The sequence below is a fragment of the Cupressus sempervirens genome, chromosome 9 (assembly GCF_028749045.1).
Source record: "Cupressus sempervirens isolate cs-2001-9-10 chromosome 9, ASM2874904v1, whole genome shotgun sequence".
NCBI lineage: Eukaryota > Viridiplantae > Streptophyta > Pinopsida > Cupressales > Cupressaceae > Cupressus > Cupressus sempervirens.
The window spans coordinates 257,353,386-257,425,474 of record NC_143126.1 but is presented as its reverse complement, the minus strand read 5'-3'; the positions used below and the strand labels follow the sequence as shown (position 1 = coordinate 257,425,474).

Here is a 72,089-nt window from a genome sequence, read left to right as displayed (position 1 = left end):
CCAATGAAGATTTTAAATAATCTAAAACATTTTGTTAAGAGTAAGATACTTATATACAAGTATTTTCAGACCATTTCTATAGAAATTGGTCTAACTACAGATGACATTTTTACAAATTGGAAGCAGATAATGCTTAATTTTTGGGGGAACATCTATCATTCTTGTGGGTGACTTGGCATAATTATTACATGTTATAGACAAAACAATATATGAATTACACTCAAATGCCAAATTCTTATGGGACCATTTTGTTAAGAAGGTGAAATTTGACTTTTTTCAAATATTACAACACATGCATAATGTAGAACCAATAGAGCCATATTGCAAACCACTAATAGGTTAGACACAAAAAATCACTATTTCTTGAAGGAAAAAATAAATTTAATTAATTAATGCCCTATAAGCTACAAACGATTTAACAAAGGTCCACAAACAAAAAATGTTGCAACTTCTAAGTTTTCTTGTTGCACTTTGTATTAAAGTAGAAAACACACAACAATTGAAACATTGATACTGATGTTGACCACATATCATTATAAATTCTATTGTGTAAAGGAAAAAGAACAATGATAAGGATTGATTACCTTCATATCCCTAGGGAACCATAGGCCTATACCACTATCCATAGGATGAGAAATCACTATACATAAATCATAAGGGTTGATGTTTGGATTAACTTTTACAACCATGTCAAGAGTTAAAAAAATGAACAAGCCTCCTATACAACCGCTATTCTCCCTTGATTGATATTCGTGAATGAAAAAAAATCCATACACAATTATCATGAAAATGGAAGAGTCTCGGCTCTAGCAACTCTCAATTTAGTGAGGACAAGTTTGCATTGCCCTTTTGCTCTTCATACTACATTTTTTCCCATTTACATATGAATAATCATACACTCCTTATACAAGATTACTAACTTCATCTTTCAACTTGTAGGGACTAAATGAAAGACTCAAAATGAGGTCAAAAGTCAAAAGTAGAGTCTCGAGATTTTAGAAATGAGGTAAGACCCAAACAATGCTTAAGTATTGGGACAAAAGGGGCCTAATATTTTTTATGTCTCATAGATTTTTTCATCACTTGTTCTATAAAGAAAGTCGTAAAGCTATAACTTGACAATGCATTTCTCATCTCTTGCTTAATTGGGCTCTTAAAAGTTGCCTAAAGTTTAAAGGCAAAAGAATGTCTTTTTTTAATCTTTTTCTCGTTATGTGTACAAAATTTACAATGTTCTCTCCTTTTTCATATATGTTTAACAAAATTGAAAAAATATTTGGAATCTCAAAATCTTTAATATATGGTAGATTTATTAAATATCTACATTGTATAAGATTTGTTTTACTATGTTTCAAAGAGTTTGTACGCGTGAAGGTTCAAATCATACACTTTAATAAAATTCCATTATATGGGAATTGCATTAAATGGTTTCAAAAATGTTATAAAAAAATACTTTAAATGACCAATTATTACAAAAGGCTCAAAAATCTTAGCACATATAATAACATACATTAATGTGTAATTACTTACATTATAGCGGAACATGGGATGCATCTTGCATTTTCTTATGTAGAGACCCAACTTCATCTGTCTCCACTACACAACAGTCAACCATCACATTCAAAACCCATTAACCATGTGCATCTAGCTTGCAAGGGCTTGGAAGGACTTTTCATGGTGAAGAGCCTCTCTGTCATCCATAGATGAATTAAGTCTACCATCTATTAAGTCTGTCATCCATAACTGGAAGACTCTAAAAATGCACTTTCTAACTCTAGTATGACTGCCAAAGAAACTATAATCATTTTGGGCCCATTACAAAGCCAGCCACCATTGTTGGGGACCAACCTTTCTAGCCATGGTAGTTGGAAAAATCCACACACATCTCATCAAAAGGGATTTCCCTGCACCACCCCATGTCACGGATGACCAACATATTGTATTTTCCATCCTCTAGTAATAGTCTTTGGAACTTACTGACCTCTACATTTGGACAAAATTCTAGTAATAGTATTTGTGCACAAATGTTCAACTAAAAGTGTACAAATTGGTCAATTAGCAATTAAAAAGTTAAAAAATGATGATTCCTTAAATACTCTTTTAAAATTAGTAATTAGGGATCAAGCTTATATAGAGCATGCGAGAATTACTCATGCTCTTCCCCAAAACTAATTGCTAGACTTTGACATTAATATCGTTGGTATTTTAGTTGGTAAATAGATAATAATAAAAGTGCTTTATAGCAAAACATACAAATAAAAGTGGATTATTTAGGATGTCACGTTTCAATTATAATTAAATATTATACTATATTTTTAATTTTAATGTTAAAATGTATATTTTCTATTTTTTTCTCATTTGTTAAACTTAGTTTGTTCATTTTTTCTTTCTAATGCATTAATATGTGTCAAACTTAACTATCAAGTGAAGAAAGTAAAGTGCTAGTTTTTTTAGTTTTTTTTATATTGTTCTCTACGGTAGTTATTTATGTTATGAAGTATATAGGAATATTTTTAATATTAAAGATAGTTTATGAAATACATCATGAAAGCCAAATTTATATCCATCCATAGTATTGCCAAAAAAACTAAACTATGAGAAGTTCCATCAGAGTTTAATTAGCTATAGTAAAATTATACATGTATTATACCACATTAAAAAATAATAATTAATAGTCCTAAGCCTACTAAGATTAAAACAGAGCCCTCGGCATCAATAATCCCAAGACCCTATGATGTTATTAATTCCTTCAACTTGATCTATTTCATATGTACCCAAGGGCGGTTCAATATCTGAAGCAACTTGTCTTTCTTAATTAGGACCATCTTTTTGTTTAGGTACTCTATTTTTGCACCTATAGATCAACTTTAGTAATGTGTCTATCCTTCAACACCTATTCCAAGGCTTGGAGTTCATCTTTATCTAACGTATCTTTATATGCACTAAATAAATGGGTAGAAATAACATCATATTTGTAGAGGAGCATAACACCAATCGAATACTAATAGAATTATTACAATTTGACTTGCTATGGAAAATATCTCCTACTTATCAATTAAAGAGATTTTAAGGGCTTTCTAATCAATGGTTGATAAGGTGCAATACTTGGAGAAGATTTTGCAAATGGTGTTCCAAGCATAGTCAATTTATCTATGGAGGAAAATAAATAGTTAAGTACACTCAAGCGAGAGTAGAATTGGGATGGTTGATCTTCTAGGAAGTCCCAATGATTATATTAAATGTTTAACAGAAAACATATGTGGCCAACCTTCTTATCTCCACTTGTACCTTTTGTCATTATCAGCATACCCCTTTCTCCTTCGAGTGCAAGTGCTAGTATTATTTTTCTTGTGTGGTTACTCTCTCTCTCTCTCTCTCTCTCTCTCTCTCTCTCTCTCTCTCTCTCTCTCTCACACACACACACACACACACACACATAGATATATATATATATATATATATATATATATATATATATATATATATATATATATATATATATATATATATATATATATATATATATATATATATATATATATGTCTTCTTTATCATCTCTTATATTTTCATTTTTCTAACCCTTTTTCATTAGTTTTTGGTTTTTCTTTAGTTAATTTTTCGAGCGTTTGGTATAGAGTGGACATTTTGTCTTTATTTTTTCTTGTAGTTGCATTTCTTGGTATCTTCAATTATTTATCTTCTCTTTCTTCTTGGTTTTTTTTTTTGTTTTCTACTTCTTTCTTTTCAACTCCGTTTAGCATGTTTCTCTTTCTCATTTGGCTTTTTTATTTCCCTTTAGAGAGGCTAGAATGCACATATTTATTTCTTTTCATATTACTGGCTCTCTCATCCTAATTATGGATCATAGATTGTGATCTGAAACATTGATGATAAGAAAACATACACAATCGAATCCAAAAATTATTTGGTGCATTGAAATGGATTATGGAAATCTGATGATGTTAAGCAATTGATATATTTGTGCAAACATACCTGCCCACCAATGGACTTCAAAGGGTTTTGTTTGAGTTGTCAATTATCCACCATAGACCATCTAATAAGGCATCGTTATTATGAAAATAAGATGCGATAAAGGTATGGAAATGACATTAGTGGGCATGAGTCTTCCAATACGAGTTATCCAACCAAAGTGGTTCGGAGAAGTAACCACAAATATTAGAGTACATACATATCTTAGAATAGAAGAAGTCACTCTTTCCATGCCAAGCCCTCATGAAATTGACCCATCAAATGTAATCCATTATTTTGATCATGTAAAGGATTGGGATGAGGAAAATGGTGTAGATTGTGAAGATGAAAACTAAGAAATTTATTGCATGCCATGCACCCAAGAGGATGAAAAACAATTTTCAACATCAATGAGCCAATTCTTGAAACTTCTAGTATGGTAGGTGACTCTTTCATCATAGGGAGATCAAACAAAAGTGCTTTGTCTAAGTAGGAAGTCTCAAATATTAACATCTGATGAGTACATGTAATTTCTCAATGTCCAAGAGAATGAAAGGAAGAGGAATGAAGACTTGCAAAAGGTAAGAACCAACAAATGATGGAGAGGAGGACATAACATGAAACAAACCAAATATAGAAGGAAATAATATAGGAAAAAAATCTAGAAAAAAAATAACAAGATGAGGAAAAGAAGGAAAAGAAGAGAGGAGAGGTTAAAGAGACAAGAGGAGGAAAAGGCTAAACAAGAACACAAGACAAGTACAAAGAATGAAAAAAATGTAGGTAAAGCTAAACACAAGAACATAACAAAGGAAATAAGAAACCCATCGTAGATGACATGATGATCATATACTCTCCAGTATATGTAGAATTCAATGTTTTTCCAATTTAGACTTCTAGATACATTTAATTTAGTTTATATGCAAAGAAAGCATTTCTTGGTCATGTACCAAGTTTCCTAGAAGCCCTTCCCACCAAAAAAATTGCAATTACAAGTGTGATGAGTTTTGTTTCCCGTAGACATGTGACACACATTTATTTTGAAACTAGTATGATAAATTGAATAAGAGTGGCAAATTTTTTGTTTTGATCAATGTAGAAGATTTTTTTTTTCCATATGCCTTGCAAGGAAGATTAAAAATGATGGGGTGATACAACTTGACTAACTATATAGACGCAGTTAGATTGAAGATATAACTTTGATATGATTATAAAATGTGTTAATGTGATTGATTTATATTTTAGAGCTCCCATTCACCAGGGGAATGCAAGTTTCATGTCATTTTATATAATTATAAAATGTTAGGTTGTTTTTGTTGTTTTTGTTGTTGTTGTTTTTGGAATCTAATTTGTAGTCGTTGTTTATCCTTGTCTATATACATTATTTTCTATTGTTTTCATTTATGTTGTTATCTATTGTGTATCATTTGTATTTGTTATTGATATTTATTATTTTCATGCATATGTTTTTGTATTTTTAATTGTTATCTATCTATTATTATTTTCTTCATTGCAATCCTAAACAAATTCAATACAACGTGCATTTGATTAAAGGAAAAACTTTAGTGCAAAATTGATTCATCACTGCATTCTTAAACCAATAGAATACTAAGTGTATTTAAATCTTATACATACATACATACATAAATTTTAAATCTCAACAAAATAAAAAATTAATTAAAATGAAACAAAATTATTTTCAAATGCAATCATAAGCCAATAATGAATTGTAGTCCAGATATATATATATATATATCATGCATATCAAACAAATCAATAAAATAAATTGAAATGAAAACTATTTTTTGAAGTGCACTTCTAAACCAATTCAATATATCATTCAAACTAGTAAAGTTTAAACCAATAGAAGTGCATTACAATGCTAAACTTAAATACATATAGATATGTATACATGTATAGACATATATACATATATATTAATAGATATACATACACACATCTCTCTCTCTCTCTCTCTCTCTCTCTCTCTCTCTCTCTCTCTCTCTCTCTCTCTCACACACACACACACACACACACACACACACACACATCTCAAAAAAGTAATAAAAGAACTAAAATAAAACATCATGCAATTCAATAAAGTAATAAATAAACTCAATGATCTTTTCTTCTAGTGTGCTCCTAAACTAATTGAATACATCATGTAATTTAGTAAAGTAACCAAAAAAACTAAAGTTAAATTCAAAAAAATTAGGAGTATCTACTATGTCATTCCCAAAGTAAATCCATAAAGATTTTACTTGTCTTATAATGTTATTGTTGTCTACCCTTTTCAAATAGGTCCCTAGAAGCTTGCAAAAATGTGTGATGGATAAATATAATTAACATATCTAAATATTAAAAATTCAATTGCATTAAATTAATCATTAGAAAAATGTTAATTGGTAGATAACTAGATTTCCCAATAAAAATTGGTGTGTTGACAAACACAATTACATTGATGTGTCAAATATCTAGGTATAATTAGCTCACTTCTCATTCATCTCCCATGCTCACAAAAAAATTGTAACATTGAGGGTGGTAATGTTCTCATATTAAATCATCCTTATAATATTGCATGTACAAATTTAAAACATATTTTACATAGACATGAACTTGTAGTGTGTGTGTGTGTGTGTGTGGATATATATACATACACACACAAAGATAAATAACATGATTATGCATACATATATTTATATTCTCAATGTGATGAAAAATGTTTATTTATGTTAGTACTATGACTTAAGTGTGCACCTTGAAAGCTTGACATGAATTATAAAATGAAGGTGACACAGATGCAATTGATATATGGTTTTGATTAAGTAAAAATAGGTTTTGAAAGGACCTGAAACCTTGTACATCAAATCTAAAGACATGACAATATAAGGCCCAAGTACAATAGTGTGAGTCACCAAACAAAGAAAGGGAAAAACCAACAAATTCCCACCACAGCGGACATCAATCCTCAATAAAGGAGCTTAAGATTTAAATTTATATTTAGATCTTCCCTTGTAGGACCGCAGGTTCATATCTAGAGGAGGGATGGAGTACTTAGATTTCTTTCATTTTACCACTGTCCATCCATCCTCTACCTTAGCCACATCATTCTACCAATCCCCAGAAGAAATGAAGGAATCCACATGGTTGACCGGAGAAGAAGTATCATCCACCAAAACGCTCTCCCTAGGAGAGGCCAATTTGGGCGAACCCAAATCCAAAACATTATGTATTGTAGGTTCAGAGACAACAACAGGTCTAGAGACAACAGACTGAAAAGGGTCACCATTCAGGACAATAGGACCAACAGTCTGGGAAGCAAGAGCCTCCACCAAAATAGGTTGATCCAAAACATCAGGAGTAGTATCCCCTAAACCATCAAAAGCAAGAGACCCCTCAGCAGCTTGCTCCTAAACAGAAGAAGATTCAGTAACAAAGTAATGTTTATCAGAAACACTCACCCACCAGGAAGATGTTCACTTTGATCTTGCCTTGTCAAAAGAACATTGAGTCACCACATGGCCAAACATGTGACATTTCTTGCATCGGAAGGAAAGACCTTCATAATCCAGAATCTAAGTCTAGATACCCCACAGAGAACCTAGGCAAATCTTCTCAAGTAGACCCTTAGAAACATCCATCTCAACTAGGATGTGAGCAAACGTTGAATGAAGAACATCAGAGGTCGCCATATCCATAATTTGAAAATCCCCAAGAGCCTCCCCAATAGATTTCAAAATAGAATCCAACCAAAGATGCATGGGAAGATTTAGAAGCCTAACCCAAATAGGGATCTTATTGAAAGATTCAGTAAGTGGGTCAAAATCCTTATGCCAAGGTTTGGCCATCAGGGGGAAATGTTCCTGTTGGTGTTTGAAAATGTTACCTGTTTCCAATTGACCTGATGAGAATAAGACATATCTAGGGGCAGCTAACTCCCATTTTCAACATGCCCATTCAGATACCAGGCCAACTATAAGGCATGACCCTTCTTCTTCTTCAGGCTCTGCAAAACCTAGGCGGGTGAACCTCTTTAGATCTGAGTATGTGACCAGTGCAATAACCATATTCAGGATCTATAAAAGCAGATGAAACCCCTAATTCTTCTATGCTTAACCAGGAGATCACAAGCATGAAATAGCTAAGGACATGACTCATAAAACTGGAAAGCTAAGTGCGGGTTATACTTTGAATACCTTTCAACATAAAAATGAAAATGATTTAATAGATTGATGACAGCAAGACCCAGGTATGAGCAACAAAATGTTATGATCCTATCTATGATTAGTGCCTTATCTATTGGGCAATTAAATGAATTATAACCATACATCTCCTGGAAATCTCAGACATATCTCTACATCAAGATCCCTGATCTATCCTTCACTTTGTGAACTGACATCTGCATCAAAGTGAATCTCATACTCAAAATATCCCATCATGAAATCAGTAAACCCTGTGATAAACACCAAGCGGTTATATGGCCCTTGGTTCCATAAGAAAGGTATTTCAATCACATACATCAATAAATGAGATGCAACCTAATCTATGGTCTTTAATCATAAACTAGAAAAGATTACAGATCCACAAACAGGAGACAAGATTCAGACTGAATTTGAAACCATTGCCGCTCTTTATTTGCTTTCCTTGAAATCAAATACATGAAAGATGTACAGAATACTTCATAAATACCTAACAGACATGAACTATTTGCATAAAACTCAAAATGTTGTTCAATACAAGAAGAAATGTTGAAGAATGGTTTCTCAATGCCAAAAACTGGAACCCCCACAATGACAAAAAGAAAGAAAGATATAGAAGAGAAAGAATTCTCGGATCTGTTCTGAAGACAAGTGTCCACTTGAAATTCAATCATGTGCAACTGAGTAACCTCTTTCTTCTTTCATCCCATTTGATCTTTTGTTTCATTATTACATTGTAACTGATTTGCAAAATATCCCTGACTGAATGATGAAATCCCTTATTTGCTCTAAATATCTGATTTGCATCAAAATGCTGATAAAACTTCATCTAACTGACTCAGAAATGCCCCCAATTGAATTCTCCTTGTCTTTTATGCATATTCAAGCTATTAACTTGCCAAAAATCAAAACTGAACTTCCTGGTCTGAAAATGGTTGCAATTTAGGTACCTGATAGAAAACCTCGTGTAGCTCAAACTGACTGATACCTGTGTAAAAATTGACTCTAGAATTGAAAATTTCATCTTCTCCCAATTCTGACGATATATAACATCGCCTACTTTGCATCTCAAAAACCCACTGAAAGTCGTTTTGAAAACGACTCCTCTGCTAGAAACTCATGCCTGTATATTTGATTTTTTAAATTTCAAAAATTTAAAATATCTAATGTTTGAACATTAGAATGGACCCCTTTTACAATAATTTCTGAACGTGCATATTTTATAAAAATAATAATAAAATATTATTATTTTTTATTCTTTAATTTCTATTGCCTTTGAATCTGAGGTCAACCTTCAGTTGACCAACTGCCACATGGTGTCTTCTCGTTAACTCGCTATGTTAATTGTCGTGCATCTTCTACTTGGCAAGTAAGCGAGGACCGCTGGATGTGCCACGTGTCGCAATTCCCTTTCATCTGGGACATCTCATCGTTCACCGAATTTCTGAAATTTTCTGGCGACTCGCTAAGTCGCTAGCCGAAATTTCTCAGATTTTATGGCTAGCGACATAGCGACTAGATGGAATTTTTTCTTTTCCGACGCCTATCCCTTACTGACGTCATCCATTTGATATGCATTTTTTGTTAAAAATTACTTCTTGCTTCCAACCGGGTCGGGTCCTACAATCAATGGTTCACTTTCCAAAAGCCTTCAGTCTTGCCGACATGAATCTTATTGCATGCAAAAGTATTTAAAGATCAAAATTCTCATCCATACTACAAATGTGGGATACTGAAATTTGTGAAAACTCTGCTCCCTTCGTGAGTTGATGCTCTACCCTCTATCTTCGCAGGCTATGTGGGATTTTTCTTAAACCTCCTGCGGCCTTTCCTTACTGGCCAGCAGCCATGCTTGCAGTGGTTTCTTTGTGATACGTGGATTCAATCTGTAACGTTTTTGCTCTCTTCTAGCGTTGACTGCTCATTTGGCGTGATCTGTCTTTGTTATGCATAGACTTCTTTAAAATCTGCAGCTTATGTCTTGTTGTGTCTTCAGCAGTGCGTGGGCTGCGGGTTACTTAGTTCTTGCAGGCGTGGACTTCCTTCATTTGCATGGCAGCGCTGACCATTCTTTTCAAGGCATGGCTTCTTTTCAGTATATTCCTCCCTGCTCACGCTGTGAGCCTTTCTCCATTAGATGATTCCCTTTGATCACATGGGAATCATTTGGATGTGCTGCGACTTCTTTGATGGTGTCTTCCCATCTTGTTGCGAGTTTATTCTTTCCTTGGCATGCTCTGCTACTCAACGTAGATGCATAGGCAACTTTGGCAACGAAGTGTAACGTCTCTAGCTTGAAAAATGTGGGCAGTTTTCCTTTTGAAATCTTGTCTCCTCTATTTTCCTTGTCGCCTCCCAAACAGGAGCGGTCTTTCTATGTGCTCATACTACCTTTTAAATGCCCTGTCCTTCATATTGCGTGAGTTTTGGTTTTTGTTTCCCACTTATGCGTGAGAGGCTCACCTTTTTAGATGGCATGAATTTTATTGTGGTAATTGGCATTGCAGCTGGTTTTAAGTGTGGATTGTGTGGGCTTTATAAGCCGCCTTCTTCTTCTTCAAGGTTGGAGCACCTTCCTCTATGCATGGAGAATGCACTACAGTCAACATCTTCAAAGAATAAGTTGCTTGACAAGGCACCATAGGAATACACTATTACTATCTTGGGCCATATCAAAGGCTGGTTAGAAACTGGTGATATCCAATTCGTCATATGTGAATTATCATTATAATAGGTATTCAACCTTTCTCCAACCAAACCAATGTGATTTGTACATAACTCTTGTGACAAGTCACGAGTGCCATCTTTAAAACCTTTGGATTGCTACATTGCTTATTCCTGCGCTCTTTTCTACCCAATGTGCTTCCAAATTCAACAATCCAACCATCATACTCAAGATAGCTATATTATTCTCCCAAGGCTTAGGGAAAACAGGATCTTAACATAGAAGCCTGGAACTGTTCTATGGTCAATTTGCATCACTTTTTTTTTTTGACTTATAAGATATCCTTTATTTCACCTCTAAAAACTTGTCAATTTGACAGAATTAGTCGAACCCCAAAGTGGATCCGGCTAAAAAAAAATTTGTTTTTGAACAACTGAAATCTCATATTGATCCACTAACCATCTGATACTAACAGGAATCAAATTCAACTACTGATTAATCAATTCTATAGCTCATTTTACATAATTTTCCAACTATGATTTTCTGCTAATAGGGCCTGTCAATTGGCTTTAAAAATTGATCCAAACACCTGATCGGGCTCTAAAAACTGGCAAACTGACTCTTTGTTTTGCATACTTTCACCCTATCAGATCTCGTCTCATGACGAATTCCAGGTCAAAATATATTGACCGTCAAAGTTGCCTTCTCAGATTTACTTGCAAGAAAACACGTCAGACAACAACAAACAGGGTTTGGATTTGGCTTGGAAAACTGGGCAAATGAGCACATGGGGAAATGAAAACTGGGGCATTAAAACTCTGTCATGAGGTGAGTATGACTATGCAATTTTGGCTCATGACGAATAACTGGGCGCAAATGGCGGACGTTCAAAGTAGGCTACCTGGATTTGCACAACAAAGGACACCAGTAAAATATCATTTTTTGTGAATGGAATGACCCTGGTAAAGTGTGAAGACGGATTCATCAAGTTCTAAAAACTGGCACAATTGTAGTATTTTCAGTGGACAATATAGGGGAACAAACTGTTCGATCTTGTCCATCATGGATCAATAGTTATAACATCCCGAACAGGGGTACCAAACAATCTGCATTTGCTGACACCAGTAAAAAGATAGAAATCATGTTCGGAATCGCGTTTGAAAACTGATCAAACGGATTTGTCAAAACTTGAAAATTGAAACATAACAAGTATCTGACATCTAAAATGCAACGCAATAGGAATTTCAAGATTTTGGTCAACTGGTCAAAAGATATAACATGTCAAACAGGGCCTCCCAGAAATATGCGTAAAGTGCAAAGGCATGAAAACAGTAACTAACCAACTTCGAGGGGTTCAAAACCTAATCGAATGAACTCGAAACGACTCAAAATCTGAAACATAGATTCTTGGATATGGATATTAAGTATTCTCAAAGTGGCGAGTTATGACACAATTCTGGGCAAAAGATATTCGAGTTCAAACACAGCCTCCTATCGTTGTTTGACAGTTAGATGAAAATGCAGATTTGACAACTTCTCAAAACAAGACTTCAGCAAACGACTCAAAATGACGATTGAACTTCATAAAACACTTAGACGCACTGAACGGAAGGTGCTAGAAGCATTGAACACCTTTTGGGACTCAGACTAACAGCCGGGTACATAGGCATCAAAAAGCGTTTATAGGGCTCAAATACTTCAAAAGTGCTCAAAATTTGGACTACAATTTTGAGCGCCAACAGTTCCTCCCAATAGAAGTTGTAATCACACAAGATAGTCCTCCTATCTTCAGCATTTTCAAACTTGACAATAGAAAAGCCCTTAGCAATAGGGTAAATCTGAATATCTGCAAATAAAATCTACTCCAAAACGTGGTTATAAAATATATAAGGCTATAGTTTATGTATTTAGAACCCAAGAATAAATAAAGTTGAAACAATAAATTTATTTTCTTCAATAGATTGAAATTAGTATATTCCTATGTGTTTTATACACTAACAATAAATAAATAATTACAATTGGGGAATATATAATTAAGAAAATAATGTCTATGTATGTGAGTATAACTAGCTTATATATACCTATATATATTGCACTAAGAGCAGTCCTTCTCAAGGCATATATTTTCATGAAATCTTAAGGTTATTTTTATTCTCAATTAGGATCGATGAAAATAGGCACCTTGAGAAGGATTACTTTCGGTGTATTATACATAGGTATATATAAGCTAGTAGTAGTTGTGGTGCAACAGAAAAATACTTTATTATTCTTCTATTTTGTTAAGCTTAGTATCAAATTATTATTTTAATTTTAATTTATAGTTCTATATTTTTGTTAAGCTTAGTATCAAATTATTCTTTTACTTTTTACTTTTAATTATACATGTGTTTTATTTGTGTAACATGAAGACGTGATTAATTTTGTTCAATTTTGTATAATATTAGGAATTAGTTTAATTTCAAATTTTCTAATCTTTATTTTATTTTTTGTATTTTATTTAGTTAAATACATGGCGTAATTTTAAGAGTTATTATTATTTTAAGGTTATAGTAAGGAATACTGTTAGGTTTAGGAATAGGGTTATGGATTAGGTTGCACTTAGACTTAGCATTATAATTATGGTTAGGGTTACAATTGTACTTAGGTTTAGGAATTGGTCTACGGTTAGGGTTACGATTAGAGTTAGGCATATAATAAGGTAATTATAAAGATGATAGTTAGGCTTATACTTAGGGCTAGAAGTAGGGTTACAATTAGACTTAGCATTAGGAATATGTTTGGGGCTAGGCTTAGGATTACAATAAGGATTGGTGTTCAACTTATGATTAGGGTTATGGATATGGTTACAGTTAGGGTTAGGGTTTGGATTACAAGTACAATTATACTTAGAGTAATGCTTTTGTTTAGAGTTACAACAAATAGAGTTATGATTAGTGTTTTGGTTAGAGTCAAAGCTATGATAAGGTAAGTGTTAGGCTTATGATTAGCTTGGGAATTATGATTAGGGAAAAGGTTACATTTAGCAATAGTTAAACTTATGAGTAGAAGTGGGGCTAGGGTTAGACTTAGGATAAGTGAAGGGTTAGGAATAGGATTAAGGTTAGGACTGGGATTATTCATTGAGTTAGGGTTAGATCTAGAGTTAGGTTTAGGGGCACGCTTACAATAAGGTAGGTGTTAGGATTATAATTATGGTTATGGTTAGGAATAGAGTTAGGGTTAGGGTTTTGGATTAGACTTATTGTTATAGTTAAGCATGTTATAAGAGTTAGGCATAGGCTCATGATTATGGGTAAGGTTAGGGTCAGGACTAGGACTATGATTTAGAGTTAGACTTAAGGTTACGAACATTCTTACAATTAGGGATAGGGTTAGGTTTAGAGTTACAAGTAGGTTTGCAATTAGGTTTAGAGTTACAATATGGTTAGGGTTAGGTTTGGAGTTAGAGTAAGTGGAAAAGTTATAATAAGAAAGGGGTAAGGATTATAATTAGGGTTAGGTTAAGGATTAGATTAGGGTTAGGGTTAGAAATAGAGCTAATATTAGGTGTGCTATAAGTGTTATATAAAGGCTTATGATTGTGATATAAGTAGGTTACTAATACAACACTGCAAGAAATATATTTTTTATTCTTTATTTTTGAAAATAAATGATGTAAGGGTTACTCTAATGCTAATGATTGGGTTGGGTTACATTTGTAGTTAGTATTAAGATAATAGGTGGATTGGTGTTAATTTTAATTAGTATTAATATAATGGTTAGGTTAGAATTAGAGTTCCTTCTACTATCATAGTTAAGTTTGGTCATATTGTTTAGATTTAGGTTATTGTTAGGGTTAGAGTTCCTATTATGATTAAGGTTAGTGCTATTATTATAGTTAAGGTTAGTTTTAGTGGATCTATTAGGTTATATTTAACAAATTTGTCAAGGTTATTGCTCCTATTATGATTAAATTTAGTGATATTTTTATAGTTTATGTAGAAGTCAATGAAAGATCAACCCCACATCCCAAGAATCACCTGCACGCAAACACCTATCACAAAAAGAGAGAAGCAAAAGCTTGGGAGGCTAGAATTTCCATATCCGTAGATAAGACATTTTGATGAGAAAAAAGAGAGATTGCTATAATCAAAAGTGAATGAATTATTATAAAGAGATCAATCAAAACCCTAAAAGGTAAAACCTAGGTTGCATTATAATAATTAATAAAAGAATTAATTATTATATGCCCAAAGTTTAGCTGAAGTTAACTAGAGATAACAAGTGACTTAATAATTAAATCAATCAAATTTAATTAATAAGAAAATACTTTATTACTCTAACACCACCCTCCCCCCTTTAGAAACTACTGCTAAAAGTAAATGAAGGTCCTGACAACAAGGCCTGATGAGGTACCCAAGCACAACCAAATCTTTGAAAAGAGGAGAAATAGAGAAACCACTTGGGAAAAACCATGCTCCAAAAAGAGATGGAAATTATGGTAAAAAGAACTAGTGAAGGACTGAAGAAGCCCCCAAACTAGGGAATGTCCCAAAAGATAGGAACAAAAGATGATCATGAAGAACACCACTGAAGCATGAAGCTGTAAACATTGTCAAACTGTTGATCTGAAGAACCTCCACTATATAGAACATGACAAGGTAGAGAAGAATAAGTCTAAAGAGTTGATCAATTGAAGATGGAAGGTATCTTGATGGCCTCCGAAAATAGGAATGAAAGAATGTCTATATGGTAAATGATCCATCTCATTGAAATGCATAGATATCCAACCACTTCAATCACCTGGTACATAGGATCAAATATTGAACACATAGCTCACTCCATCAAACCAAGAAAGTAATAAAACTAAAATAACCGCCCTATAATGTTGAGAGGTAAGACATGAACAGTAAAACTGAATGCAATTTCTCATGTAGAAAGAAGAACCAAGAACATCAATAGTGCAAAAGAAGTACAAACACCTATAATGGCACATGTCATCGACACATCATGAGGCTAATGTCATGGAAGGAACACTCACTTGAAAAAGGAAGATGGAAAATATGGCCAACATGAAAACCCCCAAGGAACTTTATAATGTAGTGCGAGTACAACAAAATACAGAGATGTGTGAGATCTCGAAATGCAATAGAGTGGCACTTTATCTTAGTGTGTTTACAAAAATACTATAAAAGGACGTCAACAAATATCAAAAGAGACATAAGGTTGGTACAAGAGATAGTGCAACCCATGCAAAATCATTTGAAGCAACAAAATCAATTCCTAGACTTGAAACAACCAAGATATCCACTAGATTGCAAAAAAGAAAAAACTAAATAGAATGTGCCTAGAGTAGAATTTGGAAAAACAACCAGCATCACCAGAAAGAGTACAGAAAGACCTTTCCAATGATATAAAGAATTCTAAAATTGAAAATTAAAATCCCAAGATATGTCTCCTGGAGTGTAAAATAGAACCCCTCACTTTGAGAACAAAAAATGTCATCAGAAAAGTACCAAAACTAAAAAATACCTTTACCACTTTGACACGCTCGGAACCAATTTTCCAGTGATATCTTGTTTACAAAGAATGGAGTCTATATGCCTGAGATACGAGCAAAAATGTGAAGGTAGGTCCAACAAAGTCAGAATGACAACCAGAGGTGAAACACCTCAGTTTTCGTGCCAACATGTCTTGGTTTATGTGCCAAAATTTCTTGATTCTTATGCCAACATGCATTGGTTTCTATGCCAAAGTGCCTCGGTATATGTGCCAAATTGCCTCAGTATCTATATTGAAGTGCATCAATATTTGTTCAAATGTACCTTGATTTCTATGCCGTGCATAGATTGTCTCAATTTTTGTGCCAAAAATATTGATTTCTATGCAAAAAGAACCTCAATTTTTGTGCCCAAAAATCTTGAATTTTCATACAAGAAAACCTCGATTTATGTGCCAAAATAGATAGATCATTGCCTCGAGAAACATGCCAAATTCAGGAGCAATTTTTTTGCCTTAGATCCAACTATGTCCAAATTGGACATGCCTTATATGAGAATAGGGGTTTTTGGGTGCTACGAGCTCAATAGTGAGGTCCATTTTTTCTCAAAGTGCACTGAAAATCAGTGACCCTCCAAATCTATTACAAAAAAACCTCTAAAAAATGAAACCCTTTGAAAGAAAAAATACAAATATGAAAGCAAAGTCAAATCATAAATAGATTGCCAATAGTGGCATGTTGTGATGGTTAAGTTGTTGTGTTGTTATCCTTGCCATCAAGGTTCGAATCTAATGGGGATGAGGTCCCCTGTTTGTGGCCTCACTGGTTCATAGCCCCAGGTCAAAGCGTTTACGTAAAAAAAATCATAAATAGAACAGAGGCATGAAGATATGGAGCTCTGAAACCATGTAGAAGTTTATGAAAGATCAACCTCACGGCTCCCAAGAATCACTTGCATGCAAACAATTGTCACAGAAAGAGAGAAGCAAAAGCTATGGAGGTTGAAATTCTCACATCCATAGATGAGACATTCTTGATGAGAAAAAAGAGAGATTGCTATAATTAAAAGTGAATGAATTATTACAAAGAGATCAATCCTTATAAAAGAGATCAAAACTCTAAAAAGTAAAACCTAGGTTGCATGATAATAATTAATAAAAGAATTAATTATTATATGCCCAAAGTTTATCTTAACTAAACTAGAGATTATAAGTGACTTAATAATTAAATCAATATGATTTAATTAATAAGAAAATATTGTATTACTCTGACAGTTAAAGTTATTGCTAATGTAATGGTTAGGTTATATGTTGTAATCAAGGTTACTACTAATGATATTATTAAGGATTTTTTTGTTATATTTTATATTTTTGTTAGGTTTTGTGTTACTATTACAGTTAAGTTTATTGATATTTTTAAGGTTAACACTAGTACATTTGGGGTCATTTTCGATAACAAGCCAATTTAGCTTGTCAAATTCTTTTTTTTATAAATATGATCCCAATAATGTCGAAATTTCAACGATAGTTAAGTTTATCGTCAAAATTTTGATGTTGTCGGGGATATAAACAAAAAAAAAAGTGAAACTTCATTTATTCATGTGGAAAAGTGTGGGTGAGAGGCTTCAGAGGCGTGACGAAGATCTTTTTAGCATCATTTAAGGTAAGAGTTCATGGACTAACTTTCATTCTCGTCCTCTTCTGTTTGGAACTTGCTTTCAAGGTAAGGGTTCATGAATTAACTTTCATTCTCGCCCTCTTTTGTTTTGAACTTGCTTTCAAGGTAAGGCTTCATGGATTAACTTTCATTTCTGCCAAATACATTACCATAATCATTGTTTTGGCACTTGCTTTCAATCTGATAGGAGGAAATGGCAATTACCTGGCTAAAAATGGCACAGTGGCAAGTTCCTCTATTATGTTGTCTTTTTTACAACAATTGCACCAATTTGCATTGCAAACATTAGGCCCCTCCGATTTTGACCCAAAGCCCTATGTAGATTTGCCTCTCTGCTATACTTTGTCCGTCCCTACACAAGCTTTCTTAGCCTTGCCTCAACCCATACCGAAAAAAACCCTCTCTAATTTTCTCAGTAGGTATTTTGGACATGCAGGAGATGATGTGGGTGTTCATTCTCCACCAGATTTTGTCACTAAGCCAGAAGATTTTTAATGGGTGTTAAAAACCTTTGGAATATACTAAGTAGGAAAGTTAATAAAAGTGTGGGCAAAGAGCTTGAGGTCCATACCCTCTCTTTTTTTATCGGAAGCTTTCATTATCCTTGGCTCAAGCTTTAAAGAATTTTATTACTAGGACAGTTACTGGATAATAAGGCATTTCTGAGATTTCTATGCTTCTATCTTCTATAATGTATAAGAGTTAATATTATATCCATAAATTGATAATCATTCATAACCACAATTTTTTCAAAATAGTTGCTTGACAACCCCTGTGATTCACTATTTTCTTTCATTAAGTTAGTTGGTAGACTGTCACACCCATGAATATCTTTTATGTAGTAACTTGATAAAATTGCACACCCTCAAAGAATCAACAAGTCGATTAATCCTGACTTTCACAACTAACTATTAAGTTGATAAACACTTTCAACTGCAATTGTTTAATGGTTAGTCACAACACACACACTCTATTAAATTAATATTAAGTAAACCTTTCCATCCTCAAAATTTTAAATAATAAAATTGAATATATTGCTAAAGCCCAAACCATTGGAAGTGCAGTTGCCAGCTTAGAACATTGTTAAGGCCATGAAGCTCTTAAGCTATTTGTATGGGGCTTGCTAACATGTCATAACTCCATCTTACTAATCAAATATGGTGTACTAGACCAGTGGGTGGCTAGTAAATCGACAATTACCAAATATGGTTTACTAGACCAGTGGGTGGCTAGTAAATCGACAATTACCAAATATGGTTTACTAGACCAGTAGGTGGCTAGCAAATCGACAATTAGGAATGGCAAATGATTTTATGGAACTATGAAAATTTGGAGTTATTTTAGAAGACAAAGGTTTCTTTAAACAAGTTCAATGTATGTTGTGTCAGAATTCCCACCAACTAAAATATGAATGGAAGATCTTCTAGCTAAGTTGTTATTCCTTATATGGGTTTGGTCACATGTGCAAGGATATGGTATGGTGGTTCGCTAATGATTTTGTTCCATGTTCCATAGGACTTGGTCATGGATGTACAAATATTTATAAAGATTCTAGCCATGTAAACAAAATTAATCATAGTATCCACCGAATAAACAAATTCAACCACAAAATAGTACCAACGGATGATAGTCTGATGCTATGAGCCAAGAAATTAAAATGGTTTATAAAGTTATATCTTCTAGTAAATATAGGATAATAAGGGAAAATTAGTCATACTAATGCTTCATCTCCATCTACGAAAATAGTTAATCCTCGTAGCCTTACCAACAAATAAAGAAATTGTGGCTAGTTATGATAAGTATCACTCCCTTTCTCACAAGATACAAGACATGCTTTCATTCACACAATTTTTGGATATCAAATCAAATGTAAAAAGTAAGGAAAAGTATACATATAGTAATGAAACATTGGTAGAAATGAAAAATTAATTGTGCAAGAACAAGGAAAGGAAAAGGGTCACTTAATTGCAAATTGTGAACTACAACTCATCAAAATCAAGGTAAAAATCAATCATCATGTGATATCCCTAAAGAAGAAGAAAAAACTTTGGATCAAGAGAAGGCACATGGTATACCATTGAGACTTCATGTTGACCACAAAATGGTTCAAATTACAATCATGGCCTAGCCCATTATAGATGTTGAAAACATGTACATGGCATTTATTTTGACTTTTGTAAAAACAGTTATGATCATGAGGTAGCATCCATTTCACATGAACTCAATAACGTGGTTGAGTCTTCCTATGTTCATACTCAAGTTGATAGTGATGCACATGAGATATATATTGTGGACTCGAGGCATAAAGGTCATGATTTTCTTAATCAGATTGTTGAAGATGTTAAAAGAACACAAGATATGTGTATGGGTAGTCACAAAAAGCTAAGAAGGCCAAATTGTTTATTGCCCAAGCAAGACAACACGTACAAGAGATCTAAGAAGGCCAATTTTACATGTTTTCATTTTCAATTGTTATATAAGGAATCTATCATTGTAACTAATGGGTTTGCAAGTCATCCTTTCATAAGAATTTTGACTATAGGGAATTATATTTCTTCACACGTTGGCATCTTAAAATAGCTTAGGTGGCTTCATCTCTTGCACTATCTCTACCTACTTGCCCTCGAACTAGGTACTCCAAGCAAGTGGGTCTTCTAAAAATAAAAAGTAAAACATTCATCTCCATCCTATACCCCTTCTACACAACAAAAATTAGTGTTTTCCACCATGGGGATTAGGAAGGAGACTCCATTTCAATGAAAACCCTAAGCACGGATTACGATAACCAACAGACAAAAAAAAAAAAATCAAAAGTACTTCAAGCTTAACCTACATGCCTCAAACTAATTAGCACCTTTTCTAGGAAGCAAAAACACAACTTTTCATAATATAAGCATGTACCTACTGTAAAACTACAAGGAGATCTTAAAATTGTATTTGTTGTCTGCACATATTTTCCCACCAAAATTGCTTTCTTATTTATTCAAATCTATATATATCAACTCCAACCCTTTCATAGGTTGAAGAACATTCATTTATAGGCTATATCTCTTGACCTTACATATTCATTCCTACTTTTTCAATCAAAACAAAACTCTAACTATTGCCCTTCCAAATTTGCCAAAAAAGTTGTTGAGCAACAATGTTTGTTGCATGACAACTTTTTGTCAATTTTTGCAACTTTTCCATATTTCTAATCAAATGTCTTCCAATGCCTTCCAAAGTGATAAAATTGCATGTATGTATGTATGTATGTATGTATGTATGTATGTATGTGTGTGTGTATATATATATGTATATGTACATATACATATGTATATGTACATATGTATATACATATATATACATATTATATATGTATACATACATATATGTATACATATATATGTATATGTATACATATATATGTATATGTATACATATATATGTATATGTATACATATATATGTATATGTATACATATATATGTATATGTATACATATATATGTATACATATATATATATATATATATATGTATGTATATATATACATATAAATGTATGTATATATATACATATATATCTATACACATGTATATATATATATATATGCATACATATATATACATACATATATATCTATACATATATATATATATATACATATATGTATGTATACATGTGTATAGATATATATGTATATATATACATATATATATATATATATATATATATGTATGTATATATATATGTGTATGTATGTATGTATGTACATATGTATGTATATGTATATATATGTATATGTATACATATGTATGTATGTATGTAGAGAGAGATATCTTGTGGATTCTAGAGATCAGTGGAGATCTAGGATTTCGTTGTCGTGCCCTTGTGATCGTTGTATATGTATGTAGGTATGTATGTATGGATGTGTGTGTGTGTGTGTGTGTGTGTGTGTGTGTGTGTGTAAATAGAGAGATCATTGCACAACAAACAGATTGGGCCATGGGAGAGCATTTGAGTTGTGAACATAAAATTGGGAATGATGCATGCGTGTTTTCTTTTTTCTTTTTATATCTAAAGTCAACTTCACATTGTGTTGTAACTCTGGCATAGGTGTCTGAAGTGGTTCCAAATTAAATAATAAACAATGGCATTACCTCTGAACTATGCAAAGGATGTTGAAGTGGTTCCAAATAATAAAACAGTGACATTACCTCTAATCCAAATAATAAAACAGTAAAACTCACTCAACTTGTGCAAAGTGACAAGCCATAACCTAGTTCAATTGGTCTAGTTTCTAATTAGCTAGGTTGATTACAAATTCCTATAGAACTGTCATCATATTAGGTACAATAAAATGAACAATTAGTTGTTCCCAGCTAGCATTAATTTGACTGGCCTATTTAGACCCATTGATTATTGTCACAAGCTTTTAAACATAAGGAGTGAATTAGGATGTATATAGGTTAACATTATATTAGCTACAAACTACAACACAAAGGTTGCACTACGATATTACAGGATTGTAATTATAGAAAACCATCTTATTCATTCGAGTGAGTGCATGATGGGAGTTGTATTAGGCAAGTAAAGCTCACTAGTGGTTATAGGAATACAGCTACATCAAAACAATTAGAAACCAGAACTACATATTCGTTAGAGTGAGTAGTTCAAGGGTCTTGATCCTGTGTATACAAGTATGTAGGTAGCCTGTTAGGCGGAGTATGCCTCCAATGTGCAGACGCCTTAGAAATAGTTAGGTAGCACTTAACCATGTATGTACTCTACTTAACAATGTCATCCGCGTGGGGGGCAATTGAGCTTGCACCTTCTACAATACTTCATTTCTATTATTTGCACTCTCTAAATCAAAGGTATATAACTTTATCTATCACTTGTAACTATAATTTTTAAATAGTACAAACCACAATAGTTTCTTATAATTCTATGGTTCTCTTTGTAAGTTATAAAATCGAAGTTTAAAAATTAATTGCATTTATGTACATCTTTTTCAAGTTTGATATTTCTCTTTTCCTAACTCACAATCCAAAAATAATTTTTCAAAACACATATGGACCAACTGGAGACTGAGCCAAAAAATTGTAACTGATCGTGCCAAAAGAGCTAAAAAACATGATTGGTGCATGATAATCATCTTTTTACACTCTTTTTGGAACAGTTGTTCTTACATTTTATGATTTTTGGTGAGAACAAAATTTCAAATTAATCAAGTAGGTGATCCAAAATTAAATTATAATTGATTGAGGCATGTTTAAATACCTTATTTCACATGTTATTGAATGTTATGTGTTTATGTGCTACTGTTAATGAATGTTAAAGGATGAATGTTCTAGGTTGTTGTACCAATTCTTAAGCCGAAAATAGATAAATCGTGATTTGAAATGCAAACTTGGGTGCTTAACTTAATGAATTAGCACACCAAGCGAAAGACCTTGTGTGATGAAGGATTATATGATTTTCTACATATTCACCACATAGTAGTGCATTGCAAGTTCACAAACATTCTTAAATAGACATTTGTGAGCACTACGCTGCTATAGATGGTGGTGGTGGTTCAAGGTTCTCAACTGGCCCCCCTACCATTTTATAGGTGTGTGAAGGCTCCATGCAAAAACATGTAGAAGAAAAAAAGGTCATGATAAACATTTTCGATGACATGTTTTCCAAGAGCATACACAAGTTCCTCAAGGTGACTTCGCATTATTAAATTTTCATGTTTGCCAACCCCACTGCTCTTCCTTCATATCCTGCACAAATTTTTAAAAAAAGTGTTTCCTCCAACATTGCAACCATATGATAAATGGGAATAACACATGCCTGAGGCATAACCTAGTTAGATTGGTCTAGTTGTTGATTAGTTGGGTTGATTACAAATTCCTGTAAAAATGTCATCAGATTAGGTACAATAAAATGAACAATCAATTGTTCCTAGCTAGCAGGATCAAATACAATTTTTCAAGGTGATAAAATTACATATGCAGATGTATCACCTGATGGACTAATCATATAAAGGATGCATCATTGGAATATTGGAATCAAACAGAATGCAATCAAAGGAATGAAGTTGTTGAGCTAATCCCATGCAAGAAGAGGTTCAAGATGACAAGAAGATGGTGATGGGTCAATGCAAGACCACGGACAATATAGATTTGGAGTCTCTTAATGCAAAGGCAATGAGTTATCCATGGACAATAAACACAATTGAAGTGCAGCAAAATGAAGTGAAAACAATAAGGTTAAAGTTGTTGAATTGGATGAAGCCGTCATTTTTGGAAATTGTTATGTTGAACAGTCAAAGTATTGTATTTATGTGTTGGGTCATGATAGGTTATTGAAATAGTTATTTTAATTCATGTAATTGGGTGTTCAATCAAGGTCATGTAGACCAAAGTCAAGGATAAGTCAAAGTTGGTCAATGTCAGTCAAAGGCCCTAAGGGGTATTAAAATGTCATGCAAGGTCACGAATGAATTAAACATGTAATTTGTAAGCCTTTTGGACCTATATATAGTGCCAAATAGGCATGAGTTAGCAAAAGAGGCAAATTGTCAAAAATGTGTAAAAAATGTAAAGTTGTCAAAAAATGTTGTCAACATTTTTTTGCAAAATGATAGGTTTTTGAAGATGGAAGGTCAACCATCTTGTATGAACTCTTTGGGGAGGTAAAAGGTCATTCTACTACATAAAGAAGGCAATCTCATGTAGATGGGGATGGAATGTAGAGAGGAGAGAGGAAGAGTATAGTGTGGTAATATAATCAGTTTCTTTTGTCAAATCTGCTAGTGTATTTGGCACTTGAATGCAATCTTGGTACTTTCTCCCTTACCTCATGGATGTTATAGTTCAAAAGCTTTCTACCAAGTTCAATGAAGTTGAGAATCAATGCTAATGCTACATGTGTGCCTAACTTCAATGGTTATTTGCCTAAGTTCTCTTTACCCATTGGTTGGACAGTAAACTATATGTATTTTTGGGGTGAAGTATCACAGTGGTTACATGTTCTCATTGTATGGAGTTAGGGAAGATCTAAAGGTTTTCTTTGTTGTTTTAGATTACCATCTTGTAGGTTGACACCATACCCCTGCTCCTTATAATGGAGTTGGTCGAGAATCTATAAGACACCTGTTGTTGCATGAAGAAGACAAGGGATTAGCACTCAAGAAACATGACAGAGGCTTGTGTATAATTTGCATGGTGTTTGGAGGGTTGCAGTCATTCATGTGATGTTGAAGAACCCATTGGAAGAGTTGGGTAGGCGAGATAATGGAGATTGGAGGACAGTTACTTTAAACAGCAATAAAACCTTCATTGAGGCAAGGTTTGAAAAATCAGTTATCTCCTCAATGGCTAGGAGCCCAAAAGTTGGAAGTTTGAAAGCTCTTGATAAGGTAAATGTGTAGTTAAGTTCATTTGTTCAAGTTCTTTGAGGGTTTTGTGAGTTTGTAGTTTGAGTGCGTGTTTTAGACTTATTAGCCTGAACTAGGGCCTACAAATTCAAATGCCTTAATGAATAGTTGAAACCCTAAGACTTGGAAGTTTAGTAGAGCTTAGTAGTTGGCATTTGAATCCTCCTTTAGTTTCATTGGTTGTTTTGAAAGATTTTGATTTCTTGCCTTAAACCCCAAGATAGAGCTACAAGGAATAGCCCTTATTAGGTCTTTTTTTAGGTTGGTGTTTGGAACCCACTAAGGTGCATGGAACCTTATGAATGTTTGAAATCACATTGTTTGGGAGTAGTTAAGTCCTTCGAAACATTTGGGGTGTGGAATTTGTGAAAAGTCTGGGAGGGTGTGAGGGAGTGGAGGTGTTGTGTGGCAAGAAGGGTAGTTGTTTATGTTGTGAAGATATAGGTAGAGACACTAGGAAGATTCAGATAAAGTTTTGTAGTCGACATTGATTGCAGGGTAAGGTCAGAATGGACATGGAACTGAAGCCCAAAATCTCTTCTCGCAAATGCAATTGGAAGGGGTTGAATCTGATAAGCAAAGAAAGTCCACTCTTACATCACTAAAATGGACTATGAATCAAATATTATTTCAGAAAATACTCTCGTAACTATGTATGCAAAATGTGATGCTATGGAGAGTGCACACAATCTTGTTCAATCATTGTCAATGATCTTCTCTTGACCAATATCATTTATTTTTACACCTTCAGGTTTTTTTGCTTCTAATAATAAAAAACACCCTCGCGCCGACTCTCTTGGGATGCTCGACAACCAAACAAGTATTATTTTGTCTTGCATTAAGTTTTATTACCCATGTATTAATTTTCTTATCTCTTTTTAGGGCCTCCTCACATTACCCTATCGACCACTTCCAAGTCTAGATAACCGTGAGAGGTCACTCCACCCCTGTACCCTACATACCATTCTTGTCATACGTCAAGTGTCTTAAGGCAATGCAAGTTTCCAAGCCAACCCTCAAATGAACAAATACTTAGCTAGCCTATATCCAGAAGTTCGGGTCTCGCAAGATCGCACCATAGGTATGCTCATAGGCACATGGGTGGGCACAACCAACTCCACATAAAACAATGATATGACAATATGCAAGGGTTGGATTTGGGAAATACAATCAAACGATATAACCATAAACACACTCAGAGACAACAACCGAGCGAAAACCATAAGTACAATAACACATGGCTCAATCAATCACTTTGCCAAGAGCACGAATTCTTGTGGATCCATAATTCATCTTGTTAGCACACAAGGTCAACACAAAATGTCCAAAAGAAACCAACACTCAGAATCTAGCAAGATTTGATAAGGAACAAATATCCTCATTTCACAACTTAAAGCACACTTTCAAATCAAGATATAAAATCACTTGGAATGTCCTCTAACCATTCTAATTCCATGATGCTACTCTTTGTAGCAAAGGCTACTAACATCAAATTTCCAATCAAGCCAACAAGGCAATAGACAGATTCTAGGTATCACACAAATGAGGCAACACAGTAAACACCCAAAATTCAACCTTTTCAAAATTTGACGAAATCAAAAACTCATTCCCAAAACATGTTCAAGCTCCCAAAAAAACAAATGAAATTGAAGTTTTCAGCACACATGCAAAATCCAGAACATAACTAGGTAAAGACGTTCATTTTCAAAACAAGAAATCATATAAATAATCATGCCCATCCAACTAGGTCATGAAATTGCATAAAAATGAAGGGGACCATTATTTCTCAATCCTCGAGCATTTAATAATTGAAAGAAATCAATTAAATAATCTACAACAATAAAAATAAGAAAGTTCTACTTCATACAAATGGTAAAAAATAAGAAGAGGAAGAAATAAATAAAGAATCCATCAACCCAAATGACACCTTTGGTGAAGCGAAGCAATTTCAACACGAATCCAACTAGCCACTCCAAGCACAAATTTGACAACTGGATCAAACACAACGAGCAACTAAAGGATTTTTTCCAAAATGGCTTGGACGAAATGCCTCCAATTCTCATAACATAAAATTGAAAAGTTAGAAAAAAAAAACTTAGTTTTCAGCATTATAAGTACTCTCAAAAGTGACTATCAAAATTTGATTAATTAAATAATTTATTTGAGCTTTTACCAATTATAATAAATCAATTTCAATTAGATAAAATCCAACTTTGACAAATTGACCAGATAATAAAATCAAATAATTAAAATGCCCAAAATACATTAAATCAAAATTTTTAATTCAAAAACTTATATGACAACTCCAAAACACCAAATGCACAAACAGGCTCACTGGTCTAATCACATAATGTATTATGAATTTAGATTTACAAACATTTACTAAAGGGATAATAATAACACAATAATATGGATACATTGCCTATACAAGAACAATATTGGCATGGCATGAAAGGTTAAGGTCACTATCTCCTAGTGCCCATTGTCGAGAATATAGGCACACACAAGTAGATCTTATACTCAAAATGAATGCACCTAGTACCTTTTCAGAAAACAAGCCAACATCAAATGTAGATATTTATTATATATATATATATATTTGAAGGAGAACGAGACACCGTGTAGATCTCGCAAGCAAATGGTTACAACTTCGTTCCCACTTCGTACTAGCACCAATGGGCAACAATGCATAACAGTGGTGCGATACATTATTCACAACCTATAATCATATGATATTGGCATTTAAATTAAAACATTTAAATAATCACTTACAATCATTTGAGCATAAATCTACTCAATGTAAAAATAGATATCCACAACATAAGGGCACAACAATCATGAGTCCAAATGAACACACACACACACACACATACAACCCATCATACAAACCCAAATATAAATAAACTATTGCTCGATTATTCTAAGCATATATCTATGGAAGTAAATAACTCAAATACTCTAACAACATATTTGGCACGACATAGTACATCAAAAACTCTCACAAAATCATCCTAAATCCACATCCATAATCTCAGATGCAAAGTACACCAAAAGAACATTGTAAGGCATCCTCATATAAATATGATCACAGTACTACTAACAACATAATCTAAGTCAGCAATACTGCAAAAACAAGAATCAGGTCCAGTAGTCAAATGCATCACACACTGCAACCATTCTTCATATCTCAAGGGTACTCGCAGAACGGCATTGTGATTCCATACAAATATAGGCAACCACTGGCACATATCGTGGTGAAACTATTAACACATCATAAGTCTTATAATCACAATGGAGCATAACCACTTCGTTGATACAACAACATAAGTCAAATCATCCCAAGGGTGTAGACCAGTCATGGGTCCCGACATGATCACTCAAGAAGCAAGAGCATCAGCATCACATCTATCAGGATGGCATATAGAATGTGAATGTAAAAGGCACTACACATTCTTGGAGTTGAAATAATTGTCTTCAAATGCCACTTCTTTAGCTCATGGGGGCAAAAGAATTTCTCTTGTATATACAATTTGTCGTTGCATATCAAGTGTCGCAATGATCAACCATTTAAAGATACCTTCTAGGTAAATTTTGGAAGAGAATTAACATGAAAATTAAAGCGAGGAATCTTTAACTAGGTTCCATTTGTAAAAATGGACGAGTGTAAATTCCTTGCAACATAAATACAAATTGCATTACTGTTTTGCATTTCTTTCTTTTCATCCATTGCTTCTGTTCTCACTCCATACACCCACTACAAGGTGTTCATTTGACCTGTCATGGGACTGCATCACCGTGGACTCAAATATCCACCAGCTAGTTCAATTTCCAATTGATAGTCGACTAAAAATATGACTTCCAAACATTTAGTTTGTCACCCAAGTCTTGCCTACTTGTCACCCATTATCTTTGACTCAACAACTTGAAATATATCTAATTATACTAAACAAATGGATAGAGTCCTAAGCTAATAAAAGCAACGAAAGTAGAATATCAAAAATGAGAATATACATCATCATCGAAACGCTCGCCACTAGAAATTTTTGTTTATCAACTCCTCTTGTTCCACAAAATCCCATCATCTATGTTGCCATCATAGATTATTGCCATTGGTGCCAGTACGTCAAATAGGTCCTTCACTAACTAGTGAGACAGTCTGTGGAAGGTTCTTGTGATTCTATTAACATTTGATCCCAACCTTGCCACATGGAACTCTTTTGAATGGCCTCCTTATAGTCTGGAGACGAGTTTTTTACTACGGCAAATACAATAGAAGTAGAAAGCAACAGTGCTTCTATTGATTCATTGTACTTAAGACATTCTTTACATACTGCTTTTCATGCTTTTAAGCTGTCCCATTTCGTTCTTTAGCTTTTTTTATGCCTTTCATACTTCATGTGTTGTTTCAGCTTTGCTTCTGTATTTTGTACTTCATGTTTGTCTGTGTTATTTGTTTTTTATATTTCCTGATTGTCCCAGTAGAATAACGCTTTGATACTGTGCCCACTCTGCATCCGATATTTCTACTAAAAATGCATGTTCATATTATCGTGCTACTGCATCAGCACTTTACCTCTAAGAATCTGACTTGCAGCAATTCTCGAGGTACCTTAAGATCTATTACTACAACAATAAAATTCCAACACCAATAGTCGGAGCGTATTCATGATTTAGAATAATAAATGTACCATGCTTCTGGAGATTATAAATCATGAGAGAATATCGTAAAAATAAGAACAAACACAACTCTTTAATATAATGTGTGAACATTTTTTTTAATTGGGTATACGGCCACACAGGTGGGCACACATGATCACACCTTCCAAGATAAAAATTAAGTATTTATAAAAGATTACATCAGGTTCACAGTTGATAACCTTTATCACACCTGGTTCTTTACATGTTAAAACTTGATATATATAAACATAGCCTTCCCCATTTATAATAGGGGCCAGTATTATGATTTCCCACATATGAACACTCCAGCTTTTGTAATATTTGAAAAAGGGGAAATCCTTGAAAATCTAACGTAGAATTTCTGCCAAAAAGTATTTTTTCTTCAGCAGGAAAGCATCTATCATTGAGCATAAACATCAAGCTTGATTGGATGGGAATTTACCCAGATTCCAAGCCAGCAATAACCGCTAAAATACATTTTAAAATTTCAACGAAGGTCCAAATGACTAAAATCTACTTAAAGGTCAAAAGCTCGCGACAGGAGCTGATCAGCTATCCCAGAATGATAAGCGTTTCTTAATCAGAGCATAGGATACACAATACAACAGCACTTGTTTTCCTTGATCACAAAGCACTGCTTTCTTCTTTCCTAAATATTTAATCATTACATAGTCCATCACAAACAACCTGCATTGTACATTCTTGCAGAGATAACACTGGACTTCTGTGCAAAAAACACGTAATCATTGCATTAAAGGCAAAGCTAAAATACTTCAAACTCCAAATGATTCCCTCTAGAACTGGAATCCATGTTAGTAAACTTTTTTTGACTTGTTGAACCGCTAGACAATGTCTTAACAGGCAAGCTGGTCTCAAAAGGTTTTGGAACTTCAGGTGGAGTGGAACATCGAATAAGTGCCCAGTTCAAGCCCTCAAAGAATGGATGTTGTTTGATTTCTGTTGCCCCACGCTTGAATGCCAGCCGATGTTGTGGCTCCTTTACAAGCAAGCCCCTGACCAAGTCCTTCGCTGCATAACTTACAGTGGGCGTTTCTGGAAACTTGAGAGGCTGTCCTACCACATTGTTAAGTGTAGCAGTATTACCTTCACCTTTAAAGGGGGTTTTTCCAAAGAGAAGTTCATATAAAAATATTCCAAAAGTCCACCAGTCAACAGCACTCCCGTGACCCTCTCCTTTAACAATTTCTGGAGCTAAATATTCATGAGTGCCAACAAACGAATTTGATCTTGCAGTGATTGGTTCTACAACAAGCTCAGTCAAAGGAGTTACTTGATTACATACTTCACTTTTGGGTTTCCTTACCTTCTTGGACCTCTGTGAAAAGAACCGGGGTGTAAAACAGGAAGGCTGTACACAGACTGCTTCAACACAAGGAGGTGGAATACAAGCTGGTTGGACACAAAATGCTGGAATCCTCTTCAAATGATCAAGATCAACAGATGATGATTTAACTAGAGTGGGGCTGACAGCACACCTCATAGATAAGTCAAAATCTGAAAGCATTACATGTCCATCTTCCCTTACAAGAACGTTTTCAGGTTTGAGGTCTCTGTACACGACTCCCAGCATATGTAGATACTCCAAAGCTAGAAGAACCTCTGCTGCATAAAACCTGCCATAAAAATGTGAATCATTTATTAAGATTTTAAGATGCTACATAACACTTTCACCAACACATTACTATTTCCATCTTTTTAAATGCCAAGTTTTTTAGTGATTAGCAGTTAGCTCATATTTTTTATGCTGCCCATCATTATTCAATCAAAGAGCGGCACCTAACAGTTGGGAGGATGTTTTTCTAGTGTTGGATAATGTAAATGACACTTCTGAGCTTGGCACATTAGAACTTTACTAGGTTAAATATATAAGCTCTAGAACATAGTCATACTATATATAGCCTAAATATGATGTTAGGATTCTTATATCGTACAGAAGTTAATCACTGGGACTTGAATGTCTAGTTGGTTACAAATTGCAGTAGAGAAGAACTGTGGTAAGAAGCTGCAAACAAACAAAGCATGAGAGGATAAACCAAAAATAGCAGTGTTACACCGGCATAAGGGTTTGGCAGGACGTCGGGACAAGTCTCGGGTGCGGGGAAAAAAAGGGCCTCAATTTGGGGACGGTGGGGGGATAGCAGAGGGGGGTGTTGAATAGTATACATATATGACTGAAAATGCTAATTATGAAATGATACTTCAATATAACATACCAGATATATATGAATATAGAAAATTGAAATGCGATTCATGAACCATAAGTTCAAACTTGAAACCTGAAACTTCATAACCATTACCAACACCAATGACCATTGAACTTAGTAAATGCTAAAACTTTTAAACATAATGATAAATGATAATAATAAATGAAAAATATAAACCACACATAGTACCATGTAAGTCAACCATTGACTCTCAATTAATCAAATGACAAAGATGAAAGATTCAAAATTCATTGTTCAAATATGAATATCAAAAATAAAATAGACCTTATGGGATGCACACCAAATTAGGGTTCCCTTGCTAAAAGAAACAATAAAGAACAATTGCAAGAAAAAAAAATTTTGACTTCTTAGACAACATGTCAACCGCACCCCGTGCGCACCCGTGTCCCCGTGTCCCACGTGGGTGCTCCGACCGGTGCGGTTGCGCTTTTTGCGCAGTAGGAATACTCGAGTGCACGACGTACCCGCACCGGGGACATACGCGCACCCGGTGTGCTGGGTTTTTGACCCGTGTGCGCGCACCCAGGTAACACTGAAAAATAGTTGAAAGCTCCACAAACCACAATATCTAAGTGCAGTTAACAAATTGAGTTTAAGGATGCCAATGAAGCTTGGAGCTGAAGAATATCAAGATTCAAATACAATAAACCATTTTGTTACACCTGCAGCAAAGCATGGACCAGAAGAAACTATGAAGACATTGTCAACCACCATGAAACTGCCAATGAGAGACACAATGATGTCCATCATAGAATGACCAAGACCAATGGAGCCTGCCTGAACAGTCATAGGAAGAGCCATGACACTGCCCCTAGAACCTCTCTAAACATCTAAGGCCAATCAGTATCAGAAAAGAAACTGTTAATGAAAGTGTGCTTTTGAAACTACTTGTTGCACTTGGAGAGTTATGTTGAAAGTTGAAACAAAGCAAAAGAACTGTCTCACTACGTTCCCCTCGTCTGAAGGCGAATCAGCACCATCCAAAGGGTCGGTGCTCATGAACATTGTGATACTGGGCTCAAGGAAGTTCATTAGCCCAACAGCTTTAAAAGATCGCCAAAAAGGTACTATGCTCCTCTTGAAAGAAGAGATCCAAATACCTCCAAAGATTCTTGTCACTCTAAATAAACAGTCAAACTCCCTGAATTTTATAGTAGATGGGGCTTTCAAATATATGGTAGGAGCATGGGGAAAACATGCCAACTAGTAAGCATACCATTATCTCTTAAATAATCTTCATAAAAAAGCACATACAGATGGTAGTTTCACGAAATTCCCCACATTAATTCATGGAAGTTGTAGCACAACTTTAGTTATAAGAGCAAGAGAAAACAAAGTAACCCAAAGTTGTGAAAAACAAAGAGATCTTTTGTTCAAAAAACATTCAAATATAATTCTTAAAAAGCTGTTGCAACCTTGGTATTCATTGATTCAATTATCTTGAACCAGATTCTGACACATCATAGGAAGTACTAAATGCAAACATAAGCATATTAAAATCACATATAATACCTTGTAAAGGTTACCTTTAAAACCAGTATTTACCTATACTTCTACCGTTTTGGACTCCATTTTGTCAGATTTGACATTTTATTTAGATTTGACATTTCATTTAGTTCAAAAATACAAATGGGCATTCTATTAAATAATATAAATTTGTATTCAAATGACTCTTAATGCGGTTCCACCCACCATTTGACCTAACTATCCTACAGTGTGAAATATATCCCCAGTACTACACTTCTATAAAAGCACAGTTAAACAACGATTGCAAAACACATTTTAAAATCAAGTCGTGCTGAGCTTGCATGTTCCCATTTGCAGTATTGGACATGTTGCACAACTCTTTCATCATTCCACCTTGTACCAACATGTGGACATCACATCATCGCCAAAGATCCCTTGATCTCACAACTTCACACCAATTGATTTCTGCCATTCAGTGCAACTCCCCTTCCATGACAACTCATTTGGACCATCAAAAGTTGGCACACAACAGATAGACATTCTGGAAACTTTAACACACAACATTGGACCTTTGTGTAATGTCAAACTACTTGTCCACACAGCCTCTATGTCATAACTAAATGCCACACTTGTAGGATGGTGACCCATTATAAGCCATGATTTAAACCTCAGATGTTTTGTAACTATTCAGATGTTACTATCACTTGTAATGTAATTCATACACCAGTAATAACCACAGAGAAAGTTAACCAAAAGACAAATCAAGAGATCTACAGATTTAATCTAGACACGGAATTGTTCTTTGGATTGATAAAAAAAGATGGAGCTAGATGATAAAGAGTTGTGCATCTCTGTCAAGAGCAAATAATACAGTCTATTATTTTATGATTTTATATTTCTTACACACCTCTAGTCCCAAAGCATCAGTATTATAGCTAGATTTTCAATTCTAACTCTTGACTCAAATGTGCAGTGAAATTGTTCAGAGAGGTTGATCCCCAAAAGAAATATTTGATACCTCCCCAAACAACAAACAATTCATCAAGACTACTGTCAATGAATTATGCACTGCACTTCTCAACTAGTTCTGTAATCAAGCAGTTGGGTCCTGTCTATTTGATCACATGCTACCATGCATCTTAAGTATTACAGAAAATTCAAGGTCAAAGTAAACCAAGACACTCTTGTGCTTCAAGGCACAACTGACCTTGTTGCATTGAACAAATGGGCATGCCAACTTAAAGCGTATTTCACTATTAACTACCTTCTTGATGCCAAGGTCATTCTCTTTGTATTGAAGATACCGACATCAATTCCTCATCAGTGGGAAGTCTACAGCACCCAATGTGAGCACAAATTTGAGCCTATTAACAAATGAGAGAAGATTACAAGCAATGTACATGAGGAACACTATCCTCTCAAGCACTTCAAGTATTACACATTCTAACAACTACATTAATGCAAAAGACACAAGCAAGTGGACTATTTTGTGTGTAAAGATAGATATGGAACCAAATAAGGTGTTGAAAAACATCAATGGACTTTACCCTTAAATCCATGACGAGATGACGAGAGGAAGCATAGTGAGATGGAACTCCTCATTATATAAAAAGGCATACTGAGATGGAATTCCTCATCATAGAAGGAAGTGTAGTGTAATGGAATTCCTCAATATAGATGGAACAAGAGACTCACTATACTTCAAAGACCAAAGAAAAAACCAAGATGAGGCAACTCACTTCCTTGCCATCATTATTACATATAATGCTCAATTTAAACCTAGTAAACAAAACTCTCCTATGCAAAAGCAAGATACATTGTCCCATGAAGGATAGATATTAAAAAACAAGATGAAAGGATTTGACACCTAAGATCAGTACTCAAACATGCGAGAAGTAATGAGACAAGCAGTGCCACTAACCCCACACAAGAACCCACATCAATTTTATATGCCACGAAAGTAGAAGTCATCACTCCATATAGTACTTATCCATGTACCTATATGTCTATAGCACCCAATGCGAGCACAGATTTGAATCTATGAACAAATGAGGGAAGTTCATAAGCATTGTACATGAGGAACACTATCCTCTCAAGCACTTCAAGGATAAGTACATCCAGTTCCAGCAATTGCATTAATGCAAGAGTACACAAACAAATTGACTACTTCATGCGTCTTCATTAGGCTTTGCTCTTAAATCCATGATAAGATGGAATTCCTCATCAAAGATGGAACAAGATCCTCCTATGGAAAAGAAACATACATAGTACCAAGGATGGATACAAATAAAAAACCAAAGGATTTGACACCTCTACGATCAGTATTCAAACAAAAAGCAAGAAGCAATGAGACAAGTAGTGCCGCCAACACTCCACAAGGACCCACATCAATTCTAAATATCACAAAAGGGGAAGATATTACTCCATACTGTACTTCTCCATGTGCCAATACCTCTACCACCAACATCTTTAAGGAACAAGAGCACCTCTTAGCCCTTCCATGTCATCATTGGCAATGAGACTTAAAAGAACATAGCACAAGATGCAATCAAGCATTTGGGCCTTACAACTAAAGAAAACTCTCATTTGTACCATCTAAGTAAAATTCCACATCAAACACCGCCACTCATTTGAGTATCAAGTCAAGCCCAAGCATTAAGCAAACACTTTGAGATTTGTGCTTAATTCTATAGGAATTGTCATGGCTATAAATCTATGACATCTATAACCATCCAAGTGAAAGACCACTTATATAAAATTATGAAATCCCTCTTAAAGACAAAAATCGATTTGGTATCAATATAGCAATGTCACAATCTTGTGCCACACACGTAAGTTCACGTTGTTCACAATTTGCATACACACGCCTGAGCACCAAAGTAGAAAGATTTTGACTATAAACCAACAACAGTTTGCAACAATAACAAATTAATCTAAGTTGCTGAATCGTGGGACTTTTCTGGGCGTTTCCGGTTATTAAACATACCAGAATCTGATTCTGAAACAAATCTCTTGTGGGTACACATCTGGTGTTTGTGTTTTTAAATTTCGAAATAATTAGTGATTCTAGTTTGATCTTTTAGACATTTTCAAGACCTAGACTGCTGATTAGTGAACTCTGAACTTATCTATCATGAGATTCAAGCATGACCTTTTTGTTACAGAAACCCGAATTTAAATTAGAATGGTATGTTTCAAAATTTGAAATTTGTAATGATTTTGTTTAACTTATGTATACATTTATGACATTATAAACTTCACTCTATGTTTAAGTTGTATATATATATATATATATAATGTTGAGCTACTATGAACGTACCTGCTATGGAAATTTATGCCATACCAGTATTTTTTCCCAGTCCCGATTTGGCAACTTAAAAATTAATCAAATATTGCAAGTGCACAAATGCATTCCAACAAACTGCATACTAAAACATCAACAAGCTACTTCTATGATCTATTCTTTCAAATGGCTCCATATGCAGCAAGTTAATTTAGGAGAATCTTAAGATACTACACAAAACAATAATAAGCCTTGATGCATCATTTCCGCGCCTTGGACCGCTCTCACCTCACATTTCATTAAGGACATGAACTTGAAACAGCAAAACAATCTTCATGATTAAGAGAAATAACAACTCACTGATTGCTTCAAAACATCAGGATCAAGAAACTGACTTGAAAGATGACTATATACAGAAGGTTTCCATGAGAAGAACAATACAACAGAAGGAAGCTAGAAATTGAGTACTACCTGAAACAGCGGCAATTAATTGTTAATTTCCTCAACTGTAAGAAACTAACTCTGCAATTATAGGCGATTAATCTTAAATTGGTGGCAATTAACTGGTCAGTCTCCCCTGCAACCAATGGAGTTAACTACTAGGCACTAAAGGCAGTTGTTTCTTAAAAGGAAGACGAATATTCAACTATGATCCACTGGAGGACGGAACACTTAAGCCACCTAATTCTTTAACTGCAACATAAATTTCCATCTAGAAACTAAAAGTAACAAATAGCTTATCTAATTAGTAATCATCCACTGACATTCCATTCACTAAATAGCTGCAGATTGAAAAGGGGGGACATGACAAATCCTCCCTTTCCAAATTTGATTGCCCTCAAGCAAACAAAGCTGAGTGTTTAAGGATGACAGCCGGTCCCAAGCAGCCTCCCAGAACAGGTCACCCCCATCCTCCTGAAAAGATATCAAACAGCCTTAAGAATGATTACATATTGTGCATGATGGCAATTGGGTTAGCAGATGAGATCTAATGAAAACTACTTTTTCTGTTGTCTGAGTAAATGATGAAAAATCAAAGTTATTGCAGGTGTTTGGTATATTAATAATTTAATAAGCTTCATTCTTTTTGTTGCTAGTGATCAGAGTACAAATGGTATTCGGATAGCAGATGAGATCTGATGAAAATAAATCTTCCTTTTGTCAGACTAAATGATGAAAGATCAAAGACTAAAGTTGTTGCAGGGGTTTGGTATCATAAATAAGCTCCATTCCTTTTGTTGCTAGCTAATCAGAGTATAAAAACCCATATAGGGAAAGGTTCTTCAATTGTTTACTCGGTTTTCATGAAAAAGTGTAGCTTAGAGCAGGTATATGTGCTTGAACACATCACTAATGCTTAGAAATAAGTGAACAAGAAGGAAGTAAGATGGAGTGGGATATGTGGTATTTAAGTATAAATATTGGTGAAGGGGTAAAGGACCTGGCATTATTCTTGGGCAGATTTGATATTATCTCATATCAATTCAATCAAAAGAATATGATCTCTACTATCTAGCATGCTTCAAAACCATATAACATGCAAACAATAACAAAGATTGGTAAAATTGCAGTTTTGAATTTGGATTGGAAAACAAAATAGAAGTATTTGATACAAACAATATAAGCAGCGTACCCTTATCATTGATTTTTGTTAAGAAACACACTGACTTTGGAAAGAAAAAGCAGATTACAACTGACACAGAGTGTGATCATCCTTCTCTCAACCTAATGATGGATCACAGAGTGTAATCCGAAACGTTGATGATAAAAAAACATACGCAATCAAATCCAAAAGCATAATCGTCATCAGATTACAACTGACATTCAAAACAAAAAGTACAGTAGAATTATGGTCTTATTTCTTCGCTTGGTCACCATATGTTTAATTAAGCACTGATGGACCATTATTACCAAAGAGGTAAAGTCGGAATGCAAAGACAAAAGTGCAGGATGGATGGGATGGATGTGAATGCCTTGTGTTAAGAAGAGATCACAAGTTCAGGAATTACTAAGACAAAATACAAAGGCAACCATGGTTTATCAAAAGTTCAAGTGCTGAGTCATCCCTTAGGCATCAGTGGACACAGTTCAGAATGGGTGTGAATGGAACATGGACACTTTGTGCTAGGGAAGAGATTTTGAGTTCAATGTTTTTTGCCACAATATACAAAGGTAAGCATGGATCAGCAGAACTGTTAGTACTAAACCATTGCCTAAGTGCCAATATACGGATATTCAAAGGAAACATGGCATGGGTGCATTCTGGCAAATCAACAGGATTATCTCTACTGAGCTGACTTGGACATGTGAGACACATTCATTGCATTTTTGCTCTAAATGAAAGCTGTATAATCTTCCATCTGTATTACTCTGCCCTCCAACTCTTGAGCACTGATTTAAGTAGCTGCCATTTCTTTCGGGCCACATACTTTGATTCTGAAATCCTACATTGGGCATGTCTCATTCAATTAGATGACTACACTTTGATGGTAGAGCATCCTTACCTCTACAAATTATTATTTGTGTCTCAATCTTTGATGACTTCATGGACAAGATGGTTTGCCACTGCATTGAAATCTCTTTTTATATGTATGATTTTAAAAGCTCTCTTAGGCATATTCTCACAAAATATATTTTATATTTTATATTTTTCAACACAATTTAATTTTCTGAGAGAATGTGGTATTCATCTTAAATACCTTATTGGCATGCCTGGAGTTTTCTCATCTGTTCCTTGATTGCTACTGAATTCCCACCTGTATTGCCAGCAATTCAGAAAAGTATATTATTCAATTCATATCCATTTTTTTTGACAAACAGAAGGAACACCGTTCTCATTTCTCATAACATCTCCTACTCTGGCTTGGCCATGGTTGCTTCTGGATGCTCCATCAATGTCAATTTGAAATATCTATAAGGTATCCACTCGTGTTAAATGCATAATCAAGCAAACACCCACCTGTAGAAGAATGCCAAATCCTATTGGTTAATCCTCATTCATTTTGCAGATCTCCGAACTTGAAAAATCAAACACCAGTTGCTCTTGTGATGAATTAACCAGATCCCCAAACTTGCAAAGTGATATTGACTATTTGCTTGTTTTTTCCTTTCCTTATATTTCGTAGGATGGAACCTAGGGCCATTTCTTGTAAAACAATTGTGGTCTTAATTTCTTAATGATATAAGATTTCCAGTTCCACAACCCATAATCTAAATTTTGATATCTCTTCTGGATTTGATTGTATTTGGTTTTTTTTGTTTTTTTCCTTCCTCAATGTTTCAAATCACACTCCATGATCCATCATCAGGATTTCTGTGATCTTAATTTCAATTTATATAATGGACCATTGATTTCTGTACTTGATAAGACAGTACGGAGTTGATGCTCTTTGGCCAAATATAGGAGCAATAGTTTTCTAAGTAGACTAGACAAGCTTGAAGCATAAAAAGAGAAGATGCATTGCCTTTCTATCTCTGTTGCAATTGATGCAAATATGAGCCACTAGCCAACCTCATTTTTAAAGGTGGCCATTAGTCAAAATTCTACCATTCAGTTCAAGTAGTTGAAAGATTCTGATCTTTAGGCATGCAGGCGATAAATCTACATTTATGATTTATCCAGTTTTTCAACTGAATGTGGTTTTCCTAGATCCTTGCATGGCAGGCACTTGCCACAGTGCAATCCCTCTGACTAATGTTGAGCCATCCCTAAGCATTGTGTTAACTGCTGATAAATTTGGGTCTTAGTTAACTTACCAATGAAAGCTAAGCGTTCAACCTCCTTTTCTTTAAAAAAAATTTATACAATCTGAGATATTCAAATCCTTTGTTTTGGAACTCATGTTGCAAGTCCTGTGGAGTTGTTTGCCAAAGTGGCATATATCCATTCCAGTTATCCTCCCAAAAGAGTAGGCTTTTTTCATTTTCTGCTTGCCAAGTTAATTTAAGAGAGTTCAGTTCTGAGCATCTAGAGAAACACATAATGATATGGGACCTAGCATTTCTACAAATAGTACTTTAGTGACAAATTGGAGTAGTGATGAGGTAGCCCCCCACCACTATAGATTTAGGGTTGAGAGAATAAACACTGTTATGAGACCAAACTCATAACTATTACCAAGGAAAGGGATGATCTGATCTAAGAGCTCATATTAACAGAGAGGCTAGTCATATAGCTAAGATACTTCATAGAGCTAAGGCCAAGTCTATGGCAGAAAGGCAACTGTCCTTTGTGGTCAAACTATCCACCCAAGAGGACATCCCATATTCTTTCCAATGGATTTTGCATGTAAACAGTTCTCTATTGAGATTAAGTATACGACATTCTCCACGCTGCTCCAAATGCTAATGCTAGACTTAAATGACAGAGACTTCTGATACTATGTACTCTTTCAGTGGTAGTTGTGACCCACTGTAGTCCAGGATATTATATTTATATATATAGCATCCACTATCCACCTATCCTCATTTTGCAGAAAAGAGTTAGCATGTATGTCAGGACTCCCTATTTGTCATAGTTCATAGAAGTTGAGCTCTCTTAGCAAACATGGTCCACTTATGCATTCAATGCACCAATTTGGATCCCTACTGACTATTAACAACTTGCCATAAATTCATTATCCTTGTTTCAATTTAGCATGCAAACTAAATCCAAAGAATTTCAAACGATAATTGTGTTTTTAAAATCACATCATGTATCTCTCTTTTGAAGGAGATGAAGACGTTGAATTTTCTTTTGTTGACTTATAGTTATTGTACAGATGTTTGTTGGTAGATTTCCAACAAATAATGTGATTTCCTGATTTCCCTAAGGAGGATGAGAGTTGGAAAAAAAGGTGTACCATCAGCAAAATGGAAATCTGGATGCTTATAAACTCCTTCAATAGCTAGGAGATTGTGTATCACACAACCAGGATCCAAAAGAAAAATTATTACTTTAGAAGGTCTGTTGGTGTTTTGAAATGCTAGATTTCAAATTACCCCGATGAGAACAAGATACATCTAGGGGCAGCTAATTCCCATCTTTGACATATCCTTTCAGACACCAAGCCAACTATAAGGCTAGATCCTTCTTCTACTTCAAACTCTGCAAAACCTAGGCGGGTGTACCTCAAATTCACTTATATGGTACTACTGCTAAAACATACACTTGGATCTAAACAAAGCAGATAAAACCCTTAATCTCCTACACTTATGCAATAACAAAGATGTGCAGTAGCAAAATTGCAACTCTATGAAATCCACAAATTGAGTGAAGGCATCTTGTTCTAGCTCTTCAAACATAAAATATAAAGATGAGTTGAATTTGATTTGATTTTATGTGGGTGGAGAGAGTGGATGAAAACCAAGTATGGACAACGAACTAATGATCCGGTAGCTGATTAGTGCCTCATGCATTGGGCAATTCACAAATCTCTCATGCATTTTGGATATCTAAGACACATATCCTATGCCTAGACTCCAAATCTATCCATTTACCTTGTAAATTGGATATCAATGTTCAATCTAAATCTCATTCTTACCTGATATCCTCATCAATAAACCTGCAACCCTGTTGATTTCTCTGAAGCATTTACATAACTCCTTGAATTATAAGCAACAATGAAACAACATACAGCCTTAAGGGACTGCAACTATGATCTAGGCTCTTTGTTCAAAGATCATAAAACATTACACATCAATGAGAAAGGAGACAAGATTTAAAATGAAACTCAACACCTGTTGTTCTTTGTATTGATTTCCTTGAAATAATACATGAAAATGCATGAAATTGACTCACAAAATACCAAATAAACCAGACTGTACAATATACATATGCTGTCATACAAGAGAGAAAATGGTGGGAATGAGAGATTGATGGGATGGGAAGGGGGTATCATAGCCAAAGCATAGCTTCATAGTCTGGAACCAACACATCCCAGATACTTTCCATTCAAACTTCATCAATTCCAAAATTTCCTTTCCAATTTCCAACTCATTACTTTTTCCAACCCTTCTTCTGAAAGAGAGAAAAAATATATAAAGGATGAAAGAATTCCATCCTAACCAAGAGATATTTTCCATTTCGTCTTTTATTCCAAAAAGATCTAATTCTTCAATCATGACTCCAACTTCAATCCTGTAATTCATCATAGTTGGAAAACAAATATTCCTCATAACTAACAATTGGAGGCAAATTATACCAGAATGGCATAATATTCTCAAAATTAACCCAACAGACCTTTTACCATGTTTTTACCAGGCCTGTAACTATATTTTCTATTTTCACCAATTTCACTGAGAATGCCCAAATTTCACATTTCTGCCTATAACTTGAACCAATGACCACCTATGCAAAAACAAACTCTAGAATCGGAAAGTTTGTCTTCTCCTGGTTCTGGCTATATATAATATGCCTATATGGACTTACCAGGAACTCTCAGGATCTTAAAACGAAAAACAGGCTCCTTGTAGGCTTTCGAAAAGGATTATTGCAAATATCTAATCTTTCCTAAAGTCTGCACTATAGGATATAAAATCAAATTTATTTAAAAGTCTGACCTGCACGTGCCTTTTATGAGGATACTATTATTAAAATAAAATAAAAAATTAAACCTGTTTGAAATTCCCCTCATAGATTCCATCTGGATCAAACCTTGTTGACCAGTTTTAACACATGTCATGCCCTAATTGGTTGACTGCTGCTTCGTCATCTGACCCTTGCCACCTGGGCACCACATGGCATCATCTCATTGGCCGCTTGCTTCGCCACATCATCAGTCGCTATGTCGCTATCCTAGTCAACATTCTGCCACGTCATCGCGACATAACAACCTTGCAACACGTACCATTTTTCGCCACATTGGCACCTCGAGAAGTGTGCCACGTCTAAAGCCTCCGCCACGTGCCAATTTATGACTCGTCCACCTCCCTGCCAACTAGCGCCAACTCATTGCCACATGTCAACTACTGGTTGGTCGACAGTCCACGTGTTCTTCTGACATCACCGGTCGCCATGTCCGCATGGTTAACCTCCCTGCAATTCTCCTTTGGCGACATAGCAACCACTATCAGATCCCACCACGTGTCGCCATCTTGTGCCTCCGAAATCCAATCGCCACTTCACAGCCTCCTCGAAATTTGTGCCACATGGCACCTTGTTATTTGTTGGAGCTCACCTCATGACTGTCCACATGGGCACCTAGATTTGCGTATCCATCCAAAATAACCCCAACCAACCTGCCACCTGTCTAGGCCCCACTTGCATTTGCTTTGCCTTTGAAAAGGCATTGTCTTAAAGACAACAAACATATCATGTGCAGGTGTATTTAAAAAACTAAAATGCTTCAGTCTCAGCAACTGTGGGATAAAGAATATGGATTGTTCCTTCAAGAAAACACAGGCCTCTCGACTTTCACATTTTCCTTATTTATTTAAAATGACTTCCTGCAGCTTCAAACCAAGTTCACATATAAGGGTGAGTTGGTAAGTTGATATTCTACGCAGCAGATTTTTGTTGGCTTGCATGGACGCCATATCCTCCATTTCTAATTAATTAATGTAACCCTTAACTAATCTTATAGCAGCGAAGGTCCAAAAAGGCCGACGCCCAAGTGCAGATTCTAACCATTAGCGGTCAGAGAAACATGAATTGAGCTTTCAAAAGCCGCCTGTAATTCCTTCAAAATCAAGGTGCTCTTCTCATGTACATGGACCTTGTTGAACGTGGGTGTCCCCTTGACATGCTACAACCTTCCTCCATTCCTTTATATCTTCCTATGGTGCTGGGGTCGGATTCCTTTCAATGCCATGGACTTGCCAGATCTTTCACGTGGATCTCCTCTTTTGACTGCGGCTTTGCTAATATATGCCATCTTTCCCCTGCCACGTTTTCAATTAAATCTGCCACTTTGCTGTTATAGGAGAGCTGATTTGGTCTAGCAAGACATCACATAGCAAGATAATTTCAGATTCCTCTTGTCGGGCAGCAAGTCACTCCTCACCGTATGCTCTCCAGGTCCCTTATGTTTGCCAAGACCTAGCACATTTAACTCCCCTCTTCTGCACAATCATAAGGAATCTTTGGGACGTCCCTTTCCTGGTGTCCTTCGACAATATCCTCATCACAAGACATTCCCTTCTTCTCATGAGAGCTTTCTGTGTTTGATTTCTTTCTCTTTCACCCATTCTCATTGTGCTCCCTCTATTCCTTTGTATGTTTTGAAGATTCCTGCTCTGCTTTTACTTTCTCTTGGCATTATTACAAGAGATTGTTTTGTCATCCTTGCATTGGGACATCCTATTTGCCAATATATCTCCCCTGTTTCCTCCTTTGCATGGGTATCCCTTCTTCCTTGCATGTCGTGGCTCCCTCTATACTCTGCAAGCTACCTCCCCTACTACTGATGTGGTCAAATTTATATTAATGTAACCAGCATGTGAAAGTGGTCAAGATCATTGAAAAACGGCACTCCTCCATGAAATGCCACGATTAAATTCAGAAATGGGTGCAAAGATCCGTTGAGATATCAAGGCGACTTGAAAGAGTTTAAAAGGAAAGTAATGAATGTGGGAAAATGACTTTGTTCAATTTGAGTCCTTTGAGTCGAAGCCTTTGAAGGAAGTATTTTCTGCATAGTTGTAGGTTGTTCTATCGAAGACTGATGTTGCTTAGCTTTTACTAAAGGTTGTTGATGGTCAGCCTTAACATCTTTTGAACCAAAGTTTGAAGGTGGTCTTTTCTAATTACTGCATCCTCTAGCATCCATTTTTGCATTGGTTGCACTGTGATGTATGGAACGATTTTTGTTAGCCAATTGACCTCTAGATACAACCTTCATTAATTGCTTATTTGAATCAACCACGTTTTTTTTGTGGATCCACCTTGGTAGGCATATGTCTAGAAGATGATCCCATGCTTTTAAATTATGTTGGATGAGAGATTGACTTTGATAAAGCTGGTTTCTTCATTTCCATTGAATTCTTAACAACCACTTGCTTTGGTTGACCATTCTTTGGCCTTGATAAAGCAACATTTCTAGATTTTGATGTCTGTTGTCTCTTTGGAAGGTGCAATACAAAGTTATTGGGAAAAAGATGGTGAGACGAGATTTAATACAATCCATTGTTTAACAATCACCGCTGGCTCTGCTTTAATTTGTACTTCTTAGCTCTGGCCCTCTCTTCCCTTTTGAGATATTTCAATTTAATAATGGATACATACAGTGATAACACATTGAAGCTTGTAAATATGCAATCCATGTATGGCTCCCTTTTTTAGTTACCACTATTACAATTTGTAATGTCGCCAATCTCCACGACACTTTATCAATCTGACGAAGTCTGGGTCCGACTAAAAAAATTTTGCATTTCAAACAACTGACTTCTTGAAATGCTCTGATGAATATCTGACAATGACTAAAACCACTCGATCACTGAACTATCCCTTTAAAACTCATGTCACATCTTACCCGCGAACTGTCAACTTTATGCCAGGAGGTCCTTTGACTAGCTTTAAAAACTAACAAAAACACTTGACCGGGCTCTGAAATCAAATATGTTGATTCTTTGTTCCGCATTCCTGCACTATGTCAAATCTCGTCCCATGACGAATTCTCAATCAAAAGATATTGATTGTCAAAGTTGCCCTTTCAGAACTGCCTGCAAAAAAACATGTTAGAAAACCATAAAACACATTTGATTGGGGGATGGATTCATTGTCATGAGGACAATATAAATCTATGATTAGGGCTCATGACGAATAACGATGTGAAAATGGTGAACAGTCAAAGTGGGCTACTCAAATTTGCAGACTAGAAACACTGGCAAAAAAGCGTTTTTTGCAAATGGAATGGACCTAGGAAATTATGCAGATGGGTTCCTCAAGATTTGAAAATTGGCACACTTAAAGTATTTTCAGAGGAGAACACGATGGTACAATCCATTCGATCTCACCTATCACAAATTTTGAGATATGACACCACAAACAAAGGTACCGACCAATCTGCAATTGACACTAGTAAAACTTTACAAATTGCATTTGGAATCGCATTTGAAAACTGATCAAACGGATTCGTCATAAGCTCAAAATTGAAACATAGCAAGTTTTTGACCTCTAAAATGCAACACAACAGGAATTTTCTCATTTTGGTCAACTGGGTCAAATTTATAACAAGTCAAACAAGGCCTAACAGAATTCTGAACAATTTACATCAGCATGACAACAATAAATGACCAACTTTAAGAGATTCAAAACCTAGTCAAACGGATTCGAAACGACTCAAAATCTGAAACATAGGTTCTCTAGTATGTACACTAAACACTCCCAAAGTGGCAAGCTATGAAACGTTACTAGGTGCGAGATATTCAATTGCAAACACAACCTCCTCTCGTTGTTTGACACTTCGGCAAAAATGCAGATTTGGTCATTGCTCAAAACAAAACTTCACAGAATGACTCAGAATGACAATTTATCTTCATTGAACACATAGACGTACTGAATGCAAGGTGTTAGAAACATAAAACACCTCTTAGGCCTCGAACGGACAGCCAGGTACATATGCATCAAAAAGCATTTATAGGGCTTGATTTTTTCAATGGTACTCAAAATCAGGGCTTCAATTTTGAGTCCCAACAAGGTCAACAAAAAATGGTGATCTAAAATTTATTTAAAGAATTGGTAAAATTTCTTTAGTAACTAAAACATCAAGACCAAAAAAAGCAAATCCCACTAATCCATAAAAAAAAGATCCAGCTGGATTTAAACCAAGCCTGAAAGATCCAGCTGGATTTAAACCAAGCCTGTTTGGATATAGTGACTATGTTGTGTATGCTATCATTTGACTTGGGTTCATCCATCATTTAGCATAGACATCCACTTATGATCATAAAGAGATATGACCTCAAAGAATATTTTTATCATAACCCTCCTGATGGGTAGAAAGAGCTTCACTCATAATTGTGAAGAAATATCACGTCAAAGAACCTTCTCATGGTTCTCTCGATGGGGCAAAAGATGTACTTGAAGTTCCATTAGTAGGAATGGCCACAGCAAGATTGGTAATGTAATTTATAATAAACCTTCTGAGCTGTTCATTGAAGTCAAACGAATTGAGGTTGTCTTTTATGAGATACCAATTACATTTATAAAAAGCCTTGGAGATTTCCACTCTTATCATCATCTCTTTCCTTTTCTTTAAATGCGGCAAGTGAATGATTTCTTGGACTTATAGCGAAATGATATCATTTGCGTCCTCCCTATATAGAACTAGCTTGTGGGTTAGCAATCAGCTTAAGATAGGCCTGGTTTAAACCTTGATACAATAAATATCGATTAAATCTTGTAAACTATATTGCACAAAATAATTGGTCTATAGTCTTTAATTAATCATTCTTTGTTATTTTGGGGATCAAAATAGAGTTGGTGAAGCTCTTTTGGCAATTTTTTTAATTCTTTCAAAATTCCTCCATAACGTCCAGAATATCCTTATAAATTAGTTCTCAAAATTCCTGGTAGAATAATGCAGGACTGCAATCTAGCACAGGTTCTTTGTCTAGTTGGCTAGTAAAGCTGCATTTCAAATTCAAACAACTCTCGAATATCTTTATTAATTTTGAAACATGTAAACAATAGATGCAACAACCATAGAAAGTAATCATGCACAATAACACCAGATATGTTAACTAGGGAAACCCTTGATCAGAGGGAAAACCCTGGTGGGAATGATTCCCACAAGATGATGTACTAATATAAAAGTTCCCTGTGAAAGGATTGACTCTGTTAGGAGCCAATGAAACACAATCAGTACATATAAGTACCTGTTAGGAGACTTTGAGTTCTTGTTAGAAGATTCCAACCTTGTTAGGAGCTATGCCAACCCTGTTAAGAGTTGAAAGGACAACTGAACCCACTATTCAAATAGCCTCAAACTGTCTTTCACCAAACAATCTTCACGATAATCTATCCAAGTTCTTAACAAATTAAACAACTTTTGCCAATACAATTCCTTTGAAGCTCACAGTACATCCTCAGCATCAATCTCTTCTCTGACCTTAGCCAAACTTGCATTCAAGTTCGCATAAACAATAAAATATTCTTACTGATGATTTACCACAAGGAAATGACCTTTCCTTTATACCAAGTCCTAAAACAAGTATTGAGTCGACCTTGAGGCTTTCTAATTTACAATGAACAAAATAGGACATCATTAAGATATTACAATTACACGTTACATTAAAATTAACACTTCCCATAATGATTTTATCAATAGTCAGCTCACAAGAATCAACGCGCTAAACAACTTCATAAGTCAGCTCAACTACATATCAGATTTCGCTATCTTGAGCATAGCATCCTGAACATGTCTCTGACCATCCTCTACGCTCGCTAAGCACAATTTCATCTCTGCTAAAAGATACAATTGTTTTACCAGTACCCACTTTACAGAAACTCTCTTTGAAAGATACCTCCAGGATACATCACCTAATTCTATCAGATCTTCCCATCTCTTTATGCACAATTAACTATAGCATCTAGACATATCTAAATATCTCCTTAAGTGTGCAGAACCCAACTCATATTACTCTGAATGCGCCAAACACATCTCCCTCTGCAACTCCGATAATCTTCACAAAATAGTGTACATGTTGACATCAATGACAAACATTGTCATAAATGCAATACATAAGCACTCAATCATGTCTCCAACAATGCTAACATAGTCCCCCATAGGAATATCAACAGCATTCATGCTAATAGTAACATCTATGAGAAAAAAGAGATAACAAAATGATGACAAGTGCACTGCATGGATTAAGGTACCACCTTGCTAGAATACCCGGACAAGGTGCGGGTGGCTGCCCCAATACAACTCCACAGATTATTAAACACATGAAAATGCTTCTTGCGAAATATGACTTGAATAAAGAAGAATATGAAAAAAAAAAACAAGCCATAATGGCTGCAATGAATCTAAATACATCTAGTTCAGCTCCCCTTGGTCATACTCGCAAAAGGGCAACCCCTTTTCATAACTAGCTAAACTCCCATATTGTTGACAATGAGGATGAGGTTATTGAGACTTAGAATCTCCTTCATCAAAACAAAAACAAAAACGTGCGAGGTTCCAGGAGCACAACCCTCACTTGCAAGTACAACCCTCAATACTGACTTACCTTCTAGTTTAAGGCATGAAAATTTAAGTTGCACCAAGAGTTGGGGGAAGGTGTAAATTGTATTTGGTTGATTTATGATGTTGTTATACGTTTGAGACCAGAAATTTGAAATTTATCATATAAAATCTGGAATGTTTGAATTCTGACAAATTGATAGTCAAATTAGACTTTTATATTCTTTAAATGAATTTATTTATTTATTTTTTGTAATTATAACCTATTTTTTTGTTTCTTTTGCATACCAAGCCAAAATTTTGGTCTGCCAAGTTCATATCTTCAAAATAAGGTAACAACTTTATTGGCTTTTGTCAATGTGTCCTTTATTAAGAGTTCCATGACAATTGCAGAGGCTTATTGGTGGCATTGTGTTTTGGAGATCCTCCACAACTGCTATGTCTAGGTACATTTAAAAACAAAGTCTTTGCTGTGACTTCTTGGCGGTTCCATGTTTTTGATGTATTTTGAATAAGCCTTTTGGAACTTATTTGTTGTTTATTGTGCCCAACAATTTTCATTTTGATTAAACAGATCTATCGTTGATTTTAAGCTTGTTTTTTAGGCAGATAAAGGTTGATCATTTCTTGATGGCCACTGTTCTCACTGTCACACTATCTGATTTTAGGACATACCCTAGAGAGAACATATTAATGAAAAATCTGAAATCTTAAGGATACAATTCCATAGTCTGGAGGGTTTATAATTTTTCCCATTTGACTCCTGTACCCAAAAGAGAGCTATCATACAAATGTTTGTCAAGATCTAAATTGACACAGCTTTGTGTGTAGTTGAGAAACCCCAAATTTCTAGTGAATCATGAAGTTACTATATACTCTTCAATGTCATTCCCAACATTGTTTACAGCACTTTCCTGCCAGCATTACGTACAGATGTTTATCAAGATCTAGATAGGCACGGATTCATGTGTAGAACTGGGAACCCCAAATTTCTGTGAAACTACTATATACTCTTCAATGGCATTTCCAACACGCTAGTTGGGAACCCCAAATTTCTACTGAAAAGTGAAATTACTATATACTCTACAATGGCATTTCCAACATGCTTCAGAGCACTTTCTTGCCAGCATGGGAATTGTTATCTTTCTCTTATTCTGTTGAAATAAATGCTGTTAAGTATCCTAGAGAATCATTAAGATATTAACTTAAACATATACTTTCCAGTTCTCTTTGACACCATACCCTTGATATCTTGGTACTGGGAAGCTCCCATGTATGAGCATATGAAGACTCATTCTTCAAACATCAAAATACGCTACTCCATTTCATTCATTGAGAATAATATTTTTTAAGGGTGTCCAACTTAAGCCTTAAGGTAGTGTTAAATTTCGTTTTTGTGGTAAACTGAGCATAGTTATTGTACTTCTGGCATGGTATAGGATGAATCTTTGTAGCTTTTCTTTGCAGATCTGAGATACTTCATTGGAGAAAGCCAATTTGTCAATTTTGATTTGATTGTTGCAAGGAATTCTTTGTGTGAAAGCCATGCCCTCCTCTTGGGAAAAACTCTACTGACCAATCGGTATCTGGCTGCTTGGTGTGAAAGTTATCTAATTGTGGAGGTGGATGATTGCTGATTTGGTGCCATGTCCCCAAATGAGACACAAATGTGCATTGTAAGAAAGAAGAATTGAAAGTGTTTTTAACAATACTTTAATTTAAAATTATTATTATTTTAGGCCAACCATGTCAAGTTCAAAATAAATAATGGATGTTATCTTGGTCCAATGGTTTAAATAGTAATGTGTAACACCTGTATAAAGGGAGGTTGACCTTCCCACATCATGGAATTCAATCTATTTGATCACTGCTCAGGGTGCAACTAGTCGGAGATGGAAACCTCAGTGCTAGACATCACAGGTAGAACAAAACCTCTACCTGAACAACCATCTGTTAATCAGAGTCAGCTACGGCAAATACATTCTATCTGCTCAGGAAATTGCAGAGGGTACCAGTGCTTATCTCTATCGATTTGAGCCACCAGACCTTGGCAGCTCTGCAATCAAGGACTAGAACTGTATTCACTAAGTTTCTTTCCTCTAATCTGTTTGCTAGGGGTAATAGATGAATAAAGATTTATCTATGTATTTTGACCAGACTTCTGTAATAAGGGTCTTGGGTAGTACAAAGTTTAAACTGATATATTTATGATGAGCTCTATGAATTAATTCATATCGATTTCTTCATTTTGGAATTACAGGTTAGATCTGAGTTGTTACATTTCATGCTAAATCTGAGATAATAAATTGGAACTGCAAAGTATTACTTCATGTTTGTTCTGAAACAACATTCCTGAAAAATTGCTAAGTATAATTTCTCTGTGCTGGAATATTTCAATGGAATCAGAGAGAGAATCCTGCCAGCCTGTGACTAATCAGAAGTTTATCATTTTATATTTATTATATAGATTATTTATTGCATGTGATTCCTCTACAGTTGCATATCAGTGTTTAGTGTTTGTAGGCTAGAAAGATGAAAACAATTCAAGAATCCATAATAGATATATTAGAAAAGTTACAAGCGTTGGATGAATATCAGAATGACTTTATCACAAACATGAGAAATTGGAAACAGAGCGAATATTTTTGAAGGAAGAAGGAAAATCATTCTTGAAAAAGGAAGAACACAAGATGATGGAACCTGAACAATGATGGGCACAACACACACAGAATTACAAGATGTCAAGAAAGAAGTTGCAATACTTGACCACAAAGAAAAACTGAAGTTACCAGACTATCATAAAACAAGAAGAGGACCATAATCAACGAGATGAAGATTCCATGTTGATCTCTGATGACTGTGGATGATGAAGAAGAGAAAGACCCCATTTGTTGGGCATGAAGAGCTTGAGATGAAGGAATGGATGTCAATGATTTCAAGAGTTGTCCAACAAACATCCACCTATTTTTCAAGTATGGAAGTAATTGAAAAATGTGATGATGATTTGCATGATATTAGTTATGCTATTGTGAGGAACAATTCAACTAAGGTTGACTCCCATGGGGAGGGATTGCAAGTATGTCAAGAAAGCCTAACAAAATTGAAGTGACGATCCCTTTAATCAAGATCAATGTCATTCACATGTAATGGAGTGTTATCCAGGAGACTGCATTTTATGGAGTTACTTCCACTGTGGGCTGTAAACTTTCCATCCTTTCATGAGGATAGAGCAACCGCTAAGCTTGTGTACAAGCAAGTGTAAGGGTACTGGCATTGAGGCAAGGACAGTGTTTAATGCAGGACAGGCATCTGATCCGACTTTCTGGGTGTTGGGAGGTTAGTGCCTCTGTCCCCTCTAGGTGAAGCTACCATTCAGCATAGACCGATGGATTTGTGGCATGTGCTTAACCACCTCCAGTGGATCCTTGTCTCTGGCTGTAGTGACATCTATTGACAGCTCAAGCTTTTGGTGTAACAGTAATGGTTTTTCCTACAAGTGGTATTAGAGCGTTGAGTTACGGGTTCAAATCCCTCGGGTCGTGCTGAGGGGGTTGTTGGGAGGTTGGTGCCTCTGTCCCCTCTAGGTGAAGGTACCATTCGGCATAGACTCATGGATTTGTGACATGTGCTTAACCGCCTCATGTGGATCCTTCTCTCTAGCTGTTGTGACGTTTATTGACAGCTTGAGCTTTTGGTGTAATGGAAACAATTATTCCACACTGGACAAATAGCCTTAACATATTTAGGGATCCTAAATGGCAAAAAGTCAAGAAACACCTAGACAAAATCTACTCGTGGCTAGCAGATATGCAGTAGCCTATGTTTGTGGCTTGCAAAGTGATACCCTTACTGTTAAGAAGAGAGGATCGCCTGAAATCTAGCAAACCTTGAAAGTTTCTTCCCTTGGCAAACATTTCACAGAAGAGGATTTAAATATTTGGGAGGGCATTACTCATTTCTCCTTCAATGCTTTCATAACCAAGCAAGATTTGTTGGATACATACCAACTACCATAATAGTGTTTCGTAGAGAGAGGATGTGCAAATGGTATTTTGTTTTGGCATATAGGTGCAGATAAGAGTTGGATTAGTATGTTTATGTGGATTGTTTGAGGTCAAGCAAAATCTGAGGGGAGGATTGTCAAGTTCCCAAATGAGACTTGATTGTGTGTTGTGAAAAGTAAGAAATAAAAGAGTTTTAACACTACTTATGACTAAGTAATATTATAAATTTAAATAATGACAACTGTTATTATTTTAGGCATTGTCATGTCCCCTTTTTGAGAGGATTTAACAATAAATAATAATAAATTAAAAATTTTTTAAAAAATAATAATAATACAATATAATTATCAAATATAAATTTAATCAAGTTTAATGAATGGTCAAAGGGCACAAAACAAAGAGTAATGACTATTGAAGGATTAAAGGTATGAAAGCATGAATCAATCATCAACGTGAAACAAAAGGGAGGAAAATATAAGCAACTAAAGGAATATATAAAACAAATAACTGTTTTCAAAATGACAAGAAGTAAGGATGAATAGTTGTGACTTTCAGAGGGTAGAGATAGAGAAAAGGTGAGACTCCCTTCCTGTTTTAAAATATAACAAGGAGATCAACTCATTTGGGGAAGAGCAATTGCCAATAAAACTTAAGAGAAGAATGGCACTCGGTAATAAAAGAATCCAAGAGATTTAAAAATAATAATATATTATTCTCTAAAGGCAGCAACAAAGGGTGATGACCCAATTATTGTTAAAGGTGGTAACTCTTTCACCAATAGAATATAAAGAAGAGGTAATTCCAAGGATTCGTTCATCACCTTATCAATTCAGCATTCAATGTTCATTCAATCATCATTCACCAATACATTAAATCAAAGAGTAATATCATATATATATATATATATATATATATCAATCAGAAAAGGAGAAATTTATCTATTAGGATAAGGCATCACTAAGAGCAGAACTAAGATATAAAATTCATTCTAAGTAAATACAATACAAATAAAATCTGAAGATTCAAACCTAATAAGGACTATCCACAACTTGTTGATATCAAAGAGGTATATTTTTATCATCTTATCACTCCTTGGCAATTGCATTGTGAAATCCTGGGAATGGTGCAGGTAGGTCCACATGAGGGACTAGGATTCATGGGCGGAAAGGTGGGATTAGACAACCTTCCAGGCCCTGAATGGCCTTTACGAGCAAAAAAGGTGGGGTCAGGTCCCCTTCCCAGCTAAGGGGGTAGTAAGGCGGGGTTAGACCCCCTTCCCAATTCTGAGGCAACATTGGGAAAGATCGATCTCAATATTGTTAACTCCAATCCTCCCTAAAGACCCATTGTGTGATTGATTCGGGAGATGGTGTTATTACAGATTGTACCAAGCATTGCACACCCTATGATGATCTCAATGAATAGTGTTGTTATAATCATAGTTGCACTTCTCGCCAAAAACTCGGCGAGTTTTGAAAAAATTGCAAGTTTTTCTTCGTGAAAAGTAAACTTGCCATTAACTTGTGCCAGTTTTCGAGAAAAACTCGCCAAGTTTTTGACAAGACCTCGGCAGCAGAAAAATATAATGCCTTTGATGCAAAAGAACTCAATTTAGTCTCATTTTGACCGTTTTTTTTTTGCTCCTTCAGTTAAAAACACCTTCCCAACCTTCGATGAGGTCATTTACAGCAATTTTGCACTGGAGAGTGAAGATTTTTAGTTCATCCAATTATAAGTACAACTGGAGATTCTTTGAGGCTATCCACATGAAGAAGAGGAATAAGTCAGCACAAAAAATGAACCAATGACCTTGTCTTTGTGAAATATAGTCTTTGGCTGCGCACAAGGTAGGGGAAATATCGAGTTGTCCAACTGATTTAGATGATAAAGATCCTTACAGTGATTGGACAGCACAGAAGCAGCCTCCATTGATTACCAAGGATGACATTTATGATTTGGTGAGGCAAGCTACGGAGGAGGGGATGGATTTGAATTCAGATTGGATAACATTGAGGAGGTTGAGGACGATGAGAAGGATGAGAGGTTGAGTATAATACAGAGTCATTGCCAGTGCCAGCAGCACCTGCATCTAGGGTGGGCATGGAGCCAGAGTTTGTCATGCCAAGCAAGGAGGCGTAGCCATAGCAGACTCCTAAGACTAGATCCTCTTGTTCTACCTCTCCCCTAGTTTTTACTGTTTAAAATTGTATTTACTTTTAGTTTTACAAATTGCTATTTTCGTTTTGCTTCAGACTATCAGGCTACCCAGCCAACAACATTTGACATGAGGTTGTCATTTTGTACCCATTTTGCATATAAATCAATTTAATATATCTAGACTCAGCTTGTTTCTTTTTTGCACTTATTTATTGACTCATTAGATGCATGAGCTCATTGAAACTTGCATAAAAAATGCATTTTTAATTAAATTTAAGCAAAAAAAATTGTCATCAAGTTTTCGGCTGAGCTTTTGCCAAATTATTTTTCCGGCCTTTATTTGTTTTTTTCTTTTTACATGTTTTTCAACTATGGTCATAAATTATAATATGTGAATTGTACTATGTTTCAATATTGTCATGATCTATTAATCTGTAATGATTCTAATATCTATTTCAAGGGTTAAATACTGTTTGCAGGAAAATAAATGAGTGATATCCCAAAAGGGGACATTACAGGCCGACCTGAGCATATTTATAAATATAAGTATTTGAGACCAACCTGGACAAGTTTTAAATATATAATGACTTTTATCTCTGACCGATCCATTTAAATTATGAATGTATGATGCCTATATAAGGAGAGGCGGATCTTCTTTCAGCGTCACAGAATTTAATCTATTTGACCCCTGCTTAGTGTTTGCTTAGGCTGAGATGGAAACCTCAGTGTCAGACATCAAAGGTTGAACAAAAACTCTACGTGAATAACCATCTGTTATCAGAATCAGCAAAGGCAAATGCATTTTATCTGCTCAAGAAATTGGAGAGGTTAAAGGCGCTCATCTCTATCAATTTAAGCCACCAGACTTCAGCAGCTCTGCAATCAAGGACTGGACCTGTATGTGCTAAGTTTCTGCCCTCTGATTTGTTTGTCAGGGGTGATAAATGAATAAAGATCTATCTGTGGATGTTGACCAGAATTCTGCATTATGGGTCTTGGGTTGTATGAACTGAATCTATGAATCAATTGGTATTGATTTCATCATTTTGTAGTTATGGATTAGATCTGAGTTGTTGTGTTTCATGCTTATTCTGAGACTAAGTCACAGGATACGCCAAATTTCATCCATGGGGCTTGAATTTCAGCGAATTTTCACCCTCCCGAACTTCATCCGAATTTTATAATATTTAATATCAAATTGTTATTTATAATAATACTATTTTCTTTTAGCCAATAGTGGCATGTCGTGATGGTTAAGTTGTTGAGTTGTTATCCTTGCCATCAAGGTTCAAATCTAATGGGGATGAGGTCCCCCGTTTGTGTCCTCACTGGTTCATAGCTCCAGGTCAAAGCGTTTACCCCTCTTTAAAAAAAAAAAAATACTATTTTCTTTTAAAATAAGATTGAGTTATTTAGTTTAATTATTTAGTAATGTCAAACTATTTTGACAATTTTATCGATATATTACTTATATTTAAGAATAAATAAATTTATATAAGTTAAATTTAATGTCAACTTTTTTCCAAATTTTATGATCAACAAACACGAATTCGAATTCCAACCATGTGACTTAGTTCTGACTCTTCTGAGATAATGAATTGGAACTGCAAAGTATTATTTCATGTTTATTCCGAAACAACAATCTTGAACAATTGCAAAGTATTGTTTCTGTCTGTGCTGGAAAACTTCATTTGGTAGGAAGAGATTGTTCATTGGAAGGGTAGGGAAAGGGACACCATCTGACACAACATTGGTGTGGTATAACATTTGCAATAAAAGGCAATTTATCTGAAGGAAGGATAATCCAAATCCAAGTATTCACAAGACAACCTCATAAATAATGTGTGTCAGGCAAATCAAAATCCTTGGATTGTTCAAATTTAAAACAAATGGCCAAATTTCCCTTCCCTTATTGCATCTACAATTATATATCATTTTTGATCTAGAGCAATTATAGCAATGTGTATTTTGATACATATAGGATAGAAAAACAAGTTGCTGATGGGAGTGTAAGTGGGCTTCAATTTTCATCAGCAGAGCAGGAATTTGAGGGATTAAAATTTCCAGGAGCATCTTGAGAATTATCTATATTTTTCATCCTCTTCAAGTTTTTGTGCTCTTTAAAGTTTTAATCAAAAATGGGTATATACTATATAAAAACTTCAAAGCAAGATACACAGCAACAGTGAAAGTCATGAATATGAAATTGAATCAAGCAGGTAGCAAACAAATGGGAGAGATGGAGAATGGGGTGCAGAGTCTTCTCTTTGTTGAACCCACACAAACTTTCTCCATATCAAGCCATCCTTCGAACCAGTTTCTTAAATTCCTTCTTTTGTCAGCCATACTTAAACCCTTGGTGAAATCATCAATGTCGTATTGTCCATCTCTAGTTAATGTCTTTGCAAAGCCAACAAAATAAACTTTCCAATGCATCCAACAAGGTGAGGATAGAGCTCAGACGATGGAGTATGGATGAAAATTCACTGAGGCATGGAATTTGTTTCCCAGTTAAAGGATGTGTGCCTGATAGAAGGCAAGAATAAATTTGTTAAGTGAAAAAATGCAGGCCCGTATGTAGGCATGCCTAATATAAGGCAAAAATAAATTTGTTGAGTGACAAATTACAGGCCCATATATAGGCACATGGAATGTGGAAGGTTGACACTATTTTCAAAAAAACAATAATATGGATCAATGGGTGCCTTACTAAAACTAAAGAGTGAGAAGTTTCTTTCTAAAAAAATAGCGTGAAAAAAATTCTAAAGAGTTGAGATCAAGTGATTTCCAAGTTCAAACCCCCTAAAGTGACAACTAAGGTGGAATTCTAGGCAGTGACTCCTGGTCTTTCACTATCTAGCTTGTACTTGCAATTTCTAAGCTGTTTCTCTGAAGTTACTAAGCACTTCTGTCAGTTGGCTCAGACGCTTGTTTGAAATATTTTTCTCAACTATCATAGAAATATTGCTTTAGTGTATGAAAACAGGCCAGCGTGCACTCTGATGACATACAGGTTCTCAAAAAACAAAATATGCAATCATATAAATAGGCACATGCCATACTGAGAGGTGTCAGTGTTTAAGAACTTCATTTTCAAAAATGCTAAAAAAAAATTGATGAGTGCACTGCATTGAAGGAGAAAATCATTTCTCTGAAACATAAAATGTTCACTTGTACACTAATGCATACCAGTATAAAGGTCAAGTGGTTTTTTAAGATTTTGCTAATATACATATACAGGCATAGTGGTACAATTTGTCAAGAGGAAACATAGATTTTGATCAAGAAATTAAAGCTTAAAACAGAAGCTCTATACATAGAGAAGTCAAGGTAAAAGCAACAGAAATAGCTTGTTTTTGTTCATGAATAGATAATCATTTTCCAATCCTCTCTTGTTTCAAAAGGGTTTGCAGATGATTCGATTGGCATTGGGGTTTTCCATTGAAGGCCTTCATTCTTTCAGTAATCTCCATTAAACAGCAGGATCATAGTGATTTATGTAGAGAGAGCTTTCAAATTAGTAGACCCCTCCTTGGTCCATAAACAGGAAAAAAGAAATTGAAAGCAATGGGTGTCCACAGCATTGTTATCTCATGTATATAATGCAAGCTTCCAAAGAAGTTAAAACAGTGTAAGGGATTTTCTCAGGCACAAAAATGGGGTGAGGTGAGAAACTAAAAAAGAATGGCCCTTGACGAGAAGGTTGCAAGTAGAGACACTTCTAGATAGAGAGAAAAGATTATAATGAAATGCACTAACGAGTATTCATTCAATTGGTAATGTCGAAGGGCCAATGTGGAGAGGAAAGTAGGACCTTCCAAACACAGAGAGGCTATAGAGACTATTAGAGAATCCTATGGCAAACAGGTCATGTGAAGCTGCAGATGATGCAATTGACATTATGTTCATTTCCAATGAAATTCCATTCCGTGGTGCCAAATCTCCTTATTATTAGAGATCTTTAATTAGGAAACACTCGAAGGACCCTCCGGCATGACCTCAACAGAAACTTTACTCAGAAATTAAAATACAACATTTCAGTTTGGAAAGTTGGGGACAAGGGTAAGGATAGGGACTTGAAATGAATGTACCAGTGGATATTCATCAATAATCATATATGTGCAGCAGATTCATGTTCTCTTTAAGAGTTACTGAGAGTTCTAAGCACCACAAGGATGCAACTTTGAAATGTTGGTTTTGGAGAGATGCTGGAAGAGGAACGTTTCCCCCATGTGACACAAATCACGTGACACCCAACCTATCTTTGCAAATTGTTTGACTTAATATAATCTGCCATATATTTTACTTGAGTCCATTTTGCATGTAAGCATTGAAAGACATTGAAAAGATTGATTAGGTGAGGATGTTATGAAAAAGGCTAGAGATGTTTATCTTCAAACACCAAAGATTTTTATAGGTGTTTTGTGAGAAATATATTCCTCAAAACTGTAGGAATGAGACAAAACATCTATTTTACTTTGCTAGGAAAAAATGATTTAAGTGCAAAAGATCGTATACTCTGTGCTTTGCATATGATAGGTTGTTCAGGTGGAAAAAGGATAAAAAGGGGACAGTTTGGGACAGATAGCATTGAGTGATGAATGCCTGATTGATACCAAGAATGAGATGTTAATTCTATGTAACTGTGATATCATACTGATCTTAACAGAAGATCCTACAAGATCAAATAAAGCATGAAGATCCTTATTTAAGGATTAGCCTCTTATGTCTTATATAAAACCTAATCGGTGTCCTCCTTGGAAAGATATTGTAATGTTCTATTTGCATTGTTTTAGTTAGTATATTTACTAACTAACTAATGTATACTTGAGACACAAATCTTGACAAGGTATTCATAATTTATATAAGGGCCGACTTGGTCAGAGTCATGTCCTTTCTAAGGACATGCCTCTTGAGTGCCATATAAATAAGGGTTAATAATGTGGATAAAGGACACACGGAAAACACAAGGTCTGCTCTTTTAGCATTAATGCCCTATACAACTTGTAGCAGATATAAAACATCTGCAGAATAATTATTATATTATAAGTAACACCTCATATATAGGTCTGATATATTCAAGACCATCTTCAGCAGTTCAGAAAGGCATTATATCAGTTTGGATGTTCAGAATTTGCAGAAACTTTACATGAGATTCAAATATACTACTTTCTAACATAGACTCTCCTGAGAGGTTTATGGAAAACTTGATAGTAGGTGTAGCCAGGAAGAGTTGTTGAAGAATGAGATTCCACACCAGACTTCTAACTCCACCCGGTGTTCAGCAAAGGAGAAACGCGAAAATGCTCATTTAAGCATCCAAACATGTGCAGTTAACTGCAAATGATGTATGCTAAGGTGTGGAAGAATACTTCTTAGCTATGGCTGACAGGCAAGGGAGGAGCTTGAAGCTTTGACTACAATTTCTTTCATTTCCACAGCTCCTCAACTTTAAGAGGCCACTACTCTTACAGTCTTACTATTGACTAGAAGAAACTGATTAAGTGTGCACAATGATAGGGATGGAGCTCCACATGCCACAGGTGCCTGCTATTCATCATCATTCTGAAAATGGCAGTTACTTTAGTTGCTCAGGAAGCTGGCTAACACTTCACTAACTCTCTAATAGTAGTATACTTTCCTCTAAAATAATGCAGAAGCTAATTGCAACGCTCACTGGCTTACATCTCCAACATCCAAAAAACTCAAGTTTCAAAAACCACTTGAGACAGCCGCTCCAAAGCCAAGTTGTCGATGTGGTTATGGTTGTGGGTACAGGATGCAATAGGGTATGCGGGTAGGTCAATTTTTTCCCCTTGGCTACAGGTGCAGGTGTGTGTTTGTGGGGGTGGGTGGGTGCGTATGTTCAAACCTCAACATAACTATAAGAATTCAATTTGTTTGTGTAAGCATCCATGTATGTACAGCATCTTAAAAAAGATTGCCTGTGTAAGCATCCATAAAATCGCTCTGGCAATTTTATCATTACATGAAATTGCCTCAGTATACCTCAGTTCGCCCAGGCTAAATACAAATTGGAACCATACCCACCCGTGATTCCAACATCCCAAGTATGGATCCGGTAACATAATTCCAAAGCATGTACCACAAGTAAATTAAGGCATTAAATTGCAACAAGGATTGGAACACCAATTGGTATATCTAAAGAGCCAAAAAACTTTAGAGAATGGGTGATGCTAACGACATAACAGTGTTAAAGGACGTGTAAGCAGAGGCCCACATAGAAATTGCTCAACTCAAATTCATTTTAATATGATCTTTTGATATCATGAGTCGTGGTTAAATATATTATGTACCATTTATTCTGCTGTACTATAGTTAACAACCTAAAAGATTCTCATAAATAGGCATTAGGCATTCAACACTTCATATACTCTTTGCTGTAGGCATTTAAGAACTAGCCATTAGAAGCAACTATGCCTTCACCCATTTAGATCAAGCTTATTTTTGAGGCTCTATTTTCCAAACTCTTCAAAAGGGAGGAAAGCACTAATTACAAATTGAAGTTTACATTGATAATTCCCTGAAAAGTATAAACTAATAGTTAAAAATCTTTAGACAATTAAGTGCACCAAAATACAGAAGAGTTGAATATCATACCGAGCTGCTTGCTCGGAGAAGTTCCTGCCTGGTTGTCGCTGTCGTAGTATATGAAGATCTCCTCCTGGGCAATATTCCATAACTAAACATGAAAACTTTTCAGTTTGAAAGTGAACATATAATGTTGGAAGAAAAGGATGATCCAGCATCTGAAGTATTTCTCTTTCTGTCTGCGCCCTCAACATCTTTTTTCGACTGGCCAAAGATCCATAATTCATAAATTTCATTGCAAAATAACACCTTGTGCCATTTAATTCTGAGAGATACACACTGCCTATGTCACCTTCTCCCAATTTCTTCAACAACCTGAAATGTTTCAAACCCAAACTTCCATCCCGCGTCTTAATAGCACGGATGGCTTCCCATCTTGAATCATTTGACATATGAGGCCTGTTGCCACTGCTGCTTAAACTACTGCAACTGCTCTCGTCACTCACACCACTGCTGCTGCTACCTCTGCTGGCACTACTATTTGCAATTTCAATGTAATCTGTCCTGTCACTACATTTTGATCCGTGTATAGTTTTTCCCATATTAGATTTAGTCTCACTGCCATTATCAACATTAATTTCTCCATTGTTACTTGTTTTGTTAGTGACTGTCACCCTGACAATATCTGAGTTGTTTATATTACCTTCAGCATCAAGACCACTACTAACAGGCAACAAGGTCCCTAATGCATCTTCATTACCTTGTCTGTTTGCCCTTTCATTAGTTCGGCTACTTCCAGCTTCTGATGAACTTGCTGCAGAAGAAAGTGGTGTGCCAATAAGAGATGAAAGCTTTAAAGAACATGGTTCTGATGTCTGAGAAGCGCCAGTTCCCCTTACTGATGATTTCAAAATGCCACCTTCTAACTCATGAGAAGTGCCCTGTGTCCAGGTTATGTGTTTAGAAGTACTTGGTTCTAATCCACGGGAAAATACAACAGCTCTGTATCTTTGTTTTATTGCACCAGCCTCTGCTAACTGAGATGTAACAGGTGGTTTTGAGAGTCGTTTCAAAGAAGCTAGTTCTGATGCCTGAGAAATGCTCATTCCTCTTAATGCTTGCTTCAAGGTCATTGTTTCTGATATGCCTGCTTCAGATGCCCGCTGAATCCCAACCCTTAAAGGTTTTTTCATGGGTGATTTTCCTGATGCTGCTGCTCTCTTAGAAATGCCCTTTTCCCTTGAAGAATGTTTTGAAGAAGCTGATTCTATTTCATTACTGGAGCTTAATGCCTGTAAATCTTTTACCAAGCTTGACGTGCTAGACAGTAAAATATCCACACCATTCAATTGTTTGTTTGATGTAACATCTTCTATTTGGGATGTGGTCTTAACTGGTGATTGTCTTCTGCTATCTGACTCTGCTTCTTGAGAATTCTCCCCCTTTAAGGACATTTTATAGCCATTTGATTCTTCTGAGCATTCAGCACTTCCTTCCATTGTTCCAGGCGTTGCCATCAGATTGATAAACCTGTTTAACTCTAAGTAGCTGTAAACATCAACGTGACATGTAATACGCATTCATCTTTCACTAAGGTTGGTTATTCACAAGTCTCTTTCTCCATTGTAATTACCCCCTGTCAAAATCAATACGTCTACATGTTCCATAATTAAATGAAACATATGCTCCTATCAAGATGTATTCCAGCTGTTGCTAAGCATAATCCATGATCCTGCGAACAAAAACCTATGAAGATTTGTCAATTTATCTACAGTTTGCATTTGAATGCTACCATAAAACCAGATCAAGAATCATTGAAATTCAACTGATAATCCATGCTCCAAACAAAGCTGTATTAATCTTGATTCTTATGTTGAATGATTGGCCCTGCTCCCCATATTACAAGTTCATGAGAGCTTGCACCCAAATGTGCTCAATCCTTAAGACTCAAAAGGTTCCTACATTTAAGGTTCAGTTATCATCATTTAACCCTGCCAAACAAGTTCCAAAGAATCAATAATTTACTAAAATATAAAGAAAGGATGCCATAGCTCACATTATATGTCTTACAAAGAGAGATTAATGATGATACTAGTTTATGATCTTAAGAATAAAAACTAAAATCTCATTTTGAATTTCAAAAACCATATCAATTGCTACAGTTCTCATTGTAAGCATTACTTTTTTGGAAAGACCCCATTTTTCCCAATTTGATAGTATTTCATGTCAATCATATATGTCTTGATGTTATGGGACATGTTTGATAGATTATTCCTGGCCAAAAATGGATGCAAAAACTTGAATAATGCTCTTTCAAAAAAAAGGTTGTGTATTTATTTTAAATTTTATATGTTATCCAAGAACAATTACCAAGCCAAAGTAGCAATTCAAGGTCTACTATACAGTCATCCTGTGCTCAGATTCCAAAGGATGACCTAGAAGCTCTGGTTTAGATCAGAAGCACCAGCTCCTGGCTCATAACATGTCTTAAACAACTACAACTGCCAGAACCTATTCCAAGCAAAATCTTAAGGGCGCGCCATATTTTGGGAGTGATGAGCCTACATTGTGCAAGTCCACCTGAATTGTGGCAACTATTCCAATTGAATTAATTAGACCTTTAATACACTCATAGAATCCTAAGATAGATAAAGGTAAGTCTTTTAGTTCACCAACAAGCAAGACAGCAATTCTATATATGAGATCACCCTGATTTTTACATTTACCCTATATTTTGTTCAACGAGATGCATGACCTCACTTTGGATTTGAATACATGCCTCCTCCATGGAATACACACAGCTTCTCCATGAGACTTACTAAGGTTGTAAATGTCAACAAATGCCTCCTCTTTGGAACACGCACAGCTTCACCATGACACTTACTGAGGTTGTAAAACTGCAAATATAAACAACTAAATCTATCCTCGTTCAATCACCTGATCTAATTGGAGAAACTCACAAAATAAAAGTCGCCACAATTGCAAGCAGACATAATTGGCCAAACTGTGGCACAAAGTCCTATCCTAAAAGGACCCTCAGTACAGGTTACACATGGGAGGCTCTATAGGACCCTTTTTCCCAAATTTTCAAAACCATCATATGCACGCTACAAATGAGCCTGAGGAAACACGAAAGTAAGGCCCTTAAAGAGAGCTATCCGGTTTAAGTATGTTTAATCTGTTCGTTACCTTGAAAATCAATCAGGACGTTCATCTATGTGACTGTACAGAGCTCTCTTAAGAAGAATTAATTACATACCATTTTAAGCATCATTAGCTACCAAGAGTCTCTAGAGAGAAGCTATAAGGGGCATGACCAGACATATATATGTATCTACATATAATCTATCATGTACCCACCCAGTTCATAAACAATTTCTGTACTAAGATTTTATATTGCATATTACACTTCTCCTCGATGCTCTATGTTTTTCCATTCTTGTATATACACGTAAAAGAAAAAATCTAATTATACAAAGGTAAGTGCAGATGAGTGCCAAGGAGGCATAAGAAAACAAAGAATCAATCTAATCCAACCAGAGCTCACCTCGATGTCTACTGCAAGTTGTCTGACACGATATTCCAATCATCCAGTAGGAAACGCATATGGGTGTACAGTTCAGGAGATAAATGAGCCAATCGAATCAACCCAAAACTCAAATACATGTCGGTTGAGAGCTTTCTGAAACAACCGCCCAATTTCTACGGCAGAAAATGCATTTGGGTGTTCAGTTTAAGATTGAAATAAGCCAATCAAATCTACCCAGCCCTCACTTGTAAGTCTGCTGACTGTTTAGACTTCTAAAAACAAACTCACTATTGTTTATACAACAGAAATATGGATGTGGGTGTTCAACTTTTCAGATGAAAAAGCTCCGAGAACATTAGATAATGGATCTAGCTTACTGGTATCGAACAGAGGGCAATTTTGAGCTTGTGGGTGTAAGCAAAATACCTGCTTAAAACCTCTGGAATGTGTAAAACTCCATGTGTGTCGTGCTTGGAGACAGACTGGGAGGGTGAGTACCTAAACATTTGAAAAATGGAAAAGAAGAGTGGAGGGGAATGGTCATAGGCATAGCCGACACCGAGTACGAGACCACAATGACACCATCACATCTAGGGACTTTGTATTCCTTCCCCTTGGAAAGTACCATCATCATATGTTGTCGCTAAAGCATTTGGACCCACTCCCTCCAAAAAAGATAAATGAGGAATTGGGGATCTTATAAAACTCAAGTGCTTTGCATCTGAATTCCGATTTCTCTCTTTTTGCTGACTTGCAGCCTTAGCATAATAGTTGACAAAATTATAAATTGTATCACATGGAGTGACTCTTGTTTTCTTACGTGTGCTTTCATTATCTAACTCTGGCGGAGGCAATCCACAAAAGCTTAGGTATTTATCTAGTGACTCTGGAATCCTGAATCGAACTTCTTACCTGAACACCGCAACTTTCAAGTTTCCAACACCCGTCTTTAATTGTCCTCCAGGCAATATAGTGTTCGGCTTAAAAGTTTCAATTTGAATGTTCTTGTCCCTAATATATGTATGTAATAGTTGGATGGATGTGCTCTCTATTTTATTATCATCATTTTCCATGAATAATATTTACTTTGTTTTAAAGTTTTTCCTATTATTTAAAATGATGAAAAGTAAAGGTAATTTTAAATGTAATTTTTTGGGTCATTGTTTAATAAGACATTAAGATTTTCCTTTCCGAATAGAAAGGATTTTTTTTTCAATTTAATATTTGCTTCAATTAAAAAATATGAATATTAGGTATTTTGATAGTGAAATCTATATATTATTATTAGTTTTGTTAACTTTTAGATTTATTTCAATGAAATTGTTTAATACATACTTTCGAATGATTATAATAGTCATTTTTTCACTATCGAATCAGCTTGGAAATTTATTGGATCATAAGAGTTGCTATAGTTTTGCCAGTGAATGGGTTTGTTGAAGTTGATCTCACTTCTATTCCTAAGAAACTAATAGTCTAGGAAAGACCACAAAAAAGGTGGTGGAAATGCAATTTGATGGGGCATTGAAAGGTAATCATGGACCATTAGGAGTCGAGTTTATCATCAAAGATACTTGGACCATCAGGGGTCGGGCTTATCATCAGAGATGAGAATAGTGATCTTGTTACACTTCGGGGGGGGATTATAGGATGGTACTAATAATGTTGTTGAAACAGAGGCAGCTTTGTTGACAATAAGAGCATCGAAGAAATGGGTGACAAAAATGCATGTGGAAGGGGACTCCCTAATAATTATCAAGGATGTCATCAAAGGATCCTTAGAAGCATAGCACCTTCAGAACTACATCAATAACATCACCCAAGAGCTTGCGTCAATGGGGGATTTCAAAATCACACACATCAGAAGATAGGGGAATATTGAAGCAGCAAATGTGGGAGAAACTAGAATTGAAAACTTTCTAGCTCTAAACCCACAAGATTTTGAAGAAATAAATTTAAGTAATTAAATGGGAGTAAAGGTGCTTAAAAGGGGGTGATTTTTTCTTGTTGTAATGTGTGCCACATGCAACATTAAATGAGGGTCGGGATTGTCATGATTCCATCACTTAGTACATCCTTATTGATGGTCTTTTTAATACTTTTTAGGATTTCTTCTCACAAGGAAGTGTTGTGTTCAGAGCAACATTGAAGTATGGAGTCATCATTGACCCTTACTTGTGAGAACCAACAACACCCTTTTCATGTGAAGGCTAAGAAACAACACATGCCCAGATGTTTGAATTTAGACATAAATTGTTGGTATCTCTAACTATCATTGTCTATTAGTGTCAATCACTTCGTCATTTACAAGGCAGAGTCAGACGCTCATCACTATTGACCGAGCTACTCTATATAGGTCAAGTCATGTACATAAGCATGTATCAAGCTCTATAGGAACCAAGTAAGTGTATGGTCACGAAGTATTTTCTATACGAGTCGAGCTCAACGTCGACTGAGTAGTTTCAAGCATACAAATGTTGAGTTACATTGTATCTGTCGAGCATAATACAAACCGAGCAATAGCAATGTCGAGCATCAGAAAATAGTAAAGGTTGAGCCACGCAGAGTTTACATAAAAGTCAAGAATGGAACAAATTTTGAGGTAAAACATTTTCAAGCTAACATGGAAGGAACATGTAATGTTTGTAGAGGTTGTTGTAGAGAGTTTTACACGAGTGACGTGTATTACATATCCCTATGTTTGTGATTAACAATTGAGATGGAGAGACTAATCTTGGATGCATCTAGAAAACTCTTTATGGAAATCTTTAAATAGAGAAGATCTTAACCTAAATTAGAGAGTGGAGAAGTATGGCATAAAGAAGAGAAGTGTATGCATGCAAACAAGGAGTAATATGTGATTAGTGAAGTGAAGGATCAAGATCATATCAGAAATCAATGAAAGGTTATGTTATCACTTAGCAAAGAAAGTGACCTAATCATAGCAGTGAAATGGAAGACAAGTATTATAATATCAGAGGAGAGGATCAGTTAGCAAGGAGAAGACTCAAAATTAGCTTACTGAGCATACCAAGGGTCGGGTACTAAATTAGTTCTAACCAAATTGAATCAGGGTAAATCACTTAAAAGGGTGGTCTTAACAGATCTTTGTAAATCTCCTAACAGAGTCCTTACTTTGTTGTAAGTGTTAAATCCTCTAACAAGGTGTGACTTAGCAGCCTCTTAAGCTTTTAATAGGGTGGACCCCTCACATGGTAGATCATATTTTATAATCAAACATTGTAACCATAACAAGTTAACTTTACTACTATAGTAATGAATATTTGTGGGTGTCATCCCTACCCCAATTTTACCTTCATCTTGGAGGGTTTCTGGGCAACAAATATTGTGTTATGTGTTTATTTTCATGCATGTGATAGATCATATTTACATGTTACAGTAAGTTTATCACTACAATGTTTTACATGCATAGGATAAGTGGTGAATGTGTGAATGAATTGGTGAAAACTAAAAGTGCTTAAGATTCTGATTCACCCCCCCGCCCCAATATGTTGGTTATCCTGTTTATACCTTCATCAGTCAAAAATTAGTATTAGAACATTGGTTCTCTAAGAGAAGCTTAATTACTAGGAGATGGGGGCTTTCAAATTGGACAAAGTTGTTGACAATCAGGTAATTCACATCGAACTCATACTGCAGAAACTTGAGAAAGCAAGACAAGATCTTAAGGATTCCCTAAAAAGTATAAAGGAATTTGCTATCCACGTATATAAAAAATCATATGAAGAAGTTGAGACTGAAAGACTATTTGAATCAATCAATCCAAATGAAAAAGTATCTACAAATCTACTTGAAAATAACAAACTTCTGAATGAAGAATTAAGAGGACTAAAAAGAGAACATGAAATTCAATCAGTAAGATTATGTGAAGTGATTGAACAAAAGAAGAAAATTGAAGAAGACGGGATTGTGGCTAAGGAAGACAAAAGAGTAATGGCTACAAGACTTGAAGAAAGGATATCAGATGTACAAAAGCTCACAAACACACAACTGGACATGATGAATCAACTTATGCTTGCAAATCAAGAATTGAATCACAAGGATGTGGAAATTGAAAATCTCAAATCACAAAGGAACATAATGAAGAATGAACTAAAAATTGAGAAAGAATATATGGAAAGATTCAACAAACCTAAAGAGGCAACGAAGTACTTTGAAGGACTTATGAAGTCATCTAGTTGTTCTAATGGATTAGGACAATCATGCACTGAACAAGGAGAATCATCCAAGAATGGAGAGTTGAGCAATGTAAAGTCAAAGGACAATCCAACATTCTATCACTATGGAAAACTTGGTCATACTACAAACATTTTTCGAAGCAAACATGGTATGCAAAACCCTAAACCTAAGTTTATTGGTTACTATTTTTACTAATAGAAACAAGGGCATCAAATACATTAGAGTGGTCAAGAATGAGGAATGTATCTATTACACCTAGTTTTGAAGGATATTATAGTAAATGTTAGAAGTATGGGCATAGAGAATATGAATGCAGATCTTAGACAAAACAAAATTGGATAAATTAGAGGAAGAGTAATGCACCTAACAATGTGTTGGAATACTTTAGAATAACTTGGGGGGTGGGGGGGCTGGGTGAATCAATTATCTAGGGTCCAAATGTATAAATAAAACTTTTCTCAACTTAGTGAACCCATAAAATATTTATACTCGTGCATGCATCCATAAGATTATGCAATCACCTAAAACTTGTAGGTTACTATCAAATCAAATTGCAGAAATGTAAAGCATGAAACATAACAAATTCATCAACACACTTGACATAACAATTTACGTGGAAACCCAATTTGGGAAAAACCAATAGTAACATGTTACTATTTTCACTCTTCTGAAGTGATGCCCTGTGAAAGGCCAACCCTATTAAAGGTTGCAATAAACACTGTTAAATGTGACCCTATTAAAGGATTTCAATCACCCTGTTAGAAGTGAGCCTTGTTAGAGGACTTTAGACCATTCACTTGGAATGTCACCCTATTAAAGGATTTACAAATGACTACTAGGTCAACCTTAATCCAAAGGATTTACCCTAGACTGATACAATTTTTAGAGAGTAACAATAAGGCTTGATCTAATACAACTTACAACTTTATTTGCAGATTAAAAATCACTATTCAGTCCTCCATTCTGCTTGGCCTTCATACATCACAGCCCTGATAGCTTGTTCACCCTTCAAGCATTCATATCCTTAAGCCTTCTTGCTTAGCATGCCAATGCAATCTCCTCTTAGGTCACTTGATGAAGTAGAGCCCTTGACTCCTTGTCTTCCTTAGGTTCTCGCACATAACTCTCTTGCTTCATGACCAACCATTCATATAAATAGGAAATTAAGATATTTTTCTGCTCATTTTCTATCGTCCAATTTAGGGTTAGAATGGATTAGGTAGGATACAATGCATCTACCCCATATTTTATCTCTCTTCTAGAATCTTCTTTGAATTCACCTAAAAATGGTTTACCTTGAATTCTCTGCCACTAGCTCATCATCCTTATCTTCCACCTAGGTCACACAATCCAAGAAAATAGACTTGTTGGCTTAAATTCATCGAATCCACAATCTTTTAAATAATGTAGCAGCTTGGCATTATTAACATTTTGATGCTTGGTACATATTGTGTTGCTCGACATCCACTGTG

At 35.4% G+C, this 72,089-nt stretch overlaps 1 protein-coding gene across 3 annotated transcripts; it reads right to left on the bottom strand.

The window, feature by feature from the left end:
- Nucleotides 1-30,224: 30,224 nt before the first annotated feature.
- Nucleotides 30,225-66,993, bottom strand: LOC149538421 (serine/threonine-protein kinase D6PK-like). 3 transcript variants are annotated; one of them, XM_089799745.1, is made up of 4 exons: nucleotides 66,847-66,984; nucleotides 66,439-66,593; nucleotides 62,961-64,882; nucleotides 30,225-31,710 (listed from the first exon to the last, which is right to left on the bottom strand). In XM_089799745.1, the coding sequence occupies exons 3-4, from the start codon at nucleotides 64,469-64,471 to the stop codon at nucleotides 30,840-30,842; spliced, it is 2,382 nt and encodes a 793-aa protein (XP_089655871.1). In that variant the 5' UTR covers nucleotides 64,472-64,882; nucleotides 66,439-66,593; nucleotides 66,847-66,984; the 3' UTR covers nucleotides 30,225-30,839. The 3 variants fall into 3 exon arrangements, with proteins under 3 accessions (XP_089655871.1, XP_089655873.1, XP_089655872.1); XM_089799747.1 differs by having other exon boundaries at nucleotides 62,961-64,637; XM_089799746.1 differs by having other exon boundaries at nucleotides 62,961-64,623; nucleotides 66,439-66,993.
- Nucleotides 66,994-72,089: the final 5,096 nt, after the last annotated feature.

Coding starts and splice junctions, on each gene's coding strand:
- LOC149538421 (XM_089799746.1), bottom strand. CDS start 64,471: ATGCGTATTACATGTCACGTTGATGTTTACAGCTACTTAGAGTTAAAC. Junction 31,711..62,960: donor TTCTCCGAGCAAGCAGCTCG/GTATGATATTCA, acceptor TTTTTATGGCAG/GTTTTATGCAGCAGAGGTTC.